This window comes from Sphaeramia orbicularis, chromosome 9 (genome assembly GCF_902148855.1).
Source record: "Sphaeramia orbicularis chromosome 9, fSphaOr1.1, whole genome shotgun sequence".
Taxonomy (NCBI): Eukaryota; Metazoa; Chordata; class Actinopteri; order Kurtiformes; family Apogonidae; genus Sphaeramia; species Sphaeramia orbicularis.
The window spans coordinates 26,965,784-27,037,437 of NC_043965.1; the positions used below are offsets into that span (position 1 = coordinate 26,965,784).

Below are 71,654 nucleotides of genomic sequence, written 5' to 3' on the forward strand. Positions count from 1 at the left end.
GAACTTAACTGCCAGCTCTCTCTTGTTCTGTCTTGTCTTCATTGTTCTTGCACTGTGTTTTCTGCCTTCTTGTTTTCTTTCCTGCCACTTTCCCCCCTCACTGTGTCTGCTTAAATCGGCACTGCCTTTCTCAGTGCAGTGGGTTTTGTCTCCATAAACTATTGTTTTTCTGTTCTGGTTAATAAATGGTTTGAGAGAGACCTTGCTGTTAATCATGATGCAGATGAGATCAACCTCTTTTCCAATGATACGTCCATTGTTACTGTAACTTCTGTGGTGTGAGAAGGAACCTCCTTTCAGAGACCAGGCTTTAATTATACTTAACTGTGCTGTATTAGTCATGCCTCAGCTCTGCTTGTCAATCCAAAATCCATTACCTAAGCCTGAGGAAGCCTTGTTAGTTCACAATCGAGTGCTAATTACAAAACATTATGATACATAGGCCTCATCTTGCTGTAATCACAGTAATTAGTGCAACAAAGTCTACATGACCAGGGAGGCAGAAGAACCAGAACAAAAGATTCACACTCAGTTGGTTCTGCATCCATCATAAACCTCCTTCAAGACACACATGTATTAAAACACACAAACATACGTATGCTATACTCACATGTCAGATACAAAGTTGTGACTGCATCACTGATCTGTTGCCTTGCCTGAACCGAGGGGAAGTGTGCACATGCAGAGCATGAGTAATGAAATGCTTCACACTCATTTGGCTTTTGCACTTCAAATGAGATTGGCACGGCGCAGCGTCTAAAACACAACCATTAGATCTATAATGACTCCACAGCCTACTCCCCGTGGACTCACTACACACACACACGCACGCACGCACACACACACACACACACACACCCAGCCCCCCAAATAGTCAATGTATTATGCATTCCACCCATCTGCCACTCTGTGAGCTCTCTATCCCAGGGGGAAGAGAGGGGAAAAGAGGGGGAGGAGTAGAGAGGGAGGTTCTCACAGCTGGATGTTGGAGAAAGAGAGAAAGAGGGGTGAGCTCTGTCCCTCTTCCCCCTCTCTCTCCATCTGTATATCTGTCAGGTTACAGGAATGTGAGGTGCTCACCTGTGTTTGGGCTTCTTCCTCACAGACAGGTATGAGCATATGGCTGTTCTGTATGAGTGATTTATAGATGCCCATACCTTTTGAGTGTGTGTATGTGTGTATGTGAGTGTGTGCATGTACATTATGGGAACACAAACCTGATTGCACACACATTTTGTTGAGACACAGCTTACATTGCAGAGACATAAGCCTGTACCGACTGTGTAAATCATACAATAGGAGGGAGATGACTTGTTTTGTTTTAGGGTTACGTTTAGGCACATTGAGGTTATGGTTAATTTTAGGGTGAGTCTCCACAAGATGAATAGATTCCCTTAAATGCATGAAAATGTAATAAGTCTGTTAGCTGAGAGCTGTGTCTTTACCTCTGTAGGGTGTGGATGGCCCAGCAGGAGATCGAAAATAACCATCTGTGGCCACAAGCATCATTGTCCACATCTACATGGAAGCATTAAGCTGCATATGTGAATGTGTGGAATAAGAGCACAGTACATTAACAAAGTAATCTGCTTGTGCTTGCACATGAGACAAACATAATTAGATAAGTCTATTTATGTGTGACAAACTACATGAACAATCAGCATCAGTGTTGCTTTCATGGTGAAATAGACAGACTTGAAATTGTTCTGGTTTTTTAGAAGTACAGCATCAGGAAAAGATGTAAGGTATGTATACATCAAAAGATGTCTTTTTCCTGGAATAAGCACTGGTAGAATCACAAGGCCTCTGCTTATTTTACAAAAAAAAAAGCAGAGCGAGCTGGAGGCGAGAGGGGAGCACTTAAATAGCGTTTCTTTGTCTCACAGCTGCCAAACATTCACCCTGACCCAAACTAAACTGCAACCCCATGATCCTCATCTGCCCTATTACATCCTTCAGCTGTTTCCTTCTTACTGCTCTGTGAGGCTGTGTCTGTGTACGCTTGACAAGTGTGTGTGTTCGCCCAGAGAAAACAGAGGCTCTGTTGTCGCTGCGCTGTCTCATGCAGCTGTGTGTGCTTCAGATGTTTTTACACAAAGGACGAAATGACAGATGAGAGAAATGAAGAGGGAGAGAGTTAAGTCAAAAGGCACTGGGAAAAAAAATTATTTATGCATTTATTAAATTAAATACTTCTTTGTTTATTTATTCAGGATTGTAATAACTCCTATATTTATGTGGGAAAATATTCACTTTAGAGTGTTTTTTTCTTGCCTTAATAAAACCAAGCTGTCAAAGTAAAAAGTATGACATATCATAACACATTGTCAATAGATGCCTGCATAATTATATTGTAATTATTGTCATATCGTACATCAGCTTCGAACATGCACCAAGAAATAACTATTATCGTGACTTCAGTTGCCAAATTATACACTGGGGGAAAAATAAATGTTGGAATGTGTTGGAATGGTAATTTATTTTTCACACAGTCAGTGATTAGAAACAGAAAAAAAGTAAGAAGCATCAGAAATGTGTGTGGAGAATCAGAGCAGGAAACATTATCAGGAAGATGTCAGTGGTGGACAATCAGTGCAGATCCACAGGCTGGTCTGGGAAAAAGACTCTAGGGTTGAGAGTGTAAGAAGAGAGGGATCAGTGAGATAATCTGGACCATGTAAAAGAAATCCTCCTCCAACATGATCACTGATCTGACTTCTCTGATGACGCCACATTTCTGTTTAGCATTTTAAAAGATAGACTGTCCCCACGATAAGCACTCTGCCTCTTTCCCACTCTGACACTTTCTGCACGGAGCCACCTGAAACCTCAGCCTCTGTCCTCTCTTTGTAAGTGAATGTGCAGACACAGGAGGTCTGATAAGGCCAACTCAGGTAAAACACAACATGAGTTTGGCCGGGGAGAGAAACAGCTATCAAACAGGCTATTATAGGATTGGGTTTCCACTCGTGTTACAAGAGACTTTGATACTTGAGTTTTATCTTTTATGTTATCGTCTCACATCAGGAACATAAACACACACACCTGCAACAAGCCCCCCCCCCCCCCCCCCTTACCTTTACTACCTTGCTGTGAGTCAGGAATTGGGTGTTTGGGATATTTTTGTGTACATGTTGCAGCAGACAGTGACAGTACATAGGAAGTAAATATAGAATATGTAGAAAGAGACAGAGAGAGCACAGGTGTTTGTGTTGGAAAGATCATTTTGAAATGTAATAGTTCACAGATTACTTGTTACTGTGTTCCATATGTAATACTTAATGTAACTAGTTTAATAAGTTTACCAAAGCAAACATATTATCAAAGTTCTTTTCTATTGCAGCTATTTTAAAATGTGTAATAAAGTTGAAACATTGTAAAAACATAAACTTCAACAATGTATGATAATGTTGGAGACCGACTCCAGATTGAAAAAGATTGAATTTCCAGTTCTTGGCCACAAAATATATTAGGATGTACTGTGACTGCTTTGTAAACGCCAGCATTTTGATTGGTAATGGTAAACAACAATGGTTTTCTGACTATAGATACAAGATCTTGTTCTCCAACTTCCTTGGGGTCTTTGAGGGGAGATGAGAGGCTAAAGGTCTGTTTGAATGGACTCCTATGGGAGAAGTGGATCAGTTCCTTGAATAAACAACTATTTTGTGAAAACTGTTTGTTCCATATCAACCAGACGACCTCTGTGATTATCTTGGGATCATTTTGTGAGAAAAGTGACAGTTTGAGATGTTGCTTCACAATTTGTCATGTTGTCAAACCATAGACCAAACACACATGCATTTCCATTTTACTTTTCTTCTTTATAGTGTCAAAACCAAAGGTAAAAATAACCAAAGTCACCAAAGGTGTCAGTAATCTCTCACATAAGAGTGCAGAATCCACTCTGCTGAACCACAAGAGTAACTATTGTATTATATTATTATAAGGACGTTTAGTTATGTCAAGGAAGCTTGTTCTTCTGCAGTGAAACGGTCTAGGTTGAAATTTTTCCTCTTTAGCCTAAAAATCTTTGACTCTGTAGAAAATGACATATTTTTCAGTTACATTCATTCTGTGCTTCACTTGCAAGTAACTGCGACTAAAATGCTCCCCAAACTGGTGGCATTAGCAGTCATAGCATTTACGTGTGCGATTAGTGCGCGCAACACATGCAATATCTTTGTCCCTATTTGCACAGTCTCAGATGTGTTTGCAACAATGCAGACTCTCAACACCCTGGCACATGCATTGTACATACATACACAGGTTTACGAGTTGCAAGAGGCATTTGTTGAATGACGGTCTGTCTGGAGTCGGGGTGGGGTGAAGGGGGTGGAGAGAGGTAGAAGTGGAGAAGGGAGGCAGAGGTGTGGAGGTGAAGACAAGCTGGACGTTCAGAAACAGACAGTCTTTGTGCCTGAGGTGCAGTGTGTGGATGTGTGTGTGTGTGTGTGTGTGTGTGGAGGGCGGAGTGTGTGCGTTTGTGTGTGAGGCTGAGACACAGATACAGGGTGAGCGGGTTTGAGTGCCCTCAGCTCCCCGGTCTCAGCTGTGGTGTAATTGATTAAACGAATTAGTATGAAATATAAAATTAGACTTGATGAACAGGGTCATGTGTTCTCTAGGTTTGTGTGTGTGTGCCTATGTATGTAGATGCATGATTAAAATGAAATATGAAATTAGCCGCGATGAATAGCACCATATGCATACTGGTAATTTAATTAACTGTTCTGTGTTTGGAGTGTTAGAATAAATGAAATGTTCATCTAGTTTAGAGCTTTTCCCTGTCACAGAGACAGTTATGTTTGTCTGAAGGTACAATGTAGAACAATGACAGGGAATTTACTTTTATTAATTTCTTTTTATTTACAATGTGTGAATGGATTATAACAAACTTCCACCTGCAGGGGGTGGAAATCAGAAGAAAAAAAAAGTGTGGTCTTGAAAATGTGTACTTATGTTTTTAGCGGCCTCCTCTCTGTCCGGTTGAGAAACATTAAATGTAATGTTCATTCACTCTGTGGAAAAAGTGAGGCTAAAATGTCATAACTAGGGGACCTGCCATGTGCTAAACAGTAGAGAGACATTTGATGGATCATGTTAGTGATCATAATTAGAGCTGTCATCATATATTTAACTCTTCCACCTCACTGAAAATATTTATAATTAGCCAAAACCTTGATAAAATCTTCTTTCATAGAGTTGATTTTCTGCTGCCTGTAAACAGAGTGAAGAGGAGGTACAGAAGTCTTGTTTCCTGTCAAAACACTTAAATTATAATATGCCAAAAGGTTTTTAGGGATGACAAAAACTATTACACACTGAGGTTTTTGAAGTTAAACCTTCTATATAGAGTAACAACATTTTCCACAAAAAAGTAAAGGATGCAACTCTTCTATAGCAGCAGTGTGAAACAATAGATGGTGTTATTTTTGAAACTAAGTCTGTTAAAGTCAGCACATGGCTGATTCGCACCACAACACAGACATAATGTATACAAATAAGCATGTTCTGAATGTTACGCACAAAACCTGCAATTCATATGACAATATTTAATGCACAAGGCATGCAGGTATGTGACAACAGAAGTTGTTCAGCTGTACGACATATACAGTATCATATCCAAAGTCCTGGAAAATGTTATTCAATAATACGGAACAATCATAGGCTTAAACAGTAAAAGTTATCTTCATGCACCATAGTTCTTAATCCATATGTCTATCATAAAGGTTTTGTAATTTGTTATTTCAACTCGATAACTTGCTTACATGTATAATAATATATCATGTTTTGTAATAACATTATGCTCTAAAATGGCCCAGTGTGCACAGTTGTACAATCAATATTTGATTTGAAATTAGAGTAAATATATTAAGTAACATAAAGTAAAGTACACACACACCAGTACTTAGATAAATGCATTTAGTTCCTTCAACAACTGCTCATCAAACCCTAATGTAAACACTTATGTCTGGAAGTGTGCACATGGAGTATATTTCATTTTTGGTTATTCAGGTTTTCACCAGTCTGAACATTTACATCCCCCAGCCTGTTCAAAAAACAAACCACACACACACTCTGAACAAATACAAAACATCTCAAAAGATTTCCTCACTTGTGGACACACTTACATATGCACACTTCCTCACTGGTGAGATCAGAGGCTTCTGGCACAAACAGGAAGCTAATATAATCTAATATCAGAGCCTGTTTGAGTTGCACACATCATCTCCTCTGGCCACACTTACTGTGAAATCCTCATGAGCTTCGTACTGACTGTATGTTTATTTTACTGACACAACCATCGGGGAATGAGCAGCCATGACCAAACTTATGGCTGGCGCTGATGTGAGCGTACATAGTTGAATCATGTTAGAGTGACTCCCCGGCTATGACACACAGCGCATAAAATATCAGTCACAGAAACGGTCTGTTTGCTGTAAAGCTTATGGTGACACAGTTGCACACAAGCGCACATATTTTCAGACACACTGTACACATACACAAACAAGTTCAGTCAGTGTGGAACAGTCTGGCAGAATAAAGACAAACTGAAGATTACTTAATGTGTGCAAACAGCCCTGCTTCAACATGTGCACTCAGATACAGTATATGTACCCTAATCAAAGCTTTCTCTGAAGCATTTCCCAACCCATAAACTTTATTTGAGAAAGAGAATGTGGAACAGTTTCAAGTCATTTGCAATAAAAACTTTTAAAATTATTTTCAACAGCCACCAGTATGTAGGTTTTCAGTTATTCATTTATGAATTATAGCTGTGGGTGGAGAGACCGGGTGATAAGGTGCAGGTTCACACAGGTTGTTTTGCATATATAGCTGAGTATTCACAGTTCAGTGTCTGTCATTGTTGCTTGGGGGTATTTACGTTGTCTGCTCCATGTACCCTCTGCAGGCTTGTCCTTTTGCAACGATGTGGACGATTCAGGATTTATGACTTTTTAGCTGTTTCACTCATAGGAACAGAATCAGTGTGCTGTGTTTACTCTGTACTTTGTGCTTTTGTTTCGAAGAACTTCACACATTAGTACAAAGTTGAAGTTTAGACGGTTTGGTTGGTTCACTCTTCAGTTGTAGAACAACAGTCTGAGACTGAGTTAGAAGTGTGTGTTTTTCAGTTCCAGAAGTTTTCATTGGAAAACATGAATTAGAAGTTAAACAGTGTCAGCCACTTGATAGTGAATACCCGCTAATTAAAAACAGAATACAGAATATCCAGATATTTTGCTCAGTGGATCAGAAGTGTCAAGACTTCATGGAGCAGATTTAAATTATAAGAAAAACAGGAATCCAGCTGCATTAAAAGTTATGATGACTGAAAAGTGTGAAGAGTCACAAGTCAATATAAATTACAATATTATTTTGGTTTATATCTCACATGTACAGACATGTGGACCTTCGAGTCTACTGAGGAATATTTAACAAAATGTCAGGAAAGTTACACTCCAAAAAAAGGATGTTGGCATCTACCTCCTGTTTGATATTAACTTGAGTGTCATGTGGTCTCATGTACACCATGAAATCTGATTTGCTATAAATATGAAACATGATTTTGCTCATATTATTTCTTCTACTGTTCTGTATCATTATATCAATGCATTCCTCATAATGAAGAGCACTGTGTACCATTAGTCACCATTAGTTTAGTTGTTATTACTTGCAACTCGCAGTTTCTGTATTATGACACAAACAGGATATATGAGAAATATGTACAGCAATAAAGACAAGTATTTCAGAGACAAAACAGCCTCTACAAACCAAAGTGGCCAGTATTTAGTGCCTGTGCATGGATTTTTTGCGTGTGTAACATTAGCCTTCATTCAACACGTCAAATGTTTCTTATTGTTTGGGTTTTCTTTTTGCCATAGGAACGCAGGTCACACTACAATCTGAGTTTACCCTGTAGAAGCCATTTTAATCAGATTTCTTTTGGTGCATTTTTCATATCGTGCACATGTTTCCTGTATTTTCTTGTTCTATCTGAAGAAAGGGGACTGATAAATTAATGTGCATGCTCATTAAAACCCAGCAAAAACAAGAAACCTAAAGGTGGTGTAAGACTTTTGCATTGTTCTACATTTCTCAATGAATCCAGGAGAACAGACTAATGACTGTGCTTCCAATACGCTGACTCATTTTAGAGTGTGATTGTAGCCTAACAATGGTTAACCTTATTAAAACACACTTACACTTTGGTCTTGCGGCACCTTTTTTCTCCTCGGCAGCTCATTTTACTGGCATCCAAAAGTAACTCCTTTTGTTGTGTAGGAGGAAATGATGCCACCATAACTGCCTGCCGGTGATGACATTATAAATCTGTCACATTAGTAAAAAGCTGGAACATGGAAAACCAAATAGCATGATTGAGATGATAATTATTTTTCTTCTCATTCTCCTTCTTGTAATTAGTGCTACTTCTTTGTAGTGTAATAAGTGATACAACATGCACAAAAAGCACCCACAAAATGTACCTAATGGTGGTGATTTGGCTTGATCAGCTTTCTCTCTGCCAAGTAAAATACACCGGCAGCACTCCATCGGAAACCCATTATTCTCTTCGGCATACACAGTGATTTAATGGCACCCTACCAACGTTTTACAACTTTTATCTCTATAACCTCTTCATTATTTTGCAGACAACTCTCTCTTTCTCTCTCTCCCTCTAAGTTGTGGTAGGCGGGTTTTCCGCCAGCAGGGTTTGGTTGATTCTCTATTGATTTGTTGGTGGGGCAGAGGGGGAGGAGGAGAAAGTGAAAGGGGAGGAGTAGAGGAGAAACCCCGGCCTGGTGTGGGAGAGAGAGATGTGATTGTGCGTGTTTGGGACGAGAGAAGGGAGCGCAGAGTGATCCTAATCAAGGCAAAAGTCCGACGCACACTTATATCACGTGGGGTGTGGATTTGTACTGAGAAAGTGTCGCTGGAGTGACTTCTGGTTCTACTTTGTTTTCCTCCTCTCTTTGCCTTTCCACCCCTCCTCCGCCCTGCATTCCGCGGAGCAGCTGTGTTTTAATGCCCCTGCGCACCCGAGGACGAGAGGAAGGAGAGAAGAGTGAGGAAGAAGAGGCAGAAGAAGAAGAAGAAGAACAAGAAGAAGAAGAACAAGAAGTGAGAAGGCCTGGACACCACCCGTCCTCGCCCTTTGGAGGTCTGTCCACTCTCCCCACCTGGCCCTGCATGGACAGGGATGGGGAGAGCCGGATGCTGTTGCCGCGGGGCTGAGCGCCTCGCCTCCCCGTCTTCGGTGCGCCGCTTCCGGCCACTGCTGCTGCTGATCATCGCTCTCTGCTGCGGTGCACACATAGGTAAGTAACTACACTCCAACACTGCAATAACAACACGGCTCTCGGGCATTGTTGCTACTAATTTGTAATTGTTCACACTCTATTATCCACTTTGCTGTTATCAGCTGAATAAGTAGTCTACATGCAGGTTAATGTTTCTTCTGGGTCTGTTGCGTGTGGCAGTGATCAGAGGTACTTTATTTGTTATTAAGCGTTTTTAATCTTTGTTTTACCGATTGGTGTGTTGGGCCTGATAATGGCCCTCACTCCAGCGGCAGTGCAGCAGTCTGAGCACGGATCGAGTTTCTCCTCCTCTCCTGGGCCGTCATTCTCCTGTCTGCCCCTTAATGGCTCATGGAGGTGGGGAGGAGAAGGAGAAAGAGGCTGACTATCTCTCCCCATATCCATACAGTAAATTAAAGAAAATAAAGATATACTTTATCTGTCTTTGTATGTGTAAACTTCAGGATCATTATAGTGCTGTGCAAATACAAACAAACCTATTATGAAGCAGAGTTTATGTTAATTGATGTGATACAAATCAGCCATAGCCAATGATGATAAATTAGTGACTGAGGTTAAATAAGGTAGACTCAAGCATGAAGAAGTGCTTATCTCTCAGTTTAATATTACGTTTAGCATGTTACATATCAAATGTAACACATTTTATATTGGTTATTGTTTGTATTCTGATGGTTTAATAAGAGCAGAAAATCATATATTTGCCATTTCCTTGTCTGCTGAAACAGCAGTTAGCCGACCTTAACTGAAATCCAAAAGTTAATAAGGTGTTTTTGAAGATTATTGACAATGAAAAGTAATTTCTTTAAAGGGTGCTCTTTTGTGGTTGTTTTGAGGTCACGGGTTGTTGACATTTCATTTCCATATTGCTGTTTTTGCTTTGAATTCATTTGGTAAAGTCATGTAAATTAAATTTTGTTTTGAACAAAATGTAGGATGGATTTTTTTTCCCCCCTTGGTTGTGTGTTGTTGTGTGTGCAGGGGGTCGACTGTTGTGGCGGCTGTCTGTTGAGGAGTCACACCTCCAGTAATTAGTTTAACACGGCTCAGGCAGCAGGACAAAACCGCCTCTGCGCTCAGCCTGGTGGGAACAGAAAGACCCACTTCACATTAAAGACCCACTTGGCACCTTCTGGTTCATGTGCGTCACCTGGAAAAAATGTGTATTATTTAGTCTTTTTAGTCAGAATACAATTTTTGTTATAAACTTGACCATCTGTCAGCTCCATGTGTCTGTTTATAGATGTGTGGAGTGTAGAGTGTAGAGACAGAAAAAGAAGCTGCATCTGTACCGAGGTCCTGTAAAGCTCTGTATGTCTATGCTTAGAGAGCTGTTTGTGTGATTTGAGCTCAATGTGTGAGAGAGTGCACAACAAGATGATCAATAAGCACTTCACAGCCAGTCTCTCGGTTGAGAGATGATCCCAGTAGATCCTGTTCTGATCTCCTGAGATCAGAGGAGTTATAGGTTGCTGAATAGGGAGACAAAGAACTGCCGGGCGAGCAAAACCAAGCTTCTGGATCTTTTGACCTTTGTCTGATATTAAAGAAGGTGCCTGAGGAACACCATAAGGGGAACTGAGCCAGGGAGATGACCAGAGGGTGAGGAGACCAGCCAGGGAATGTGGCCACAGAGACCTGAAGAGGGCTGAAGGCTGAAATCAGGAGGAAAATGAACACACACACACACACACACAAAAACTGACAAAAGATGAGGCTTGAAAAAAAAAGAAAAGATGAGATACTGAAGGCAGCTGGAAACAGGGGGGATGGATGGAGTGAAAGAGAGGTTAATATTGCGGTAGGACATGGAAGAGATGGTGTGGGCAACAGGGCATTGCTGATTGTTTTATTGTGTCTGTATTAGATGCTTACCCCTGGGATGAAACAAACCAGGCTCTCCTCCCACGAGAAGTTTACCCTCCTCTGTCTTATCTTCTTAACAATATTTTGCAAGTTAATTCCGTATTCATCACCTCAACTCTGGGTACCACAAATTGCTTATTTATATGCACATATTGGATTTCTTTTGAAAGTACAGCTATGCATATTTAGAGAGGAAGCTTATGATGGCCGCTGCACAAAAGAGAGATCACAGAAAGCCTTGAAGAACAAAAAAATGAAAATTGTGTGTTAATATTGATTTTGAACATTATTTATCAGCAGGAAAAAATTCCTCTTGTTTGATGCATTCACAGGAGAGCAAGGTCTGCTATTGAGCTGCACAATGAGAGCCGCTGAGATTCAGTGTCTTGCTGAGTGAAACTTCAGATGATGCCTGTCATCAGAGAGGCTTTAACCTTTATAAAAGTCTGTATTTGGAACGGAGTCCTTCAGTTGCAGGGTCGAGTCCCTTCTCGCTACGTCACCCTGTTGGGAAATGTTGGTGAATGAGTGCTTTTGTGTGTTTTCCAAGCAGCTCATGATTCTGATACCCTCTGAAAGGGAATGAATCTAGTCTGATTAGATTGGGAACTGTATTTAGGTTCTGCGGGCAGATAGGGAAAAGAAGGAGACTGTTGGTGCGCCAGCCAAGACACAATATGTCCTCAGTACTAAGACCGTCTGTACAGTGGTGGCTGGCATGGCAGGCAGCCTGTGTGCGTGTGTGTCTCTGTGTTGGTGTCAGTATTTAACAGGCAGGAGAGACATTCTGAAGCGCTGTGTGAGTGGGGGTCCGTACCTGCACCCTGATATCTAAAACTCAGAACACTACTGCCCCCAAATGGTGGCACCTGCCTCCATCATGCCCAAAAATCATTCAAATGTACAAAGAAAGACAGGAGCTGGAATGTGCTGTTTGCTTGTGTGTTTTTGTAACTTGTGGTTGTAATGTGATGGTGTGACATTGAGGGAATCTGTTGACGTCAGAAGATGATATACTTTCTGTTCTGCTTGGCCATCAGAAGATCATACCACCATTTAAAGATCACTGGCTGTTTGCATTTTATCCATGTTTGTGTGTGTGTGCAGCTGCCCATACAATGCAGAGCCTCTCTCTGGCCTAATCTAATAGGAGCATGCTGTGACTGATGCATTAGGTCTGGCCTCTAATCTCTCTTGTGCTCTAACTCTCACTCTCTCTCTCTCTCTGATCTATGATATAAAAGGCTGGTGTGACCTTTGTAACATCCAGAAATGTAATGTGTGCGAGGACAGAATGATCAGTCTTACAATGAGTTTCCATACTTTAATGTGATGTAGAACAGCATCTAGTCTGGAGCTTATAGTTGTAGGTGTAGACAAAGAGTAAAAAGATAAAAGGAATAAGAAAAACAATATAACTTAAAGGTGTATTTAATAATGCATAGTATGTTTTTGATGGAGTGTATCCTCAGTTGCTTCATTAAATTATTTACACTTCTTCTTCAAACAACTACAAAGAATAAGCTATAAAATATTGGTGTATGCATATAAAGCACACAGAGTGTTGTGTTTTATCACACTCCTTCAGGTTAAATGTTCTTTATCTCCTCTCTGGCTGCTCTTTGGTTTATTACACTCTAGTTTTATTACTCTCACGCAGCGGCATCGCTGATTGATTAAGTCTTTAAATCTGCAGTCGGTTCTTTTCTGAGTTTTATTAGGTTTGATTGTAACAGACCAGTAGCATTGTGTGTCTTAGATCAAAGCTTTCTTTACAGAGTTGTCCTCTGTTATCACATGTAGACTTTCCAATGTTGCTGCCATCCAGATCTCAGTTTAGCTCACACCTACTTTTACAGACTTGTGTGTTAATCTTTCAGGTTCATTTTAGCTGGTTATTCATTACTGTTACTATTTTTGTGTTGCTGACAGTATTATTTTGCTCTGTGTCCTCTGCAGGTCAGTGCCAGGTGGCCACACCTCAGTGTCGCATCCAGAAGTGCACCACAGACTTCGTCTCCTTGACTTCTCACCTCACACCGGCTGTGGATGGCTTTCACGTTGAATTTTGTAAAGCTTTGCGGGCATATTCTGCGTGCACCCAGAGAACAGCCAAGTCCTGCCGGGGGAACCTGGTCTTCCACTCAGCTGTGCTCGGCATCTCAGATCTCATGATCCAGAGGAATTGTTCCAGAGATGGGCCCACTTCGTCCACACACCCCGAGGCCCACCATGAACCCTGCAACTACCACAGTCGTACCCAACATGCCCACACACACTCCCATGCACACACACACACACACTCTCACACCCACAGTCATGGCCACAGCCACCCACAGCCTGGCTACTTGTTCTGTGGGTTATTTGGGGACCCGCACCTCAGGACATTTAAGGACAGCTTCCAGACTTGTAAGGTGGAAGGGGCATGGCCTCTCATTGATAATGACTATCTGTCGGTACAGGTCACAAATGTTCCAGTGGTGACTGGCTCCAGTGCCACCGCAACCAATAAGGTGAGGAGAACATCTTATATAATGCGCTGTAGAGAGAAAGTGGCGTTTGGGTCTAATTTGCTGTTATTACAGCAGCAAGAGCTTCTTGACTGAGCACAGCTGGTGTAATCTACTTTATTTCAGAGTGTTACACAGAGACCTGTTTTCAATAATGACCTCAGTGCTGCTTTTTTGCTTCATTAAATGAAACTTATCACTGTGAGGCTTGAAATCACCCTTGCTTCCTGCTTTACTTTTTCTGTCTTGTGCTCAGTTTCTCTCAGTTTCTTTCTACGCCTCAGACTCACAGGTGTGAGGCAAACAACCAATCTTGTGACTGTCTCATGTGACTGTAGCAGTGTCATAAACCTAACTTGGTTAATAGCGGCATATAGCCTGACCTCTAATAACGTGGAATGAGATGTGTGAAAGGTCTCACTGTTTACTTATGTGTGTGTTTGCAAGTGTTTGCGTGTCTCATGCTTAGCACTTAAGGCCAGCTTAAAGCACTATGTGTGTTAAAGGTTTTTTTATCCTAGTTCGACCAAAAAGAGACACAAAGAAACGCATACACATCAACACACAAATAAATGGAGGATGAACCGCACAAGGTGATCTTTGTGGTGTTAAAGAACCTTTGTTGATGTTCTCGTTGATGATTGGCCCTCTCTAGTATAGTCAATAGCTTTAATTATTAAAACACATACACACTGATGCATACACTTAGTCATGCACACGCAGACACACATTAAGCAAATGTATGGTTACTACTCTGTGTAGCTAAAGGTTTGACCTTGTGTCAGAGGTGGAGCAAGTTATTAGTCACGATTATTAGGGACACACACAAACACACACACACACATACACACATTAACAGCCCTCCAGGCTTAATGGCCTGCCAGCCCTCATTCCTCATGGCTGTCATGTGAACAAAGCAGCCATTCACCGGAACTATGATGCTAGTGCTAACCGTAATGCTCACACCACACCCTGTATCCACCACTGCTTCCACTCACCACTGGATCCCTATGTGTGTGTCTTTGTGTGTGTGTCTCAGCATGTTTGTATAGCTGTGTCAAATTACAACTTGTTAAAATGTCATTTAGTAATTTCTCAAATGTAGTGTGATGAGAGCCAATAACCTGTGTGTGTAATAGGTGAACGTTAATATTTATGTTCGTGTGTGTGCATGGGAGGGGGGTGGGGGTGGGGGGTTGGGTGGGGCAGAAATAGCTTTTCACTCATCCCTGTGATGAAATTTGTGTTATAATTTATAGTGTAATGTGTAATCTGTACATACTATTTTATGCATGTCCAGTGTTTTACCATGATAGTCCAACGTGTAGATTTAGGAGATTCTTATTGCAAAAATAGAATATTCAGAAATACTCTGATGTGAAAAACTTGAATTGTTGTGTTTTTTTAACTCAGAATGAGCTGTTTCTACAGAGGGAGCAGGTCTAGTTATCTTCCTACACAACAAACTTATTTTTCTTTTTCCATTATATTTTGGGTGACCTCTACTTGTGTATGTATTTGTTGTGGCCATCATAGTGAAGGATAAGGCGAGGGGTATTCAGTTAGTCACACATCTGCTCAGTCTATAACAGTAACCATTACAATAAGTAACGCAACAACAGTGATTTGTACATAAATAAATAACTGGTGTTTTCCCTCTCTACAGGTCACCATCATCTTCAAGCCCTATGAGGGTTGCACAGACCAGAGAGTCTACCAGGCTGTTACAGACAACCTCCCTGCTGCCTTTGACGACGGCACTGTCAGCAGTGGAGACCCCATCCACCTTTCTGCTGCTGCAGATGGAGGAACTGGGAAGGTCCGAGCACTGTGGATCTCTGAGCGTAGTCCTGGCCGACATGTGGAACTGCATGCTGGTTACATTGGTGTAACAGTGATCGTCCGCCAGCTGGGCCGATACCTGACCTTGGCAGTGCGGATCCCTGAGGAGCTAGCACAGGCCTATGATGCCACCCAGGACCTGCAGCTCTGTCTGAACGGATGTCCCAGCGGAGAGCGCATTGACCAGGGGGGGCATCTTCCCCTTCCCCTGTCTCCTCCTGCACTCGGCTTGCAGCTTCAGCAACTCCGCCGGCCCACCTACTCTTCACAGACACAAGGATCCCCCTATGGCGGCTCACAGGCGTTTGGGGTGGAGGGGGCAAAAGAACGCTGCCGGGAGCAGCTGGAGGTGCAGGACATTTACTTCCACTCATGTGTGTTTGACCTGTTGACCACTGGGGATGCTAACTTCACAGTGGCAGCGTACAGTGCCCTAAAGGACATGGAAAGTCTTCATCCACACCAGGACAGATGGAGGATCTACCCCAGAGGCTCTGCCACCTCCACCTTACCCCCTCATTCTCATCCCATTAAAAGCCTTGCTCTGCTCCTGCTGTGTGCGCTGAGTGTGGGGTTCATCTAGGAGGTGAAGCGTTGATGCATTGACCCGTGTTTCTGTGTTGTGGGCTTGTATGTGTGCACTGGAAAGAGAGTTTTGGCAGTTTTTTTTTGCTGAGCACTGACACTGAGCACTGATTCCTCTCATGATCAGAGAGGCAGCAGCCTGGACAGTTACTGTGTTTTTGTCTGGAGGACCCCAGACACACAGGCAACACTGTCAGCATCGTATTATGAGGGTCTACATGGCTTAATTAGCCTTTTGAGGAAAACCGGAAGAGAAATCGTTATTTGGATTGGACTTTGGTGACAATGACACAAACATTCTTGTGCAGATTGCGTGTGCATCACACAATGCGGATGTACACTCCACACTGTAAATAGTTTATTTTGTCTTCAGTGAACAGTGTAATGCCGTAGGGTTTTTTTGTGCTGTTAGATGTGATTTTTCTTTAATACCTCAGACAGAGGATGTTTGTTTTAAACAGAAGCACTTTATTTATTTTATTTTATTTTTTACAAATCCATATCAGTGTTTCTTCCTCTCACATACTGTCCTCAACCAAAAAATCCAATGCCTGTAGTTTTTGCTGGCCTTCTACTAAGTTGAAATATAAGGAGCTGCCATTTTTGTTAAAATGCATTAGTTTTCCAGTAGCAGATTTGACTCAGTATCCTGTTTTAAGTCAGTCAATGTGAGTTGTTCTCTTTTGAATGTATTATGGATATTGTCAAAGCAAACGCCATCAGTACTGTTTTGTTGCTGTTTGATGAATTCATTGTTTTTTCTCAGTCATGATTTCAATGAGTGTGCGTGAGAGAAAGTTGCGTTGGTGTTTTTTAATGAGTTGGTGACATGCTTGGATGTGTTTTTATTTCCTCTCAGAATTGTGCTAGAAGCATTCTCATATTTTTATGGCTCACCGTATTCTTTGTAGTGTTGAATTGAGCCAAAGACAAATGATAGAGCCTTGTCAGAGGGGCGCAATGGTTTTTATGTACAAATAAAATATGAAATCCCCACTAAACCAGCACCCTCCCTCTCCTCACATTCCCCCTCCCCATGTTTTTAACTTGCTACTGTAGACTGTTTTACTCCTACTGCCACAATTGATGAGCTGCTCCTTAATGGGATATGTCTGATACCAGAGCGTGAACAAAACACTGCTAATCACTGAGAAAACCTCACCCCTGCTGAGTTATGTGCTTCAGCAGTGTGTTGATGGAAATGTATGCAATTTGACACCTGACAAAAATGTCAGTCCTTCAGACTATGAGCCTTTAAGACATGTACCATTCTGTATCATGATGCCCCCATTTGGTTGGCCATTTAAGCTTTATCTCAGTTTTTAGCATTGTGATTTCTTACATCATGTGTGAGTGTCAGTTTGGTGAAGAGTGACTGGTCAATGTTGAAATACTTAACTTATTTATGAACGTAGTATCCTATAGAGGAAGGTAAGCTCCATATTCTTGCTATTGGATAATAATTTAAAAATTGTCAGATGTGATTGTACTGCCACCTAGTGGTGCTCTGTTGCTATGTCTGTGTTACTCAAGGCGCTCAAAAAAAAAGAGGAAAAATACTGTGTGCAAGTGTTTTATTTAAAAAAACAATAAAGGAAAACAATACAAACGTATTTCCTGTTTATTATTTCAATATTTTAAAAAATCTTAATTTTAACCTACGTTTTTTGCACAAATTTTGACTCTTCAAAACTCTTTAAAAAACATTAAAGATATGTTAGACTCCACACTAACAAACACACCCATATAAAAGTATGAGGTCTAAGCCATGTGCTGGAGGTTTGGTTTAGATCAGATACATGGTTTGGCCTCACAAACACAACCTGGTTCAACTGCCACAGTTGGCAACACCTGTCAAGAAGAAAACAGACGCGCCAAAAAATTCACAGCAAGACCTGCTTCTGTTAGCGTGTGGAAATGATCTTCATGAAGTAAACCACCACCAAACATCATCTTCCCGTGTAGAAATCCTCACTGCAGACTTTAGACAAAAATGGTGTCTTCTTAATCTCCTGTTTTCTGGGTTAGTAGTATGTTACTTTGCATCAGCAGCTCTGCACTTCCAGTCTTCTGAAAGAGCAAATTCCAAGTTAATCTTTGAAATGGTTGCACTGCTTTCATATGTGCGACATCCAGATAATCTCCCACCACAATCCACTTAAGGAACACAAGCTCTTACCACTTTATAACGGCGTGAATTGTCATTAAGCTGTTGAAGATGAGTATCTTCACAACAAGCAGTCTCAGAGTCAGCACAATCACAGTGTTTGTCCACACAAACATATCTGGAAATTGAACTACATAGAACAACACAGTCAATCTACAAAATGGTCACAGGGAGTTTTACTTATTGAAAGCACTATTATATTTTACCTGTCTCATTATCCTTTTCTTCATAGCAGGTCTCATCTTGATCTGAAATTGTTTTAAATTTAGGTGAAAATATGACAATGTTTTCCATGAAATTAGAATTTACCAAAAACACATTTAACATACTAATGATTCAACACATGACTGGTCATAGCCCAACCTGAGGACGAAATGTGCTGCCTCCTGAAGACTCTGGGGCGTCGTCTATGATTCACAGAGCAGCTGTACGCTGGCCAGTCACTAGTCGTCACCGTGATAATCGCCACAGCGCTGTGACCCCGATGCTTCCCTTTTATTGCAACATTGACAGGTAAGTTGTGACCTCTGGAAGGTGACCTCCAACTGACTTCTAGGTGTCCTCTCCTGAGGTCACTCACCATACAGACCAGCAGTGTCCAGCCCAACCTCTGCCCTGACAAGTGGACCGGAGGGGCAAGAGATGCCAGCACATGGCCTTTGACCCCACCTGAACCAGGCAGAGGTGAAGAAACAGAGTAGATCAGTGGTTGAAGAAGTAATTCTACTCTTTCCTAAAGCAGAAGTAGCAACAGAGTAAAAGTCCTGCATTTAAAATATACAGCAAAAATGCCTTAAAGGATCAAAAGTAAAGCTATTTGAAATAAGCCATAGTAAACTAATGGCTTTTCAACAGTTTGTTTCATCTACACTCATATTTGCTAATTGATTTAAATATTTAGACTGTTTTATGTAGTTAAGTACTGAATTTACAAAGTACATAATTTGGGCCACAAAAGGATAGGAAAGACTAGTATTAATTTTTTTCTGTTGCTTCTCTGGAGGAACTGGGTATTTGACGTTAAACATGGATATTTTTGCATTTAAATTAACACGTGTACATGTGGCGTTTTGCGCATTATACAGTATTTGCAATTTTGTATCATATGTACATGATCAATTTGAACCAACACTGTTGAATAAAATTTTAAACAGTAGTGTATGACTACAAGAAGCACCAAAGTCAATATAAATATTAAGCCAGGTTTAAGCCAGTTTAGTATTTTACTGGAGAAAATGATAAACAATTACTCAAAAGTTTGAAATGGGAGTAAAAGAGACAAAATCAGTAGAAGTAAAACGTAGCATTAATGGGAAGTATCTCAATATTAAACCTGAACACATTAGTGAGTAAAATGTACTTAAAAGTTGATGCAGCTTAGTGAGTTTTCCTTTCAACACCTAATGAATAAATTCAACACAAAAATCCTTAGAAGTTAATATTCGAAACAAATCCATTCATGTATAAACAATGAAAAGCCTGTACCTGTCCATAAGCAGATGATTGGAAGGTAAAAGAGACCCCTGGATGGTTTCATCATGTCTGTTTCAGTTGAAATGACTTTTATGTTCAGAGATCACAGCCTGGTCTATGTGTGTGTGTGTGTGTGTGTGTGTGTGTGTGTGCGTGTGTGTGTGTGTGTGTGTGTTCCTTTACACTCTTGTTGTGTATGTGTAAGTACATGTGTGTGCAGTTTGTGGAATGGGAGCATGCCTTTGGCTCTGCCTGGAGCACTGCATTATGGGGCTTGTCATGTTTCATTGTGGTGACCTTAAACTAACAATGGAGCCCCCCACCCCACCCCATACACAGACATAGTGAGTAAGTAAAAGACAGAACACACAGTGAGGTCTTCCACTAATGAAGTCAGTGAATCAGGACAGTAACGTGGACAGTGGTAACTCTATGGTGACTTGTTGAAAGAGCTGGAGAGACCTGACACCTGCTCACGGCTGTTAGATCTGAGGTGAGAAACTGATCATATCAACACACACCCAAAGCATTAGACAACACCTGCAATGACTGTCAGAAAACAATAACAGTTGGTCTGTGAATGAAGCTGTTACACCTGCTACTGAAGTGTCTTTTTGATTTTTCCTTCTAGGTCGAAAGTACCTCTGAATTAATGTTTTAATTATTTTCAGGTCCATAAGCAAAACTGAATAACACAAATTAAAAACCCTAGTCTGTATTTATAACAGACTAATCACTCTGTCTGGATCTTCTAAAAAAGACCTTACAGAACACTTTCCTAAACAACAGGTTAAACTGTCATTTGGTTGCCTCTGCCCATTGTTTCTCTCTCTCTCTCTCTCTCTTTCTCTCTCTCTCTCTCTCTCTCTCTCTCTCTCTCTCTCTCTCTCTCTCACACACACACACACATACGCACACACACACATTGTCCGTTTATTTGCATCAGCAGTGGGTGGAAGCTTAGAAGAGAAAGTGAAAGCTAACAGAGGAAATGGAGGAAAAGGGGAGCTAGAACGAGCGAGGTAAAAGCATACTTACATTCCTGTGAAAACATTAATCTGAATAAAACAGGACAGCGGTTTGGCGACTGTAAATCTTGTAACAATAACTCATCTGCTGTAACAAACAGAAGCTTTAGTGTCCGCTTGGGCCAGTGTAACCTCATGTGAACCACACTCCTGCAGCTGTTGTCACCTCTCAGTTATAGCTGTGTGCAAGCATCGCTTGGTCCACATGGAAAATCATGTGGTCCATTTGTTTGTGTGTCCTTCAGTGGGAGATATACTGGGTTCAGAAACCAGTGTGATACTCACAAGGTCCGGAAGTAAAGTATGATTTACCCTTGAGCTGCAAACAACAAGCAGCTTTTGGAGTTACACAAGAAAAGCCAGAGAGAAGAAGAATTCATATTTTTTTCAGTTTGGTGATTATTGTTTATTCCAATTAATGTTTAGCAGTAAGTATTAATTCAAGATGTCCATGTTTCACAGTAAAGGTGACCTTTGGTGCTGTAACTATAATCAGGAAATTGGCTGTAGGAGCCAGACTATGAGCCCAGATAACACAGATTAGTTTTTACACATTTTTAAAATATATGGCATTTTAACCTGTAACCTGTTATTATCTCTTCTAAATCATCCTCTTCTTTATTTCAGGTTTAAGAGAACGCCATCTGATCACTTGCTTTGGTTTCCTTCAGCTTATCTGGCAGGTTTTGACAAATTGACAAATAACATCAGCAGGCTTTCAACGCTCATGTGTGGATGTGAGCAGGAGCTTTCAGTATCAGCTGTCAGCCCATCATTTGGGTTGACTTTTTAGTAATTCTGTGACTGAAGGACATTCCATCTACAATGGACCTGGTGAAGCTCTTTGTGATATCTGTACTCCATGTTTGTCTGGTTGGATGTCAGTCCACTCAGAGTTCACAACAGGCATCACGCCCTCATCCTCCCTCAGGAGGTTCAAGTAATCTGTCCTTCCCCTGGAGTCGCCTGCGCCTGCCGAGGTACTGCCCATGTTCATTTTTAAGAGCCGCAGAAAAGAAATTGAAAAGAAAATTGCCTTTCTGGGTTACTGAATAAAAATCCGAATGTGTCTCTTCATTTTAGGTACATTATTCCAATTCACTACCACCTCCTCTTGCACCCCAACCTCACAAGTCTTAGTTTTACTGGGTCAGTGCAGATCCAGATTGATGTCCAGAACAATACAAACTGGGTTGTACTACACAGCAAGGGCCTGCAGATCTCTAAGGCCACAATCTTGGACCAGAACTTTGAACATCTCTCTGACCAGGTAATGAATAAAATTTCAAGATATTGGTGAGAACTACGGAGTAACTGATAATAAAATGCTGTCACGATGTGTTACTGAATGCAGTAATGGTTTTATGATGTTGGAATACAACTGAAACAATACGAGAGCTGAGAGGAAAAATATACAGTGTTCCTAAAGGGACAAAGAAACAGGAATTATGTATTTATTCACTACATATTAATGTCAGTTTCATAGAAATTGACAGATGAAATCATCATTATATAGAAGTGTAAATAGTCTCACCTTAGTGCTACTTTAACACACACAACTTCGACAATACCCATTTGAATCCGCCCTTTAAGTAGTGACCCTGATTAATCAAATAAGAAAAATAATTGTTTAATATTAGGAATGCTGGGTATCATTTGGTACCAGACCAATGTGATGTATTTACCTCTTTTATTTCAGACAAGTTGTTACTACAGATATAAAATGCATTGGGATCTCTTTATATATATATATCAGTTAAAACTAAATCAGCTTATAAAATATTTGATCATATTCTATTTTTCTCTCCTCAGGTTCTTCCTGTTCTTCATAACCCTTCCCATGAGCAGGTGGGCATTTTCTCTCCCAGGGTGCTTAGCAGCGGTCAGAAGTATTTCCTGTATATTGAGTTTGGGGCAGAGCTCTCAGAAAAATTTTTTGGATTCTACAAAAGCACATACAAAACCAGCACAGGAGAGACAAGGTAAGGCCAGTTTTACTGCTTAAATTTTTTTAATCTGCAGCACATTGTGTATCAGCGACTGTCTCTTTTCAGAGTCTTAGCGTCAACTCACTTTGAACCCACAAGCGCTCGGCTGGCTTTCCCATGCTTTGATGAGCCAAGTTTCAAAGCCAATTTTTCTGTGAGGATTCGGAGGAGCCCAGAGTTTATTTCTCTGTCCAACATGCCTATTGTAAGTTTAAGGAATGTGCTATTATCTTACAAGTTGTCGTGTAACTTCAACAATAAAAAGGTTTCATAAAAGATCTGTCTGTGTTTTAGGTTAAGACATTGGAGATCAGCGGTGGTCTCCTTGAGGACCGGTTTGTTCCAAGTGTAAAGATGAGCACATACCTCGTAGCCTTTGTTATTTGTGACTTCAAATCTGTCACTGCAACAACATCCTCTGGTATTCAGGTATTGCCCTACACACAGGCTTTCATTTCTATGTTCAAACATTATTTTCACTAAAACGTGTGTCTTTTTTCTCTGTTGTTCTACTGTAGGTTTCCATCTATGCTGCCCCTGAGAAGTGGCAGCAAACCCACTATGCCCTGAAGGTTGCTGTCAAAATGCTGGACTTTTTTGAAGAGTATTTTAACATTCGATATCCATTACCTAAACAAGGTGGTGCCTTTATGTGTTCAAGCCAGATGGCACATCCTTATTCACAGTAGATATTACATTTATTTTGTCTCCTTCCTGACCTGTGTTTTCTCTTTTCTCAGATTTGATAGCTATCCCAGACTTCCAGGCAGGTGCGATGGAGAACTGGGGTCTGACCACCTACAGAGAGACCAGCCTTCTCTTTGACCCCCTGACATCCTCTGTTTCGGACAAACTCTGGGTTACCATGGTGATTGGACATGAGCTCGCCCATCAGGTTGGAATGAGAAAGAGTGTCTGACTATTATGACTGGAGCTCGTACATCACTGTGTAGCAGTAGTCACTCTGTTGGAGATGTAGTCAACACAAATTCTTATCTAAAAACATGGGCATAGATAGATAGATAGATAGATAGATAGATAGATAGATAGATAGATAGATAGATAGATAGATAGATAGATAGATAGATAGATAGATAGATAGATAGATAGATAGATAGATAGATAGATAGATAGATAGATAGATAGATAGATAGACGTAGATGTACAATGTTTATCCCAAACTGGGAAATTATAGTGTAGCAGCAGCACAGCATGACACACATACAGTAACAATAGAGTACCACAGCACACATGGGCAAAAAAAAGAAAAACAACACAAAAGCAAGCACTGTACATTATAAATTAGAAGTATAAACGACCTTTCCACTTCGAACCACTGTTGAGTCATATTTACCTTTGCAGAAACCTTCTGATTTTCACACTATTGTATCATAAGTTGGTGTGTGATCTGAAAGATATGTCAAATCATTTAAACAGGGTACAATAGATAAGAGACAGAGGCATTTATGAACCAAACAAATATGAAAATACACTGTTGCCTGTAAAGTTGAAATTTTTGTTTGTTGAAAATTTTGTTTTCAGACACATTTATTGTTTTTTCCTATTTTTACACATCGGTAATCACCTTTGACTTGCTGCAATGATTGCACACTGAGTCTCAGTTACACTTTATCCATCAAGAATAAATGACATTGTCACAATCATTTCATGAGAAGAGGTAAAACCAAGGAGTGGGTGAGCCACAAGTATTTAATTTTCTCTATACACTCTATACACTTTTTCAGATGTACTTTATCATAGACAGTACTCAGACAGGAATTTTGCTGTCAACATTATTTTCATGTCTCTATGAAGTAAAACACACAAATTATACATGATAACATATAAATATATATAAACAAACAAACAAATAAATAAATATATTTATAGTTACAGATTTTAAAATTAATTAACCCAGAATCTTTATTTGTCAGTATATATTCTGCACATGGACATTCACACTGAAACTGAACTTTTGAATTGACTGAATTGAACTGTACTAGCTGAACATGCAGGAATACACCACACACACACACACACACACACACACACACACACACTATCAGGTGCCTGGGGAGCCCATGCGGGGTTAAGTGCCTTGCTTGAGGGCCTTCAGTTACAAGTTGATTCTTCAACCTTCTAGACCATGGCTTCTCCCTGTGGAAACATTGTTACATTTCCAGACCTGAAGGACATTCTTGTCCAATAACATGTCATGACATTCTGTGTTTCTGTGGCTGTTTTTACATGATGTATCTTTATTTTGTAATTTACTTAATACTGAACTTTTATTCCCCAGATGGGAATCTTTGCACTAATGAGCTTTATAGAGCGTTTAACTCAAGTCTCTTCGGCAGTGGTTTGGTAACTTGGTGACCATGGAGTGGTGGAATGATATCTGGCTGAATGAAGGATTTGCCCGATACATGGAGTACATCGCAGTTGAAGCCACTTACCCTGAACTCAAAGTGGTACGTGTTTTATTTAATCTGAAAGGTAGCTTTGTTTATTTGTACTGATTTTAAGAACAGGACACAAATGCTGATGATGTTCCATGTTCCATAATCTTGCAGGAGGAGTATCTGCTACACACATGCTTTGCAGCAGTTGGCCTCGATTCTTTGAACTCCTCTCGGCCAATATCGAGCACAGCAGAGAACCCAACTCAGATCAAAGAGATGTTTGACACTGTCTCCTATGACAAAGTATGGTTTCAGTCATGAATGCACTTTGACTTGCAGACAATTACTCTCTTCAGTTCTGACTGTTCTAGTCCTGTTTAAAGCTGGGACAAAACCCAGTAAACATACATTTCTCACTACATAACTGTGTTTATATTACTGTGCAAAATTACATATTTTCATATTTGTGGCTAACAATGCTAAGACTGTTTCTGTCCTTTCTTCTGCCAGGGAGCATGTGTCCTGCATATGCTTCGGTACTTTCTGACGGATACTGTGTTCCAGAGTGGGATAGTACGATATCTCCGCAAATACAGCTACAGGAATGCACACAACCAAGATCTATGGGACACTCTGGCCAATGTAAGAATAACACATATACGTAGCATTATACACAGCAATGTAACAATGTCACAATGTAATAAACTGCATATGCATAAAATCTGTTTGAAAATCAGGGTAAGACTTAATTTTATACCTATGTGAAGTTGTTTTTGTTGTTACTCTTGGTTGTCACTTTGTGTCCTGCATTTATTCAATGAAAAACTGACAATATACATTTACAATCGATGAGGTGAAAACCCGAAGGTAATAGATAAATGCAAACATTCATTTCTTCTTCAGTTGTTCTGTAATTGTCCTTTAAAGGCCTGTTTCTGAATGTTTTAGACCATGTATTCATCTGATTAGTTTTGTATTACTGCCAGCTATTTGTTTAGTTTTTTAATTTGCTTGTTTTCTTTCCAGTCAGGCACTTATTAAAATGCATTTTATTATAGTACAAAATTCAATTAGCTGTAAGTTAGTGGATGTTTGTCTTCAGTTTAATCTAATTTAATTACAGCAGTTTTAATTGCACTCAAATATGTTATCTTTTTCCAATTTTCTAATGCAATTTAAAATGCTGAGAAGTACACACAGCCTTGCTAGGCACCAATAGTGAAGTATTTAAAAAAGCAGAAATTGTTTTTCATTGTAATTGATTTTTAACCTCAAGCAAATTTAAAGTGCATTAAATAAAGTACTGCATTTTGTTGCTCAGACGTGCTCAGAGGAGGACTTCATCTCAGGAAAACACTGTTACATTAGCAGCCAGGCTTCAAAGAATGCTGTGAGTAGATGAAGAGCAATTCATTGATGTGATTTTCCCACAATGTAAAAGATTATGACCTGTGGTCGATTGCCTTGAACTATGGCAGCGGCCGATTGATTGTGTACTGCTTCTCTTCACTTTCTGTTATTATTTTTTGTTAACTTTCTGCTGTCGACTGTATGTGCTAATGTGGTTGCATGATTTGATTTCCTGATTGTCTCTTTTAGTACCTGTTTGTGGGGGAACACCTGAACCTGACAGCCATGATGAGCACCTGGACTTTGCAGAAGGGTATTCCTCTCATAACTGTGACTAGGAAGGGGTCTAAGCTGATGTTTAGGCAGGACAGGTTCCTGAGGACGGTCCTGCCTACAGACCCTCTCTGGTACTCACTGCAACAAGGGTGAGTACACTCATGGAAGTTTTTTCTGTTCTATTCTACATTGCTCTCATAATCTAGCTCTCATCATCAAATTTTGATGTATTAGTAACTCCCAGGGCTTACTTTTAGATCTTATAACTTAGATTTTACTTTTGTAGCTTCCTTTGGCATATTCCCCTGACGTACAAGACAGATGTTTCTAATGCAGTTCACAGACATTTAATGACCAAAAAAACAGGTAAGAAGAGAAAGAAACAATCTACTTAAAACACCTCGATGGCTGGTGGCTGTCCCATAATTTATGTTGTATTTTTGTTATTTGTGTGCCCTACAGACAGTGTACATATTGGGGATGACATCAGCTGGGTGAAGGTAAACACTGACATGACTGGCTATTATGTGGTTCATTATGAGGACGGTGGTTGGGATGAAATAACCAAAGTCCTGAGGGAAAACCACACTGCTCTGAGCTACAAGGACAGGACTCACTTGATACATAATGCAGTTCAATTAGTCACGTAGGTATACATGTGTGTGTGAGAGAGATTTATGTCTGTTTGTTTATGTTTGTAGTTTCACACAAATATGCAAGCAGCTAACCTCTAAAATAATTGTATTATCTCTATCTGCAGAGCAGGTCATCTGCCGCTCAATAAAGCCCTAGATCTGATTGGTTATCTGCAAATGGAGACACACACAGTGCCTCTCCTGCAAGGTTTGGGCTATCTGGAGGCATTTTACTCAATGATTGAGAGACGGAATGACCATAATCTGATGCACAACCTGGGGGTAAGAGGTCAAACATATGCCAGAGTCAGTATACAGTACTATATGAGTAGAGGTGTGATGTGGTGTCTCTGTCACTTGTGTGTCAGAGGCACATTCTGGGGTTTTTCCGTGGCATCATTGACCAGCAAACATGGAGTGACAGCGGCTCTGTGCTGGAGCGGCGGTTCAGATCAGAGGTCCTTTCACTGGCCTGTCATCTGAATGATCAACCTTGTCTGGAACAAGCAAAACAGAGCTTCAAAAACTGGCTTCAGTCCAATGGAACTCTAAAGTCAGTCTGTTTATATTACATTATAGCACAAAACCACAAAACTGCAATATTTTCTTCTTTGATGCTCCACGGTATAATTTATGTTTTATCATGTACTTCTACATTTTTGCTTGTGTTCACTTTAGTCTACCTACTGATGTGGCTGAGACAGTGTTTTCAGTCGGAGCACAGGATGAACACGGCTGGAATTCACTCTTCTACACATATACCACCTCTCTCTCTGAAGCACAAAAACACAAAATCATGTCTGCTTTGGCCAGCACCAAAGACACTAACAAACTGCACAGGTACATTTTTTTTCCATTGGTTTTTGCACAAGGGTTATGGTGCCACCATGTGGCAGAAGAAGTTATTTCAGGTACATTTTCTGCTGCATTAGGGGACCTGTTTTGTTTTGGGTCATTTTAAATCCAGGTTGGAAATATTTCTCTCTTCATGTATCTATGGTGAGGCTCTAGAGCTTTCACTCTGTTCTTAATTTAATTCCTCCTTATTCCATATTCAAGTATGGATATTATTCCATTGTATTACTATTCATGTATTTTATGCTTCTAAATATTCCTTTTGTTAATGTAAATCACCACTTTATACTATATAGACTGTTTGAGCCATGGGGCATTAACACAGCAGTTTATTGTGTGTGTGTTTGTAATGCAGACTGCTGGAGCTGGGTCTGGAAGGGAAGGTGATTAAATCCCAGGAGATGTCGGCTCTTGTGCTGAAGGTGGCTGGGAACCCACGGGGCATCACCTCGCCTGGAACTTTGTCAAAAAGAACTGGAACAGACTGGTTCAAAAGTTAGTTCAACATGAAATAGACATGTGATGATATGAACATATCTTGACCCTGGACTTTAAGGAACAGTTTAAGGCTACCACAGCCTTAAACAACAGTGTGTGTAGGAAATACTGTGTTACTATTCTCTTCTCTTTCTGGCTCTGCAGGTTCCAGTTGGGCTCATCTTGTATTAGAAACATCCTCATTGGCACCACCGGCCACTTTACAACTCCAGAGGAACTCACTGATGTAAATGCACTGTGACCATATTAACTCATCTATTAGTCACTAGGCATTAGAGAGATATACTGATTTATACTGATATTGATACTATTTTACTCCATTATCCATTTTTAGTTATCTTTATTTTTATGTGCATGAATGAATATATTGATTATTATGTGTTTATTTGACTGATAGATGCAGCTCTTCTTTGAGTCCATCAAAGAGCAGATATCTGAGCTGAGAGCCGTTCAGATCGCCCTGGACAATGTGCAGAAGAATATTCGCTGGATGCAGAGGAACCTGGAACCTCTACAGAACTGGTTAAATGAACAAATGAAGACAGCACAATGAGAGGTGGTGGTTGATGGACAAACATTTGAATGTTTTTTAACATAGATGTGGGCTTTTATTCTGATTCTGGAAATACCTCAGAATAACAGAGAGTTTTATTAAATACATTTTTTAATTTACTGGGGCTTTATTTTGTCAACTGAATTCCCTTCATTGTGTGATGTTTTGATGATATTAAGGTTAAGTCTTGGTTTAAAGGTATTTAGGAATTACCCTTTGATAAGAGGTAAAGCTACAAACTATAAATAGGCCAGAGTCACAAGAGAGGTTAGGTTTAATGTTTAGGATTGACTTTCACAGAATGGGTTTGAAATGTGTGTAGTCTATACAAGGGATTCAGTCAAACACAAGCCTGGGCCCTTCATATCCCATATTCTCCATGTGTTAAATCCCTTGTGTACTTTATTTCTATTCTTTTTTTTAGTCTTTATTCTTTTTTTCTGAGATCCTCATAATTTCCAAAAGAAACTTTTTAATGTATGTTTTTACAAACCAAAATCCAAAAACAATGCAGTGATTTGCAAATCTCATAAACCCTTTTTTTTTTTTTTAAATTCACAATAAACCATTGAAAACATACTAAGTGTTTCAGATGAGAAAATGTGCAGTTTTATGACAAAAAAATAAGGTCATTTTGAATTTAATGGCAGTAAAATATAACAAAAAATTGGGATGGGGCCATGTTCACCACTGTGTAGCATCCTCTTACCTATAATAATAATAATAATAATAATAATAATAATAATAATAATAATAATAATAGACAGACAGACAGACAGATAGATAGATAGATAGACTTTATTGATATCAAAATAGGAAAGTATAGTGCAGCAGCAGCAGCATAACACACTGTAGAATAGGATATAGAAATAAAAACATACAATACAGGAGTAAACACACGATATATAATAAATTCTAAGTATAAGGAGAGAACTGGTAAAAAAAAAAGAAAAAAGATCAAATAGAATTGTTGCATGAATAACGTTAAAGTACTGAGTGGAAACGGGTATATGACCAGGTTTACACATCAAGCAGAGATGAGTTTATGATACAGTGTGATGGAATGTGGCAGGAGAGCTTTCCACCATCTGTCTTTTCGACAGCACACCTCATACAGTCTGTTGGAGAAGGTGCTCTGCAGTCTGTCCAGTGTGTGATGAGAGGGTGCTCATCATTACTGTCTATGATGGAGATCAGTTTCTTTAGAGTCCTCCGAGATCATATGCTAATTTAAAATATCCAGAAGATTCTTGGTCCGAGGAAAAGCATTTATTGAGATTTAATTAAATACATGTTGACCTTACAGGACAAAATGTGTATGTGCGTGAATATATGCTTTGCGGTATGACCACGCCCCTTATAACGCTGTCCAATCGGGTATCAGCAGAGGGGAGACTGTCAACAACTGGTCCGAGAAGCAGGAAAGTATCATTTGGTCTTCGTTAGTTTGTCAAGCCTCTTAGAATTGCATTTGTTTACATTTGCTGTTTTTCTGTGATTCAAAGCCATTTCTATTATATTTATTCAATAGTTTAAGTAGCAGCTATGTAGGATAAAGTTGCTTAAATCAACCAGTTAGCCTAATGAATGCCTTTCAGTCAGTTACAGTTGTCAGAAGTTGGCTAGTTTCATGCTAGCTAGTACGTAGCTAACGTCAGTGGAGTGAGAATAGGCTGCTATTTATTGTGAGCGTCCGATAGCCGATAGCCTGCGGTAGACAGTGTCCAGCTCCTTAAACGTTACGCCTGTAAAGCAGCCGAAACGTGCGGAGGGTACCTTATATTGAACGCCGGGAGCTATTTTAAATAACCAACAATGGATCCATTCGACAGCAACAGTACAGGTAAGGAAAGAAGATGGTAAGCAGTAACATGAAGCTAACAGAAGCAGGCCAGCTAATAACTAACATGACATTAGCTGCAGCTTCACTGGACGTGACATTCATTCGAGGACACATGTTGAGGGGATTCGGTCTGACTTTTGACCAGTTAAATGGAAGCTGCGTTTTTGTTTTTATGAGAAGCTTCTTATATTCTGATAGAAATTTTCATGAGGTAACGCCAGTGTTGACAATCCCTCAGTGGTGAAACATTTTACTGTAAATTACTTTCCTTGAAGCCCACAACAAACTATGTGTTCATCCTGTGGTTTATATTCGTAATGCTTTCGTTTTCTTTGAACCGAAGAACTTCAACAACTGAGTATTGAGTCTCTGTTGTGTCAGATATGAAACCACTCTCTGTGCCCATTTTTATTTATTTATTATTATTTATCCTTTATTAGATAAAGGTAAAATCCCACTGAGATTGAGATCTCTTTTCCAAGTTGCTTGTTATAATTGCAGCATTTTTTTTTTAGTACAAGCCTGCCAGCTGCTTTATAACCACTGCTATGCTTTCAGGCTTTATTAAAGCAAACAAAAAGCCTTGTGCGTACACTTTAACAGCTGTCAGGAAAGCTCAATGCTCTGCTGTAGTTATATTGTTGTTATTGTTTAAAAGGTTTTGATTCTGAAGAAGTAACCACCAAATCAGTGCATTGTGACTTCCTTTTTTACTAAATGCTTAGTTGTAGCTTGACAACACTAACTCAGATTTTGCAACCATATTTTAATCAGAGAACGATGAGAAAGCATTAGGAGACACTTCCTTCCCATACTGTCTCTGTTTCATGGTCTATTGATAACAACGTTGTGTTTCAGAATAAGAGCCTTAAACACATACAGTATATTTAACTCTAGTTGTGAGACTCTATGTTAGTCTTGTACATGTTTTCAGTAAACACTTCAGAGCACAGTCAGCTGATAATATGTGTTATTGTTGTATTTACATCCAACCTTGACAAAAGTACATGACTTACTACTTATTCCCAGTTGCCAAAGGTGCTAATTTTTGTCTCACTGTAAACTGTTACATCGTAGTTTTCTTTAATAACTGTCATTATTATACCCTTACAACATAGCATAGCTGTTCAAAGTAGAGATGTCTATCGTTGACGTTTAATGTGGTCTTATTTTTTATCATATCCTCTTCTTGATATTGCACATGACCAACTACTTAGCTCCTAGTCTATTAATAGCATTTGTATCACAGCAGTGGGGATTAGAGAGACACAATAATGGCTCATACAGTCATATCCAAAAAACTGTAAAGGACAGATAAATTTACCTTGTGTGTACTTTGTGTTTTGGGACTTCTTTTGTGGAGTATAAGCTCAACATGGTTTACTGTCATTGTATCTATAAATATCGAACCCTGTAGGTACTTTCCTGTTTTTTGTGCTTTTCCCTTAAAATCTTTTCAAACTAAAACTGAAAATGTCTTCTTCACACCATGTAAAAATGACAGGAATGAGAGGCAGAATGGGAGGCTTACGCATTTTTACTACTTTCATTATTATTGAATTAAGAAGTTAAACATATCCCTGATTGTTTCAACAGTAATTTGCTGCTAGAGAATCACATGCACTGAGTAAAACAACACAATGCTTCTCCTCATGCTGGAGTAACGGTTTTATTTGTAGAAATGCAGATTATTTAACCTGTAGTCAAACATGGGCTGCTGATGGATAGTCTTTGTGCAAGTTTTGAAGGCATTATCAATTCAGTGCAGGTAAGTGGATGAGCTGTGAGGGAATTACAATGACATTTTTGTGTTAACAGGTGTCATAATACCTTATTTATGGTACAAGCAGTAATCTTTCTGGCATAATAAGCTTTTTTATCTAGGTCAAACAACTAGGAAATACTGTAGGTGGCTTACTAACAGGAAACTGAAGACACCCTATTTTGTAAGATGCGGCTTCAAGTTGCCTTCGTTTTCAGAGAAAATAACAACTCTTTGTGTTTTCTACTGGCTTTATGCCACAACTCTGTGTTGGAGCTTTAAACATTCAACAACACAATATATTTTACACTATTAACATACCAAACAAGTGTCACTGCGTGAAACAGAGTAATTTGTGTTCTCTCTTTTCCCCTCTCTCAGTTCCTCTTTTAAGGATCTTCTACCTTATTTCTCTTCCTCTTTATGTCTTAGATCGTGCTAACCTGCCAAGGAACATGATTGAGAACAGCATGTTTGAAGAGGAGCCTGACGTTGTTGACTTAGCCAAAGATTCAACAGCCTTTCCGGTACTTTTATGTGACTTGTGTCCACACATTGAGGATGTTAATCTCTTACAAGAGAATGTCATAATGTGAGCCTAATAGCTAAATAGAAGGAAACTCAACTGCTTTTTGGTTTTTCAAGCTATTTCACATTCCATCTAAGAGGCTTCCTCAATTCTAACTGAAAGGCAGGGAGTTATAGGTCTTTTTGTCTAAAATATTCACTCTAAGAAAAAAAACCTTCAAACACAAGCTGAGTCATATGGTGTTGTCTGATAGATACCTATATAACTAGAAACAGTAATTGTTTAATCGATGTAAAGAATAAACAACTGCTCCACAATGGCATAGTACAGGAGGGTCACTGCCTCTAATCAGGATCCTTACCAGTTTGTTTATGGTAAACTGGAACAACCCTCTCATGAAAAGGATTGTGATTCGGGGCACCACTCATCAGCCACATACACCGCTTTTTTGACATTGGTGTCTGGGCAGTTTTACACTTGAATTAGGTGATTTTTGGCAGGTAATGACCTGTAACATCTCTGTAAGTAATTCCACAGAGGTGAAATATATTGTACTCCCAACCAGTTCATTACAACTGAGAAAACATCTTGAATATGATGTGAAAAGCCATCAAAACCAAAAAGAAGGCCAGTATGTAAGTATTTACATGACCCGAATGACTGAAAACCTACACAGACAAACTCCTTAATATGCATAATTGTCAAGAATTATTTGCACCACATAGTTCATGTTGTTGCACCTGCTTTCATTGTTTAAACTGATAATAGGAAATGTTTGGGAAATAGGAATAAGTTAATTAGAGAGTAACCAACATTTGTGGATAGCCAGTGGTTGTAATTTGCAGACTTTCAGTTTACCATATATAACGGCTTTTTCTTTCACTGGTTTTTGTGTTTCCTGGAGCTTGTGAGAAATATTATTAGCAGAAGGTCATCTTTTATCTTTCTTCTCTATCTTCAGTATGTTGTGTCTGTTTTTAAAAATGAGCTGAAATGACCCATTTTTACCAACAAGGGCCATGTGACACATCATGAACCCCCTACTGAATTATGCACACTCAACCATCCATCTTTTATGTTAAAAACGTGTTTCTGAATTTGTTTTGTTTCAATAAACAGAAATGCTTCCCTGTCATCATTCTCTGTATGATATATGTCCTTTTACTATCCAGAGCTCCTTTCCTGCCTCTGTAAAGAGTTAAACTATCTTTTAGGTAACACTGCACTGCTCAGTTTCCCTGTAGAATATTAGCATATACTGTATGTGTCCTCTGCAGACGTTTCCAGCTCTTGACCCAGATGAGGTGGTGTATGAGCCTCGGAGCTCACGGCTGCTGGTGCGGGGCCTCGGAGAGAATGAGATGGATGAGGATGAGGAGGATTGCGAGTCTTCGGCCCGTCTCCTTGGCATGTCCTTCATGAATCGCAGCTCAGCTCACAGATCTACTTCCTCTCCTTATACCAGACAATCCCCACCCAGGTAATTACACTCAAAAAAAGTCCTCATATAGGATGCTGTGCAGTATGTGTGAAATGTTTTCTCACTTCCACGTAATGTGTTTTTGAATTTGATCACACAGAAAGTTCACTGAAAAGTATTGTTATTTTCCAACTTAAAAAGATTTTTAAAAATTTCCATGGAGCTGAATTTGCATTTGTAGAAGTTATTGTAACCATATGTTGTAACCATATGTTTCTCAGTTTTATAAAAATCTAAGCTTGCATGTGAAATTGTAGAGTGACATTTCTTTAAACTGCTACTGCTTTCAAAGTACTATGGAAATCTTTTTACAGTATTTGCATTATTATGCCTGTAATTTATCATTTATACATAACCACCAGTAGTTTTTGAGAATTACAGTTGCTTTAGCAGCAGACAGTAGTAACTATTAAATGTTTGCAGAAGGCAAAATAAATGTTAGTCATAACTGTGCAGTTTTACAGTATTAAGGCTTTTTCATAGTGACTTAAATGATAGATTGTTGACTGTTAATCTTCCAACGTGTCTTATGTTGAAGATTTCACTTCTGTTCCCAGATTATGTAGATAAAGAACACACATACTGTATGTAGGTGAAAGTGCAGGCATCATTCGTGAGAATTATCCTGCAAACTAAAGTTAGACAGAAATGTTGTTTCCGTACAGCAACCCCAGTTGACTGTACTACTATTTGTACTGTTATTATAAATCAGTCACTAATATTAAACTATACTTTATTTCAGGTCATGTTCACGACCCTCAGCACGTACATTGGTTGTGTGTGTGCTGTTCCTGGTGATAGTGGTGTCTATGACCATGGTACTGTACTTTTTACCCGAATGCACCTTCACCAAGGTAAACAAAACTCTTTATTAGTTTCATTAGTTAGTAGTGGAAATGTTTTGTTAGTATGTTTGGACTCATAAATATGTGATACTCAGTCACGTACCCATTCTTTTGGTTTTTTCACTCTGTCTTCCTCTTTAGTCAGGTTGCCGTAAACAGACCACTCCTGCTGAGCCAGTCTATCCTATTTCCACCAACGGTGAAATGTTTCCTTGGGCACAGCTACGGCTGCCTCAAAGCATACAACCTCTCAGCTATGAGCTCACCTTGAACCCTGACCTCGACAAAATGACGTTCACCGGTACCACTGTCATCACTATGACTGTGCGCCATGACACCAAGCGTATTGTCCTGCACAGTGCTAATCTAAACATTACCAAAGCTACCTTTAAGGTGGGTCTGCAACAGATTTAATATGTAATGTGTTTGTGTGTAGAAGTATTTTCATACCAAGTATAGATTTTCATGCAAGAATTTTTAACTGACATTTATAAAACTGAAAGCTTGTTCACCACTGAAGGAAATTATGGTGGGGAAAAATATCAATTTCACCACTCACATCCTTTGTTTTATCTGATGTTATCAATTATTGTATACAGCCCTTCCTTAGCAATGTATACACCATCTACTATATCAGTCGAGCACACCAATAGACTCTCTGCACTATTAGACTCTTACCTTACCTTCAGTGGAGTGAGATATTTCTGAGCCATTACATTACTTGACCACTGCAGAGCCAACAATATCATATTGGTTTGCAAAAAGCAGTTAAAAAAAAAAACTGAATGATTATGTTCTGAAATCACCCCTCTGAAACCCCTACTGCTTTTCTGTAGTTTCCTTTCTTACAGTGAAAGTTGTTTGAATAAAAATGGAACATAACAGCATAGATAATTTGAATCAGGTGCAGTTTGCACAAATGCCTTTGCAGATTTTCTGTTTTCATGCACTGTAGTTTTGCATTGTACTGGTGTGAAAGGGCTTTGAATGGCAATGTTGATGTCGCCTTGTCAACATATAGAATGGTAAACAAAGATTTATCTGTTTGCATATAGTTGAACAGAATGACACCTGATTGAATGTACTTGAACAGTGAAAATAGGTGGTCTTTATGCAACTACTGAAATTTTAAGAATATTAATAATATGAATATTTCTTTTGCTCCAGCTGGGTGATGGGAAGGCCACTGATGTGACTGTACTTGAGTACAAACCACGACAACAAATAGCAGTTAAGTTCTCAGAGGAGCTGAAGGCAGGCCAGCAGTGTGTTTTGACCCTCAATTACTCTGCCAATCTCTCTCACACCTATGATGGTTTCTACAATAGTTCATACAGTGACAAAGATGGAAACAAAAGGTATTTTGAATATTACTACTACTACTAATGTGTTCTCTTACTGAAACACTTGCTGCAGAGATCTGACTTTCTGACATGTGTTAAGTGTATTTTCACAGGTAACTTCATGATTTGTAGATAACAATTAAAAAACATATATTAAAAGCCTTTTAAATTAGTGCAATGTATTTATTTAATTGCACTGCCAAAATAATCAAACTGATCTCCATATTTTTCGTAGGGTCCTTGCTGCTACCCAGTTTGAGCCTCTATCAGCGAGGAAGGCCTTCCCCTGTTTTGATGAACCGTCTTTCAAAGCAACTTTTCAGATTAAAATCAGCAGAAAACCTGACTATATGACTCTGTCTAACATGCCTAAGGTACTTTCGGAATTAATTTTACTGTGTAATATTTCATTTTGCTAAATGCTATTGTACATTGCATTACAAAAGTACAACCTTCAACTGTGTCTATTTTTTACTTTTATGGTATGTAAGTTTGAAGTATTTAACAGCTCAATCAAAGAGTTCAAATGTAAACATGATCTGCTCACCAACATTCTTTAAGTGTAACTTAATTTATAAAAGAATAATAGGGTGTGTATGTATGTATTTATGTTTCAAGCATAAATTTAAAAAAATATCCTCTTTCACTGACAAAATACCAGATTTATTCTTCTGCATAGATTATTTTTTTTCTTATCAATACAGTAGTAACAACTCTGTTTTATGTTTTTTTTTTTTTTGCTATTTTAGCATAGGATCGATTGGGTCATAGCTGGAGTGACTTTTTGTAGTATAATTTGTTTTGTCGTCACGTTGTTTTCATGTTGTGTTTTTCAGGCTAAAACCACATCACTTCCCAGCGGTCTCCAATTAGATGAATTTGAAAAGACCAGTGTGAAAATGAGCACCTACCTAGTGGCATTTGTTGTTGCTAACTTTACTCCAATCAGCAAAAATGTCTCTGAAACTCTGGTAAGATGTGGTTCCTTTTTGTTGTCACTGGTGTTTAATACATTGCCTGTGTGATATCATCGACAAAACAAATGCAGTTTGTATTGGGCCAGTATTTTTATGTTTGTGTGGTGCTTTTGTAGGTTTCTGTTTATTCTGTGCCGGAGAAGAAGGAGCACACTGAGTATGCTCTGGACACAGCTTGTAAACTACTGGAGTTCTACAATAGCTTCTTTGAGATTGTCTACCCTTTAAAAAAACTAGGTGGGGAAATATAAGTACTAAATAATCGTAAATAGTACGTGCTCTATTAAAAATTTTGTCCCTCCCTGATTTACCCTCAATGATATGTTCTCTTTTGTCCACATAAGACTTGGTTGCCATCCCAGACTTCCTGGCAGGAGCGATGGAGAACTGGGGTTTGATCACCTTCAGAGAAACCAGCCTGCTGGTGGGAAAACAGTCTTCTCTTTTGGAAAAACAAGTTGTCGCCTCAGTCATAGCCCATGAGCTCGCCCACCAGGTAGCCGTGTGAGCCTTTGTGTTTGTGAAAGCATCATCCACAGTGAATATGCCCCATGTTCTTGACTAATAATTTGCTGTTTTTGTTCAGTGGTTTGGAAATCTGGTGACCATGAGCTGGTGGAATGACCTGTGGCTTAATGAAGGCTTTGCCACTTACATGCAATACATGTCACTACAGACAGTTTTGCCTAAACTGGACATTGTAAGTTCACATATCTGTCTTGTATGTTGCTTCTTGAATTCTTTGAAACTAGGGATATAACTGATGCAAAACCAAGATCAAACATGTTATGCAAACATCCACAATCTCAACTTGTGGTTCTCCTCCCAACCTGTTGCCACTGCTGTTCCTCTCATTATATTACATTATTAACACATTTTTCATGTCAGCGGTCACACTTACACATGTAGATCATGAAACTATATTATTACTCTATTTGAAGTAATGTCATGTCAAATGCTTTAAAAATAAAAACACATTACCCCTATGTTATAGTTTTCAAACTGCATTGTGTGACTATTTTTGGTCATGTGACACATGTAACTGGTCTTAAGATACATGTACAGGAGGTCCTCGGGTTACGAACGAGTTCCGTTCCTACGCTGGCGACGTAACCCGAATTTTTGCGTAAGTCGGAATTAACCCTTTAATACCCCCTGTCCTTAATAATGGTCGCCACGGTCGACCGACTGAAGCCTAAGGCTTTACCGATGTTCGTCGGCGTCTCGCCATTCTCTGACCTTTTGATGATTTCCAGCTTCGTTTCCATCGTAATGGCTTTCCTCTTGGCTGGACCAGCATTGCTAGAAGATCCTGCTTTCTTTTTTGGGGCCATGATGTGAAAAAGGAGGGTGAAAAAGGCGAGGATACTGAGAAAATTACGGAGCACAAACACAGACGCTCTACACTATGGGGCTGGAGACAAAACGGCAGACGAGACTCAGGCGTCGTAAAGTCGAAACAGCGTAGGTCGAGTACCGTGTAACCCGAGGACCTCCTGTATTTCTTGACCGTAGTTTAGTTAATTTTTGTGGTGTTATTCATAAAGTTATTCTATCTTGATTTGTTATTTACTCTTAATATTCCAAATTCAAGTTAATTTCATAAACCCTTAAATATTTTAACCAGTTGTTTCTCATTCAACCCCATAAAGAAACAACAAAAACCCAAGCCGCTGGTATGGAGAACTGTTATAGCCCCTATCTAAAACACCCAACTGAAACAGATATTGTTCTCTGTTTCACTTTTATTTAGTTGCTCTGTGTGCCTCTACTCACACTGATTGTTTCTTGTTGTTTGTAGGGTAATTTGTTCCTGGATGTTAGATTCAGAGCTTTGGAGAAAGATGCACTAAACTCTTCTCATGCTGTGTCGACTGAAGTGAATACACCAGAACAGGTGGAAGAGATGTTTGACTCTGTCTCCTATGAGAAGGTTTGTCTTTGGAAACTTCATGTATAATACAAGTCTATGTGTACTTTAGCTTTCTATTTTATGTGACCATCTATGGATTTGTGTCTTTTCATTCAGGGTGCATCTATTCTCTTGATGCTGAACGCCTCCCTCCCAGGGGATCAGCAGTTCAGAAAAGGGATCATACAGTACCTAAATCAGTTCAGTGGACTCAACACTGACACTGACAACCTCTGGAACAGCCTTACACAGGTAGAGCTGTATGTTTACAGTTCTCTTTTTGACCTGTCATTGTTTGACATTTTTCTGCTACTGTGTGACCAATTACTTAGGCCCTCTAAGTTGGACTCTGGCTAAAAATGCTGAGCATCAGCCCCATTTATCTGAGTGAGACAGAGCACACACAGTAGATTGTATAATTACTGACACAAGGGCTTGAACCTGATGCCCTCAGATGAAGGGCAGTCTGCCAACTCATTATTTCCCCCTGTTGACTCTGTTCATGCATTGCTTGCACCTGCACAATACAGGCATCTGTAAGGATTAAAACATTTTTTACCCGCAGAGAAGTCAAAATAAGGGTGTGTGGTTAATTTAAGGGGTCATTTTTGATCTATAATAAGTCCAGTTTCAACTGTGTGAGCATTTGTGTGTTTATACAAGAGGGTGAAAACACTCATTTTTGCTTCTGTCTAAATGTACAGGGTGGGGAAGCAAAATTTACAATATTTTGAGGCAGGGATTGAAAGACAGTGTATGACCAATTAGTTTATTGAAAGTCATGAGAATTTAAATCTTCAAATCATATTTACTGCATTTCTAACGGTCTTGTTGTCTACCTCAAGTTCAATTGACATTTTTCTCATGGATTTGGTAGGATCCTTTAGGATTTTGGATTTGAGAGCTTTAATAAAAGCTTTGGTACGTTTTTTGTTGCTTCCTCCACTTCCAGACTTTCTCGTAATAGTTTTGCTCATAGTCATTCTCTTCTTTACATTATAAACAGTCTTTATGGACACTCCAACTATTTTTGAAATCTCCTGTGGTGTGACGAGTGCATTCAGCAAAGCACACACTCTGCTTGACGTTTGCTTTCCCGATTACTCATATGGGCAAAAGTTTCTGAAAAGGTATGGATAATAGTGTTAGGTATGATTATGACATCAATATATGTTTGGTTTCAAAACAATTGACGTAGTGCCTGCTGAGAAAAAACAACTAAATGTTCATTGTAAATTTTGCTTCCCCACCCTGTAACAGTTCATGTCTTTACAAGTTTTGCTGCAAATCATAAAAAAAAGTCTTTACAAATCTAAAATATTAGTATACAAGTCAGAAGAACAGTAAGAGTAAACTTAACAGTAAAGTGTAAAAAAAAAAAAGCTTCCTGAAAACACCTTCCATCACCCAGTATTGTTTTATATTCACATTAGGAGCATCACCAAAGTTAGACTCAGGTTTTCCTTCATGTACTGTTTTCTGTTTGCTATGAAAAAGCTCTTAAGTTTGCATTTATGATGTTGTTAAAAACAGGTTACAAAGACTTAAATATAGCTTATTCATACCGAAAGAAACTGTATGTTTTAAAAACCATTTTGGGATTTCACTTTGGAAATAAATGTTTGTTATATCGTCAGAATATAGATAAAATGTTTAAGATAATCACCACCGTAATTATATTATTAGCTTTTGTTTTGTTCTCAGGTTGATGTCTCTACTCAGCACCAAAATGTGTCCGAGATGATGAGCTCATGGACTTCACAGAAAGGCTTCCCATTGGTCACTGTAGACCGCAAAGGGGATCAAGTTACCCTCACACAGGAACACTTCCTGCTCACTTCTGACAACGCCACGCATACTTCCAGGTGAACTACATTACAACACACAATCACACATCATAGAAATATACTAGAATCTGGAGCTCATTATGTTCTGCACTTTCCATAGCTTGTGGCATATCCCTGTAACTTACATCAATGACACATGTAGTCTGGCCCCTGACTGCAAACAAGTGTTCACTCTGAAGACCAAGTCAGGTAAAACATACAGTTGTCAGTCTTGGGTACTGTATCACATGGTACATGGTATCAGAATGTGTCTATTCATATGTTGTTGTTGTTGGTGTTTTTTTTATTTTTTTATCAGAGACGCTTAAGGTGCCACAAAGTATAAAATGGTTGAAGCTGAATCACGGGAATACAGGCTTTTACATTGTTCACTACGGAGATGATGGTTGGGCTGCTCTTATAGATGCTTTGATCAACAATGTCAATGTTCTTACGCCTGAGGATCGAGCCTCCCTGATACACAACATGTTTGCTCTTTCCAGGTACAAATTCAATAAAGAATGAGAGGATTATATTTTTAATGCATACGTTTGATTTTTATTATACTTTCTGTCTCTCTTTCCTCTCCTTCTTTGTGTTATAGACTGGGACGTGTGTCCTTCAGGCAGGTCCTCAGTCTGTTAAACTACATGACCAATGAAACTGAGACTCCTCCTGTCACCGAGGCCTTGTTACAGCTCAACAATATTTACAGACTGCTTGACAAAAGACAGGAGACAGATTTTGTGTCTCGTATGAAGGTATAGTGCACATTAAATCACTATGTGATGATATGTAAACTAAAAACTAATAAGTTACCCTCTGTGGTAAAGTGATTTTTTTATGTATAAAATAATATTACAAATCACTGGTTAGCCTTAAGGCCTTTTACACTGTGTACAACCTCATTGCAAGGAAAATTCACCCCGAAAAACATACTCTTTAACACTAAAAAACTCTGAAAAAATGAAAGAATGCTCAGGAGGAGACACAGTGGAGTGATCCCTCCTCCCTGAATGGGCAGGATGTGCATTATGGGTTGTGTGTACAGAAATATATACATACCACTGTTGAAAGAAGTCATAAAAATATCGATTATTTCATTACAATGGTACCTTTCACTGGGTTGGATATATTAGGCAGCAAGTGAACATTTTGTCCTTGAAGCTAATGTGTTGGAAGCAGCAAAATGAGCAAGTAAGGAACTGATTGACTTTGACCAGGTCTATATTGTAACAGTGATAAATGGGTCAGAGCATCCCCACAACTACAGGTCGTGTTGGGTGTTCCTGGTCTGCAGTGGTTAGTACCAACCAAAAATGGACTATGGAAGGACATCCCAATCTTACGCCAGTTGATCATCACTGGGAGGTGTTGGATATATAAATCCAATCCATGGAGGTCCAGTTCTCTACTTCCATGACTTCAGGCATTTGCTGCTAAGGTCTTGGTCCAGATACCACAGCACACTTTCAGAGGTCTGGTGGAGTCTAGGCCTTGGGTCAGAGCTCTTTTTGTGGAAAAAAAGAAAACCTACATAATATCAGACAGATAATAATGTCAATTGGTTGAGATCCAGCTGTTGTTCTTTGGACTACTTTTAGTAGGTACTAACCACTTTACACAGGGAATGAACAACAAGATCTGGAGATGCTCTGACCCAGTGATTTGACCACCACCAGGTCCCATTGTAAGGAGAATGAGAAATCTAAATTAATTCCACTTTGTCTGTCAGTGGTGTTTGTCAATGGTGTGTGTATAAACAGTGAACAGAAATCAAGTTATGTTTCCAGGATTATAACTTGAAATGTTTTATACATACAGGTTCGTATTCTCTCTTATTTTGGTTCTCTAATGAGAAACCAAACATGGGACGAGGAGATAAGTGTATCGAAACAGGAGCTACGCTCGGCCCTGTTGGAGACAGCCTGCAATCTGAATGTAGACAGCTGCATACGGCAAGCCAAAGCCCTGTTCAAAAAATATGTTGAATCCAATGGGACTGCACAGTATGTACCAAGAAAAAAAACTTTAAACTTTGAGGAATTTTTTTTTTTGCCAGTCAGAATCTAAACTATGTTTGTGTGTTTATATTTTTTAGCATCCCAGGAGATTTGCAGCGAGTTGTTTTCACCGTAGCTGCTCAGTCAGAGGAAAGCTGGTCTACTTTGCTGGAAAAGTACTCAAAAGTCAGCTATGATGCAGAAAAGAGAAAAATGCTGCAGGGCCTGGCATCCACTCAGGACACACGGCGTATAGCGTGGTCAGTATCTGTTTTTATGTGTTTTTATCTATCATCTGAATCAAGCGTCTACATCGTTCTGTTCTTAGTATTAGTATTTAATTAAGCATAATTATGATGAAGTAGATTTTTTAAAATTTTAAAACCATCAGGAGCAGAATAGCAGTAGTTAAAGATATGAAATCTACATATATGTAGATGTGTGTGTGTGTGTGTGTGTGTGCGTGTGTGTGTGTATATATATATATATATATATATATATATATATATATATATATATATATGTATATATACACACACACACATACATATATGTGTGTGTGTGTGTGTGTGTGTGTGTATGTATATGTATATGTATGGAGTTAGTGTTGTGTGAGTGCTGTTTCTATGTGCCAACCAGTGTTGAACCCTTTCACTGTGTTCATAGGATCTTGAAGGAGGGTCTGCAGGGGAACATCATCCAGACACAGGAGTTGCCCTTGGTCATCAACACTGTGTCTAGCAGCTTTTCTGGCTATTTGTTTGCCTGGGATTTTATCCAAGAGAATTGGAACCAACTCATAGAAAAGTAGGCGGTACCTCCTTAAAGTTTTAAAAAGAAGAGTATAAATATAAAGATTATTTTATTTAACCTTTTACTTTACTTATTGCTTTAGGTTTCCTGTGGGTTCCTTTTCCATTCAGAAAATCATCAAGTCCACCACCTCTCAGTTCTCCACACAGGCACACCTCAATCAAGTATGTTAATTTTTATATACAGTTCATTCAGGTCTGTGTGTTTGTTCGTTGGCTGATATCAACCATAAAGGGATACTTCACTTACTTGACCTAGGGCTCAGTTTTTAGTTTTTATACCCACCCATAGGGCGAGGGTATGTAGTAATACCAGGAATTCTGTTCGAGTCTATTCACCTGCTTTAGCAGACAAAGTGTGATCAGATTGTCTTTACCACAAGGAGAGTTGCAGTGCACAGTTTAATGGCTGAATTTATTTATTTATTTAAAAAAAATTTTAACACATTTTTGAAAGTTTGAACTTTCAACAATTTGTCCAGCTGATTTCTTGAAGACAGCTCACCCAGACAAAATGTGATCAGATTGAAAGTTAAGACATGGGTAAAATAATATTTGTCTTGGTTTGACTGAACTACCCAGAAAGGATAGTAAATTAGTTTAGTCTAGTTGACAATTATCTGTAATTTAAATTTCAAAATTGATCCCTGACAAGGCAGGGTATCAGTGAGCAGGAGGGGTAAAGTGTTTGGTGTGGGGTGGGGTGGGGTGGGGGTATTAGTAAACTCCACCTACTCTACTCTACTCTACTTTTCACATGTTCTAATTTAGAAAAGGTGAGTGTCGAGTTATCTGTCAAACAAAATAAATATGTACAGGCCCATTGCTCATCTATCTTCATAATTTAACAATAATGAAGTACGTTAATTTGGTACGAGGATTCATTTTACTGCATTTAATAACTACTGTCTACAACTGCCTTGTAGTTTTGGTTAATAGTTAATAGTGTAAATCAACCAGGCTGATTTGGCCCACAGGCCTCAAAACAGCAGTGTGTTGTAATTCAAGTTGTCTGGGTCGATATGAGGTTTCTGCATCTACCTCTTCCCTCTGGTTTCAGGCTATAGAAAATCTACCCAGTTTTTTTTTTTTTTTTTACCCGGCAGATTTTTTTGTCTAATCACAGACATTTTCAGACAGGTAGGGTAGTCAGTTACTTGACAGCAGCTGTAATTTCTGATCAATGACCAGATTCCATCAGACACAACTTGAATGTGACTCTACTACTTTACACTATGCCGAGACATAGAAGCTGAAAAAGTGGTTTCACTTCATAACTGTATCAGACAGTGTCAGGTTTATCTTCATATCTAGTCTTTTGAGTTGATCTGCAAAAGGATGGTGTATATTTTCAAATTTTGGCTTTTTTTTCTTCTGAAAGCTTCATGTTGTATCTCCTTGATTTAAAGTGTGCTTTAAGTGCATTATACCAAATCTAACCTGGCTAATTTTTACGTACTTTGTTTGTTGTACAGGTGCAGGGTTTCTTCTCCAGTCTGAAGGAGCGTGGCTCTCAGATGAGGAGTGTGCAGGAGGCTTTGGAAACCATCAGACTGAACCAGCGCTGGATGGACAGGAACCTTCCTTCATTCAATGAATGGCTCTAGTACAGGCACTCCATCCAGCCCCGCCCTGCTACCTGGGGCATGTTGTCAAGACAACAGCAGTGTTTGCACTATTGAGGGACTATGTCTCTGAAACCCTTTACCCAGGTCAGGGTGCTACCCACAGCCACAGTTAGAACTCTACCGGGGTGAACGAGGGGTTGATTTTCTGAGATTAGTCCTAGGAGTTGTAGTTTTTAGCTCAGGGTGGCTCTTGATTGTGTGTCTGACAGGGTGTCGTCAGACTCAAACTCTCACTCCTCACACTTTATGCTGTTGACCAAACTTCTCCTCTGTTTCTTTCATCCAAACCTCATGTCTGAGCAGACAATCATGCTTTTGGAAGGCAGTGCTTTACCCACAACCTTTTAGCTCAGCCTGCTCCCATGCACTAAATGAAGGAGCTGTAAATGGCCACTTCAAAAGAGAGTAAAGAATGTCAGCATTACAGTACACTTACAGCATTTATTTTATAGTACATATACAGCACTGTACTGTATTTCATGACAGTACATGTACTGTTTCTTTTTTCATCTTCTGATCTGTGGGATGGAGTTGCTGTTACACGTACTCAGCGATGAGAAGATGAAAATGAATGGTACTTGAGTTACCAAATTACTAAGAGAAAGTATTCAAGCTTTACAGTGCCATGCAGAAGCTGCTTTAAAAATAGCTGCCAGTCTTTGTTTTACTTACTAATGCAACCTGAAGCATTTATTACCTTAGTAATGGTTTGGCTAAGGGGACTTGAATTTGTTGACAAATTGTTGGCTTGATATACCAAATTTGTGTTGGCATCAGCTGAATGTACTAAAACCTTCCCACTGTGTACGCTAGGTGGTGTGCTGTACAGTTGTGCAGGTTTAACAGCCAATGTGTCTTAGATAAGAGTAGACAGTGCACACAAGAGCCAAATCAGTCTTTGGTTCTTCCTTCCTTTAGTTCTCTCTGGTTTTCTTCTTTCTTTCTAGCCATGTTTCAGCTGAATTTAGCTCTTCCTAAAGTTTTATTTTGAGCGCTCCTTGCCTGCCATGCAGTCGCTGTACAGACCCATTATTTGATCCAATTAGTTTGTAAACTTGTAATTATAATGTAAATATGCTCCACCCCATGACCCTTAACCCTGCTATTGGATGTACTGTTTTAAACATCTTGACTTTTAACATATTAAGCTTTCTGTTGTGTGTGTATATAGGGTGTAAAGAAAAAATGTATACATAGAATTGATCAAGCCTCTTGGTCAAATACTTTTTACTGTTTTGGTTCAGAAAACCACAGGGAGGCCATTTTGCTGATAAATGTTTGTGTTTTAAGGGCTACTGTGCACATGATGGTATGGACAAGTTCAGATTGGGCATGACTAGCATGTCCTGGAACCAAATGAGAACGCTCCTATGAATAGAATACAGATGCCCGGCTATTATTTACTTTTTTTTTTTTTTTTTAATTTTAACTCCATTTGTAAACTACTTCAGCTAATTGTTTTTGCCATCCCATTGATGTTCATGAGACTTTAAGGCCCCTTTGACTTATTTAGATTTAATAAATAGAATAACAATCAAATAACCACTTAAGGTTACATTCACCCTCCTCCTCCTTAAAGATTTGAGTTTAATCCCCAATTCGGAAACAGCAGACTCTGTGCGCAGATGAGAACCTGATGAAGGATCATGAGTTTGCTGCTGCTGTTGTGACTCCTTTAGTTTTGTTTTAGAAGTTTCAATATGGGTAGATGCATATGGCGCCCAGGTAACTCCTGTGATTTGCAGGTGATAGGACACAAAATAAAACCTGTGTGCACTGAAGGAGGTATGTGGATGTCATCACATGCCCCTTCTGCTTTAATATATGGGTGAGCTGTGTGAAACATCACAAAGATTTGAATTGTCAGAAAAGCATGTATGGATATGCATTTAAGTATGGGAAATTCTGATGTGTTGTCTGAATTTTACCTGTCTACCAAGGACAAGTTTCCATTTGCCTGAAGTCCAATTTATGAGCTTAACTGATGCTATTAACATTGTTTTGATCATATTTAGGCCCAAGTTTACTAAGTTACAATAAGCTTTGAGACACATGTTACCGATGTCATTGTTACTGATCAGTTTCAAAGCTGTTTTAAGTGATGAACTGACCTGATGAAAGGATTGTAGTGGAGAACCATATGAGCATTAAACCCACTCAGATTGTCCTTGTTTTTGCGCCGGGAGTAAATGCTGCAGATGCTTTTGAAACTGTTGCTCTTAATGTGAAAAGAATTTAAATAAAGTTGTTTTTTTTTTGAGCATGTTGAACTTTCTCTTTATGTAATTGCAAAAACTATAACTCAGCAATAGCAAAACAGACAGTTAATGAAATTAAAACAGTTGTTTTTGAGATACTGTGTGTAAATCAAACCAAAAACCTCAAATGATTTCTGCCTGTTACTGCAGATGCTCCTCTTTATCCAGTTTTGTCATGAGCAAAGAAAAAAGACATTTTGGATAAAGTTTTGCCTTTTAGAAGTAATTTTAAAAAGCTTTAAGATATATGATTCACAGCTTTGTGTTGAAATAATTCTATTTTAATAAATTATATGGTGTATGAACTGTCACAAAGAGTTAAAGTGCACAAACACTTGTTTGCAGGTCACATCAATTCAAGTGAGGTTTATATTTAGGTCACAGTATCGGACAAAGTCAAAGTATAATATAACAAATATTGAAGTGAGGTTAGACTTGTTTAGTTATATTGAAGAGACAATCTTGTGGTGGTTTAGTGGTTCACTGTGGTTTAAAGTGCTTATTTGTAATGAGATGTTTTAAAGCCCTGAGAAGTTGTTTCACGCCCTTTTAAAATGTCAATGTCTGTCACTCATTTAAATGAGTTTCCTGTACAAACGTTTCACTGAAATCATCTCTGTTCATTAATAAACAAGGAAGAATCTCAGTTATGACAGCAGATGTTTTGTAAATCTAGTGCAGCTTAATTATGTCCCAATTTGCCATTGGCAAAAAAGTCATAATTCATGTGTGAAAGGCCTGAGGTTTACCTTTCTCTGGAGGTGTGCCATAAGTCAACTCATAAATCAAAACGTCATAGAGAGGGCACCTGTGTGAAACAGAACTCCATTGTCTGATTACAGCAGAGAGATAGTTTCACTGCATGTTTACAAATACATTAATTTGTCATAAGATGCAATCTGAACATTATTACAAGCCCATTCCATACATTTCTGTTGGGCTATAGTCTGGTCTTTGGCTTGAAAAGGTATATTTTCCTTGAGATTGTTTTGTAGCCCTTTCCAATTTAATGCAGTCATCAGTTCTTTATTCTTGATTTTGAATATCTTATTATCTAATGATTAATATCTTATCATCACTAGCTTATTTAAACACGCAAGGCAAAGTAATAAAAGCACAGTTTCATCTGATGACAAGTAACACCACAAAGACCTATCAGTGCCGTTGTTGGATCACGGCTGGTTTCTGTATTTGGGGCGCCTGGTTCCGGATGAGATGTAAAGATACATTTTACTGGTTTCAGTGGCATGACTATGTATGCTGAGGATAATTATCATGTCACATGACACATGATCCACTTTGCATTACAAGTATGTCCTGAACACACTGCTGTTATCATTATGTTCTATAGCTTTTGCCTCCAGGAGTATCGGTGGGTCCTGCAACCACAGAGGGAAACTTTTACTTAAGTAAAATGGAATTATACTTCATTAAAAGTAAGTCATGCATTTAAAATTTTACTTGAGTAAAAGTGTGGGAGTATCCACATCGTACTTGAGTGTCAAAAATACTGTGGAAGACTTAGTGTGGAAAGCAGTCTTTGCATTATTTCGTGATGACATGGTAAACACTCCTCAGAGATAAATTGGGTCTATTTTTCATGTTCATTGATTAAAAAAAAAAAAAGAAGAAGAAGAAAGAATTGCATAAATAAGCCAGAATTAGGTTAGTACTCTACCTATGCATTAAGTGATGGCCAGTTTAAACCTGGACTTAATATGGCAAAATAATTTGCCTGTAAATACAGATAAATCCTCTCTTTTATGCTTTAAAAAACTATGCGTAACAGTCCTACAACTGGCCACTGTGTTGATTTTATCTGGTTTTACTCTACTCAGATAAAACACATCAGTAAATCTAAAATCTTCACACACAAAACACAGTGTTGAGAGAAACCAGTACTTTAGAACAAGCATTCAAGCATTATTTGAGTTTTGGAGCAACATGGAGTACTACACAGAGTGGTGAAGGACACCTGAAGATTTGAGTCCACTTTTTTTTTTTAGGAAAAGCAGCCACTAGTAGGACAAATGCAACGCAGTGAGTAACCTGCATCAAATTAACGTCCTCGTGTCTAAAATGACGTTACAGGGCCTCTGGGATGTCCATTCTAAGTTCATATATCTAGAACCTGAAGTTAAATTCAGAAAAGAAAGAAAACAGACAAGATCACCACCATGGGCTAAATCAAATGACCTAGGTATGTAAGAAAAGGCTCATGCATGTTGTAAACATGCTGATCAGGAGTCGATTATCAGGTCATATGACTACACACACCTTCAGGTCACTGGTCTCAGATCAGTACTCCTGTGCTATGAATATGCTTCCTGCATCGACTGTGTCAGCAGTCACACCTACTCCATCAATCAATTGCGCCTGCCCCCATTCAGTCGCAACTTTTGTCAGAAGCACAACAACCATTTGAACTATGCAGCCTTGCTAAATGGAGAGGTCAGGGTGATAGTTTATCAGCAGGTCTGTTCACGGTCAAACACACCAGTTTCATCAGCACGTTTTGCTCTGTGGGCATCAGATTGATCAAGGTGATTTATTTGTGAAGCACTGAGGTGAAACCTCAGTCTTAGATATGAAAATACATGTGTGCAAAAGGCACGAATGAGGAAATGTTGGCTGTAGACAAGTGGTGTGATGAAGTGCCTTTGCCAAAGATTCAGTGTATCTTTGAACTGTTTGGTAAAAGGCCTTTTTTTCTTGATCAATACAGTTTCTCAGTTGTGGTTTTTGAATCTGCAGACTCAGCTGGTTATTTTATAGATACTGTAGATGTGGTATAATCTTAAAATGGTGCATTGACAGGCAAAGAATGTGTTATTGGGCAGAGAGTTTGAAGGATCACTGAGTGGATGGAAGCTCATTCAAAGACACATATTTATGTAAACCCAGACAGTTACAGAAGATGTCATTTGGTGGCATTTCTATGTTCTTCCTCAGGTCAGTACATGTAAAATATGGCAAAATGATTACAGTGGCAATGTTTCATAAAATTTCTGTCACTTTTAATGTTCTTATTCTTAGAAATGATGACTTCTCACTGGCATTTAGATAATACTGGAGGAGATTTTGTTACAACCTGTGTGCCCGCAATGGAGAAATTTCAGTGTGCTCTGCATCACACTGCCACTTCCACGACACAGCTGATAGGGTGCCCCACTAGAGGGCACCCTTTAGCCACCAGCTTTTTCTGTTCTTTATATTCAGTGGATCCCAGACACCAAGTGGCTGCTGCTGTTGAGCTCAGGCTTAATAGTGGCTTTTCTGATAAGTAGATAAAAATACCAATAGAACTGAGACTATTTTCGATTAGATTATTACTTGATTTTGGGATTTAGGGAAAAATATTAGAAGTCTGGTGTTTTTTTTTAATGCAATAAAATATTTGTTTTAACATCTGAGTTCAGATCTTGTTTTAGACTGATACATTTTGTATAATAAGCACAAACACTAATTGTTGAACTGATGAAGTTACAAAGTTACATTGGTTGTGAAAAGGCATTATTTACAACTTAGGTGCTGAAGTGAACTCAGTGAGGGTATTGTAGTTGGGTCTGTCTGTCCAAACCCCTCATTTCACCTTGAATTTTTTTTTTTTTTTAACACAAGATAAGGTCTCTACTATATCTTGGTTCTTCTTGAAGATGGTTGTTTCTGAGGGATTCTTCACCACTGGGAGACGCTGACATTGAGGCACATGAATGACAGCAGCTTCATTTCTGAGAAAGTTAAAAAAAAAAAAAAAAAAAAAAAAAAGAAAAAAAAAAAAGCTTGTGCCACACAACAATATCAGTCAAAAGCATTAGGGTTATGAGAATTGAGAACATATTTTCATGTCATTTCTTAAACTGCAGTGTATCATAGGTGTTTGTTGTTTTTGAGTTATATGGAGTCATTCTTCCACTTCATTACAAGTAACTTCCAAGTAAATAATGATGGAAACATAAATCTAAGTGGATGAACTTATTCAGTGAATAGGGTGTAATCTAAGTGGGTGAAGGTCTGCTGTCTCCGATTATCTTATTCAAACAGCAGTCACTTCAGGTCAAACAGGATGTGTCTGACTTCATCACGGCACATGGTAAGTTGAAAAGGAGCCACATCATGATAACACTGTGATGAGGGCTGAGGGCCGTAAATTTATATTCTGTCTCTCATTTTTCTTCAGTTATCCTTTTACTGCAAAGTGGTGATGTCACAGATAAGGTGCAAATATTTACAGTGGCCCATTAAAAGGTTGCATATAGAAAAAGATGGACAAACTGTAGTTATCTGTGTATGTGTATGTGTATGTGTATGTATATGTGTGTGTTTGTGTGTAAGCACTTGTACATCCATGTACACACATATAAGGAATCTTCTAACAACCATCCATATCATATACAGGGTGGGGAAGCAAAATTTACAATATTTTGAGGCAGGGATTGAAAGACAGTGTATGACCAATTAGTTTATTGAAAGTCATGAGAATTTATTTGCCACAAGAAAATTTACATAATAGAAAATGTTTTTATTCTGTGTGTCCTCCTTCTTTCTCAATAACTGCCTTCACACGCTTCCTGAAACTTGCGCAAGTGTTCCTCAAATATTCAGGTGACATCTTCTCCCATTCATCTTTAATAGTATCTTCCAGACTTTCTCGTAATAGTTTTGCTCATAGTCATTCTCTTCTTTACATTATAAACAGTCTTTATGGACACTCCAACTATTTTTGAAATCTCCTTTGGTGTGACGAGTGCATTCAGCAAATCACACACTCTTTGACGTTTGCTTTCCTGATTACTCATATGGGCAAAAGTTTCTGAAAAGGTATGGATAATAGTGTTAGGTATGATTATGACATCAATATATGTTTGGTTTCAAAACAATTGACGTAGTGCCTGCTGAGAAAAAACAACTAAATGTTGATTGTAAATTTTGCTTCCCCACCCTGCACATAATACAATATTGCACATAAAGTTGCAATAATTTTATTTTCAGACACATTCCTCTTTTTATTCTTATTTATACACATAAGCAATCACCTTTGACATAGTGTGATGATTGCAATAATAGCAGTGGTGGATCTAGAAAAAATGGAAGGGGGGTGCAGGAGGATGGTAGTTTCCAGGGTTGGAGCCCCAGTGGGCGTTCAAGGGGGCAAAGCAAAGCAACATTAACATTACAAATGCTTCAAATACCATAAAACTGTATCTTTTTATACACTAATAAAATGAATACAGTTTAACCTCACTAATGTGACCACTTTTGGAACCAAAGCTAAGTGTTGGTTTTAATAAGATTGGCCTCAGTTATGGCATTGAATTTGACAACTAGTTTAAGTGAATGTGCAGTAGACCCCCCTCTCCAATATGAGACAGAAGAGAATTGCACTGCATAAATGTGCTCCTCAAAATGCATATGGACAGATAGTTCAGTAGGTAATGTGGCAGTCTAAGATGTGGGGGATCCAGGTTTGAATCTTGGCAGGGCTGATCAAAATTTTTTACATTTTAAATGTTGAAACTGGGGGGCGTGGCACCGAAGGCACCAGTAAATCCGCCATTGTAATAGTAATGATAATAGTAGTATTGTAGTATAATAGCTGAGATAGCTGAAGGAGGTAGGGGCACCGTAGAATAATTGTAGTTTCAGCCTTCTCTCTGTCACCATGAAACAACTACAACAGCAAAAATAAATATAATAAACTAGAAGCACTCGGAGAGCGCAGACCTCCGCCAAGGCTGATCAGTGGCCGCCCCTGTGGGACCCCCACGCCAAGGAGGTTATGTTTTTGCCAGGGTTTGTTTGTCTGTCTGTTTGTTTGTTTGTCTGTCCGTTAGTGTGCAACATAACTCAAAAAGTTATGGACAGATTTTGATGAAATTTTCTGGTCTGCGCCCCCCCCTCATGGGCCCCCCCACCCCCGATCACCACCAAAATTTAATCTTTTCTTCCTTATCCCATTTCCAACAAACCCTGAAAATTTCATCAAAATCTGTCCATAACTTTTTGAGTTATGTTGCACACTAACGGACAGACAAACAAACAAACAGACAGACAGACAGACAAACCCTGGCAAAAACATGACCTCCTTGGCGGAGGTAACTAGAAAAGCACTCGGAGAGCGCAGACCTCCGCCAAGGCTGATCAGTGGCCCCCCCCGTGGGCCCCCCCACGCCAAGGAGGTTATGTTTTTGCCAGGGTTTGTTTGTTTGTTTGTTTGTCTGTCTGTCTGTTTGTTTGTCTGTCCGTTAGTGTGCAACATAACTCAAAAAGTTATGGACAGATTTTGATGAAATTTTCTGGTCTGCGCCCCCCCCTGTGGGCCCCCCCACCCCCGATCACCACCAAAATTTAATCATTTCTTCCTTATCCCATTTCCAACAAACCCTGAAAATTTCATCCAAATCTGTCCATAACTTTTTGAGTTATGTTGCACACTAACGGACAGACAAACAGACAAACAAACCCTGGCAAAAACATAACCTCCTTGGCGGAGGTAATTATTGTACATTTCCAACTAATGTCACAAGATCACAAATTAATATTCTCATTCGCTGTGTGTACACACCGTGTGGAAATTTCCTACAAAAATAAAAGTGTGCTTCCTTGAACTTGACACAACTGTCAGTAGTCATGATTTCAGACATGTGTTTTCACAGTGTCAAAGATAACTCTAATAATAAGTTATGTAATAAGTTTTTTCTTGATGCATTCGCTTATTGATTCTCAGATAATTGATAACTGTATCACGTTGCAGTCTTGTGAACAAGCTGCTGGAAATTTCCTAGATGCCCTGTAGCTTGTTATTCAATCTGCTTCTAGAAAGGTAACATATTTTCACCACAGGATCCTTGTGTTTCCAACCGGTGGTATTTTAAAACATGCCAAATTCTTGATGCTTTATACTGATTATTTTGCTTTCACTTCCAAAATATCTAAGTATACTTTTTTACACTGCTAAATATTTTTATTATTACAGATACAGATTAACGAAACACAGAGGCAGGAGAAAACTTCCAGACTAGAGACTGTCACTCTTGTTGACTGAATAAAATAAGCAAAACAGTATGTCAAGCAGTGCTGTTGTTAATGATTGAAGTCAAGACTCAGAGTCTTTGACAGCCGAACAACATTCCCAGACATCCTGTTCCAATCTGTGCTTTGGTCATGAACACCCTTAAAAGCTTTAAGGTATATAACTAGTTTCTCATTAAACTCTAAACTTCATCTTTCTAGCACAGATAGGATGAAAAAGAAAATATGTTGAGCTGTTCCATTTAATATCATCTCATCAAACTGTGATATATGTTTTTTTAAAATGCAGTCACAAATGAAAGAGGAAAATCTCCAGCAATATTCTTAACGTGAACTATGATTTCAATTCCAGATATTTCAGGTCAAACAGGATATGTTTCTAGCTCAATGGCAATATATATATATATATATATATATATATATATATATATATATATATATATATATATATATATATATATATATATATATATATATATATATATATATATATATATATATATATATAAAACTATGAATAAATCACTGAATTTTTTATATAAGAAGCTGCACTGGTCATCAGTAAGTTCCACAGCAGCACAACCATACGCTTGATTAAGCACTGGAATAATGCAAGGACAAGGTCAATAAAGACTAATAAATGCAAAAAGCTCCGTATCTGTGGGTCACTGCATCTTGTGGGTGACCCTTTGTGAAGGTCACATTTATGACTACGTTATTGAACAACATGCATATTATTAACTTCTTGAAAGTCAACACAAGGTCTGAATACATAGGTACTACAAGTGAGACACAGAGACTAACAACATCTAGAAAAAACACTGATCCTTTATGCACTACTTCAACTAACAAACTCAACAACCAATTGCATCTTGAAAGGCCTTTATTTAGAAACGATTTATGTCTTTTACAGTTGTTGCCTGTCAAAATACTCCACAATTATGTAACACGGATGGCAGAATCTTTTCCAAATTTTTGTTTGCATGTTACATAATGATAAAATGAGGATAAGATCCTGGTGTCAAAACATTTTTCTATTGTTTTTAAGTACGTAAACCACCTGCAGAAGTAAATGTGTGGACTGTCTATGTCTATGTCTTTGTCTATGTATATGTATATAAAACTAATCTACACTGCGAAAAAGGGGTGTCTTAAAACAAGATAAAAACACTACATCTGAGGAAAAGGTACTCAAAACAAATAAAATGTCTGTAAATGCAGCAAGATAATTTCACTTGACAAGATTTCTTGAATTAAGATTGATAAATCTACAAAATAAGCATGTCTACAGATGTATGGACACTTAAAATAAGAAATCCACTCTTAAAACAAGATAAACTATCTAGCACCTATAAATATAAGTTTTTTTGTTTGTTTATCTTGGTAAGAACCAAATAATTTGTAGTGTATACTACATAAATTAATGATGGTTTGGATTAGATGCCACAGGGTTTTTGAAGCGTTTCCTCTCTTGGTTTATTCTGGTATTTATCTGTGACCTACTTCATATAACTGACGTACATGTTACATTCCAAAAGCAGGCACAATCAAAGGTGCATTACAATCACTGACAGGTTGAGTTGTTTTTTCATTCAATCAAACATCAGAACAATAATGACAAAGACAGAAGATACAATGCCTAGTTCAGTTCATCAAAATAAGGTGTTGGCTGCGTGCCTCAGTTATCTGAAGTAATGTCACACTTACTGTAAACCTAGATATACCTGTCAGCTTTTTATGAGTATCTATTGTTCATTAAGAGGCCAGAATGGATTGAGTATTTTTAAGAAATATAATGTGTATTATCATGGAACAAAATGTATATTCATACTGTATTTATAGTTTGTGTAGTTTTATAATGTACATTTCATTTTGAATTTACTCATTTTATTTTAAATAAACAAGTTCATATTGGACTACACACAATGTTTTTCAAACACCTTTAAATAAAACAGAATCAGACAGACTATTAAAAATAATTTAATAGAAAAATATAGATTTCAAATACAAATAAACAAAGGTTCACAGAACAAACAAGAGCTGCACTTTACACTGATCAGACTGCCAGCTAGAAGCAGAAAGAACTGTTAGCGTAACTCCTCACTTTACTGCAATGTGTATAAATATTCTGATAGACTGCAGGTTTACATGTATGTATATTCATCCATCTAACTGCCACTAAGGTATTTCATCTTTATGTGTATGGTTGTTTATTCAGATACATGAATGTGCTATTAAACATAAGCGGCCTCAGTCAAATTGTTTTGTCTCGTTTCATCTTCGTCAACGTGTTGCTCTGCTTCGGGCTCAGGGTCTTGAGTAAGTGGGTCATCTGATGCTTCATTTGTCCTTTTCCCTTCTTCCATCCTGGCAAGCTCAAGCCTCAGTTGTTCTTTCTCATTTTTTAGAATCTCATCTTCAATGGACTTTTTCTTCTCTTCTGTCTCTTTCCTCTCCTTCTCAGCCCTCTCTGCTTTCTCCTGTTTCTTGAGCTTCCAGAAGAAGCCCAGGTTTTTCTCGGGGTAAGTGACTTTAGCCAGCGGGAGTTTGAAGATCTTTTTGGTCTCCGTGGTGATTAGGAGAAAAGTAAGAGCAGAGAGACAGAAAGGCCAGGTGCAGGCAGGTAAACCAAACTGTGGATGAAAATCACATTACCTTTTGTTTAGAAACTGCTTTGTGAAGGCTGATGCTTCAGTATAAAGAGAGAAAATGTCCACTTACGTTGGACATAATGTTGGCAATGGCTGAGCCCAGGTATGCACAGAAAAAAGCTGCAGAGAGGAAAAAAAAGAGATTATATGAGGTAACTGCAGACATGATGTGATAACCATCACTGGAGATGACTTGGTCCTGTCAAATGTCATGTAGTCACTGTTTAGATCAGCTGCACTTTCAGATAATGGTTTGTCTGATCTACTCACCACATGTGATGGCAAGTAGGTGCACCTGCCAGGTGAGAGCATAAAACATTCCTCCGATGGCGATGCAGGCTAACACACAGTTGTATCCCCAGAGACCAAAGTAAATGTCACCAAACGGGGCTGCAAGAGCAAGACCTGCAAAACAAACACACCAATCACAGACATGACAAAGAGTGAAGTCCAGGTTTAGGTAAACTTCATACACTTTAATCTTCCTAGTTTCTCTGCAACTTAGGTGTGATATTATTCATCTTACAGTCATATTATAATTGGAACATATTGACTGTGGCTTGTGATTATTTTATTTAAGATTGAAAGAAGGTTGTGGTCTTTATTTAGACAATATACAAGTAAGCAAAGTATATTTGTAGTAATGCACAAGAGTTTGAAGATATGGTAAAAGAGAGCTATAGGATGCATCTGTAGAGAAATAAACATAAAAATGAAATTATATTACAAATACAGCCTCCTATAAACAAATCAAGTTGTAACAAATAGGTTTTTTGATTTATTCTTATTTAAAATCAGCTCCTTCCACCAACATTTATACCAGATGTTCATCTTACCACGCTGTTTCTGCAGTAGGTGCTGTGCACAGGTATTCTCTAATCTTACCTGAAACCATGCCGACTGCAGATCCCAGGACGGCATGAGCGCAGGTGATAGGGGAGGAGATGAAGAGTGAGATGATGAAAATTCCTCCCGTCCAAGGGTTGTCACAGCCATAGACCTGGCCTATTCCAACTGGCACTGACATGAACAGCTGGAGAGGAACATGACCATTGGTGTTATTTTGGTGCTATGTAAGACCTCTGTTAGCTTAGATGCACCTGACCAGGATGATGTGAAACTTAACAGGTTGTGTGAAATAGATTACAGAAAGTAAAACTGAAAACAAATCTGTCATGTGGGTGTTTGAAGCCTTAAAATACATTCAATGAATGATACAGCCCTTATAAAAAGGGCTGTACAGCAAATACAATGCAGAAAGTAGTTGTCAGATCAAATATTAAATGACAGGAGACTTTGTGTGTTTTTTAAAAATCACAGCCTTCTGTCATATATTATTTTCACAGTGTTAAAATGCCATCAACTTGACTCCCATCCTAACCTTGGGTAAATCTATTTCAGACCAGGTGATGTTGGGCAGCTCAGAGCGAGGCTGAATGAGGACTTGGGGGAAGTGGTGGTTGTAGTGACCAGTTGCCACCATGTGGAGACACACCAGGATGTTGAAGGGCAAAGTGAAAACCGGGAGATCCCAGCGACTGTTAATAGATGCCAAGGCACTGGACAAGATGGGACTGAAAGGACACAAAAGCATATTGATCAGATTCATAAGGTGTTAATAAAATGTGTAAGATAAATAAAATAACTGACTTGTGTCCAGAGAGCACAAAGGTTAGGTTAATCTTTTATCTATTATTGAATTGATAGAGTCATTCAGATCTTTCAATTTACTCATATAATCAAGTGTTAAGATTTTGTTGATTATTTTCCAGTTGTCATTGTCTACTCTATAAACTATATTTGCTCACCACATCATGGACATGAAGACGTTTGGGAGCAGGAGCCACCAGTACCAGTCTCCTTTGTTAGAAAACACAGCCATTAGGAGGCCGACCAGGATGCCATTGTATCCGTACAGCCCTGCAGCTATGGCCCCCCTGATGAAAAAGTCATTCCAGTCAATGAATACGTTTATATTTCCTCTGCAGTCTCAGTTATTTTACAAAAGTGAGTGTTTGTACCTGTTCTGTTGCAGAATGAGGGCAGAAATAGTAGCAAAGAGTGTGCCCACAAAACCGTTGAGAGCCCACCAGTAGTTTTGGAGGATGAGCCCAGCAAAAATAATCAGACCACTGAGAGGGTTGTTGACAAACATCACCTGGGCAGCACCACGCAAAACCCAGTCCAGCAGCTGCAGCAAGAGAAACTGCTCTGGAAATCACAAGCAGAAAGCATTTAGAGAGTGCTGACATTCTTCCCAGGCTGCCTAATAGGCTCACAGCAGTGAATGTTGTGCAAGTTTTAGCTCTCTCATGCTGCCAGTTGCATAACCAGGGCTGACATAAAATAACCCTGTCAGCGTCCTGAGAAAGTCCAATCAGTGGACATGAACAGAACCTTTTCTTTAACACATAGTGGGGAGTGTAGTCTAGATTCCTGGATAAAACATCTCTTATATTTAGGGTATCCAAGTCAACAAAAGCTACAATATATTATAAGTAATACCAGTAATGCTTGGGTCATATGAAATACACCACCATGTTGTATGTTCACAGACACAGGTTACCTTTTCTTTTTTCTTTTTTTTTTAACTATTATATCATTAACACTCACCACACATTCCTGTAATTTAAATTCCATTCTATTACATACTGAGGTCAATGCTCTGTATCTTATTTGCACATTAGTGTTTACTGTTCTGCAGTCAAGTCAAAGTTTTTCAGTGCACAGTGACTGTGTACTGTACATCCTAACTCAGATGGAGATATGTACATTAAGTATTGTATGAGTAGTTCCCATATGTAGGAACACTTAGTGTTAACTTACTTTCCATCCATTTTCCAAACGGCTTCATGTCTCCAGAGAAGTAGGAGACTACCTTTAAGAAGCGGGACCTGGCCTTCTGCATGGCCGTGGGTCCTGAAGGCGGCACCTGGACCCTGTCATGCTCGCATTGCGTGTCAGGGTGGGCCATCAGGGGGTGAAGTTCCTGGATCCACCAATATGGAGGGAAATTGTTTGAAAAAGTTAATTAGAGTTGATAATTAGTACAGTTTAGTAAGAAGTACTGCATTTGACATTATTTTACTGTCGAACACTGACTTACAGTAAGGCTGATGGGTGGGGAGCTGGTGGGCGATGAAAAAGAAATGGAACTGTTTGTATTGGTTTTAGGATCCTGAGAGGAGAGAAGCAAAGGTGCCATGTTTGTGTAAAATCTGGAAAAATTATAAATATAATTAACCATAACAAAAAAAAAATTACATAACATTATGGCCTCACCCTCGACCACACCCATAGCCAAAAATATTATATGCTGCTTAAATCACCCTCAATTTCACCTTAATTACCCTTAAGTAAAAATGATAACATAAAAATATAATGATTTCAATTTATCAGTGGCTATATTAAAGTGCACCTGAAATAACCTGACATATGTTTTTATTACATGTATACTATGAATTACTTATTTCTCCTGTAAACAGCACACACATAGACTGAAGTTTCATTTGTTTCTTTCTTTTCTGCTGGACATCAAATACTTGACAAGCAGATGCAAGTGCTCCTACCTTTGTACCGTGTAATCCAGGCATATGTCCCAGAATAGGCTCAGGCTGCATGGGCTGCCAGCTTCTCTCGAGCTGTAGTCAAACGCTTTCACTGAGGTCTTTTATAGTGACAGAGAAAACCCAGCCTCCTCTCCACCTCTCTCTTCATCTACTTCCCCCTGCTCATCCTCTGCAGGAATTCTTGCTTTCAGCACTGACAATCTTTTCCACACCCACTATCTTTACACAAATTTCTCCTGGTGCCAACCACTAATGATGTAAAGAGAAGGGCAGCTAAAAATCTGAAACTGAAAAAACTGCAGAACCAGAAGCACGTGTCTGGACCCTGATCCCTGCCCAACAATCTAAAACTTGAGAGGCCACTGGCTCCAAGTGACTGGTGTTAGTGCCAGATACAGGGGTGACCGGTTCATCCTGTCACTGTGACCTCTCTTAAACTAGTGGAAGAGGCACAAGTTCAAACCCAAAAACAAATGAGAGAATTAGATTAAACATGTTTCAGTCTTCATTTATTCACATTTTTCTATCAAAATTAACACCAAAAAAAAAAAAAGCAATTATTTCTTAGTTTATTAGAAACACAAATCCTAACAAGAAGGTTTAACTAGGTTTAATATTTCGAACTCATTATTCTGATCTTGCCATGGAAGGGAAATACAGTTTTAACTATAAAAATTAACACCTTCCACCAACTTTGTCTTTTAATGTGAGTAACATGTTAACTTGAGCCCATTTAGTGCTTTAACAGACAAGAGAAAAGCAGATGGGGCAATTGTGGCTACAAAATCAACATTAAGAGTCTGGTTTAGACCAGTTCTAAATTTAAAGGGTCATAAGACAACTTTTGTTATGATTTGGTGCTAGATAAATAAAAATGTGATTTGATTTGATGTAATTTGATTTGAAAAACTACAAATGCTAATGTCAAGCATGAACAACATTTTATTGTCACCTTCTGTGTGAACCATGAACCCTTCTACATGCTTCTAGAACGAAAATGTGTTGCATGACAAGAATGAAGCCCGCACATCAACTCCTGCACCAGAAACTTCTACACTGTGAGTTTAGGTCTAATCGTCACATCTGGTTGTCATCACTTCTTCAGCAGTAAGATAGGAATTTGATCATCTGTTTGATTAGAATGAGGCTGTCATCTCTGCGCTCACCTCTACCAGATATTAATGTCAAAAAATTCATAAAAAACAACTCTGAAGTCAGCTGAGGTCCTCCACAATCAGAGAAATAATCTGCAACCTTTGGTATTTGCTGTACGTAACATGTTGTCTGTTTCTTACTTGCGGTTATCAGGATGGCCTGTGAAAACATTGTTTATACTGTACGTCCAAATAAGCACCATTTCCATGTCACATCATCATAAACAGTGCACACAGAAGTGATACTTGTCGAATGATAATGTGAGTGCTGAGGGTGTGTTTGTTCCTTTTGCATTTATTTAGTCATTAAACACAATTACAGATGAGCAGGATTGATTACTGCTGCAGACATCAAGTCATCACTGAGGGAAGAGGAGGAAGAAGAGGAGACAAAAAGGGTGGATGGAGAACAGGAAAGACATTTAAGAAACCTGGACTCATAGAGTGGAACAAAGAACAGATACGAGTAAAAGAATGTGTTAGGTTGGATTAATGTATTTCCAGGAACTTGTGTTTGAGAGTTATTCCTGGTAAGCAACTGCTCATTTTCAGATATCACTTCTAATTGATTGACCTTATCGATCATATGCACCTCTGTTGTAAGTTACACTTCATGCTAACTGTATCTAAACTGACAATGAATTTGTCAGTTTAATAGAATTCTCCCCAAAAGTGTTTGACCAGACTTTTAGTCCCACATCTTGGTCCCCAGTGTACAATATATAGAGAGGCAATAACATTTTATTTTGTTTCATAATTATAATAATAATAAAAAAAACTCAAATCACCTTAGTATTATGGCTGTTTAGAAAATTCTTTAAAAAGGTACGATATAGTTGTTTTGTTTATTTATTTGTTGTGAATATTTGCAATAAAATCAATAACAAAATAATTATATAAAAAAGAAAAACCATTCGAAAAGGAGCAAGATGAAGTTTAATTTATAATCTCCCACCCTTTTACTCCATCCTTCACCCACCCTAAATTCCTATGTCATATTCCATAAGTAACTCAAAAATCCTCACATATCACACTAAATTCTGACTATGCATAAAACACAAAAATGCTGTACATATCAAGGATAGACTGTCCATTTTGCAGCAGCATTTCACATTAAAATAAACACAGTTTCAATACAGAAAATGCAGCTGAGTTTATAATTGTTGTTTATTTTCAAGTCTTGTCGCTAACATGAACAATATAATGAACACAATAAAGTTTAATGATCAACATGTTAATACTATACCATACAACACAAAAATACATATACACACTCATTACAAAAAGCCTTTAAATAATTAATGTATACTAAATATACATCATACCAACATACATACCACAGAACCTGCTCTGCAAATCATCAACCATAACACCCAACAAGTCAAATAGAACACCCACTAGTTTAGTTTAGTACAGTGGAGATACACCCAAGTAGCATTTTTACAGCTTAAAAATGACAGTATAAGTTACAGCTCAAATTATTTATGACAAGCATGAGGAGCATTTGTTCACTTTGTTCCTCAACAGCAGAGGGTTAACCTATAAATCTTAAAGATTTTGTAATTTATTGTTGAACAAACTAGGTAATTTTTACAGTTTTGCATCCCACTGTGTTGAAGTAGGTTACAGCAGTTTAGATTATGTAATTGTTCTGCAGTCACAGAAAGGTCATACGTCATTATATGCTTTACGTTGCTCTGGTAAGAAATTAAATCCAAAAATTCTTTGTAATTTTGTGTTTGGTAATTCAAACATATATAATGCATCAAGAGTGAGATCGATAGAAACTTCAGAACTTCAAGAGAGAGAATAAAAATGAATTTCTAGATTGATAAAATGCAAAATGGTGCATTTGGAATAACTTCCCTGAGCAGTTTCAAGTAACCAGAAGGAAAAGAAAACTGTAAAAGTGTTCCTTATTGCAATCCAAGAATGATATTTCTTTAAAAGAGTGATACGTTGCTTTTTTAAAAAAAATGGAATTATGCATTTTAAAACATTTCCCTGTGGTCTACATAAACTGTAAATGCTATGCTTGGGTCTAAATTCTTCATCAGTTCAACTCCACAGGTCCATCTTCAACCCTATTTCTGAGTAATGACAACAGAAAGGTTGGTTTTAGCGCTGGCCCTTTAAATGCAAATGAGCCACTTCACGTCCCACCCCCTCCTGGTTGTTGACTGTGCTCTCTGTCCTGTTAAACCAAAAACTGAACATTTTAGTTAATCGGCTCGAAGTTCGGACATATTTTCAATATGGACTACAACTGCTGCTGCTGACAAACAATTACATCGTACTCTGAGAAATGTTCGTCAGACGTCTTGACCTTATATGTGCAAGTGTTGTGACGTAACTAGTTATAAAATGTAACAAATTAAGAAGGAATTGAAACGTGTTGTAGAACTCCACTTGATTTTTGCTGGAATGAATATAAAGACAGTTTTGCAGCACCTGGAGGGTTCATATTCAAACTTTATAAACTGTTAGGGTCCAAATACACAAATAAATGTACCAAAGACTAATAAAAGTGGATTTAGCTCAATATAACCCCTTTAAAATGGACATTCACAAACCTACACCCAGTGGTGGATCCAGAAAAAATGGAGGGGGGGGGGGGGGGGGGCGCACTATATATACATACACATGTGATAACTCTCTGGATTGTCATATTCCTGCTTACTTTGTTTGCAGAACATACTGTGCATTACAGTCATATTTCACAACACAATATACACTTTAATCTTGATTAACCCTGAAGCTAAGATGTACACGTCACATCTACTCACATCATACTAAAAGTACCAAGATATCAGATAGCAAATAGGTCGGCCCTTGACACAACTGGAATGTAGCTCAATGGTAACACTTTGGATTGTGACACAGAAGTATCCTGGTCAAAGCAGCATTTTTGCAGATTTTCAAATGAGGAGGGGGGGCAACAGCGCCAAGGGCACCGGTAGGTAAATCTACCATTGTACACCTACTCAGTGGACAAAGAAATGTCACATAACCTTACATTACTGACAGATCTGGCTAAAGGAAAGACTGAGGACATTTATAAGATCTGGACTTGCATGATAATGGACTTGTATAGGCAGTTAAATTGTAATTGTCAGATATACACTACTGCCCATAAAGTTGGAAAAAATTTTACTTTTTTTCTCAAAATGATTGTGATATTGTGATTAGTTCTTGATAGATAAAGTGCAGCTGGGACTCAGTATGTGATCACTGCACCAGGTCAAAGGTGAATCCTGATGTGTATAAATAGGAGTAAAAAGAGGAATGTTTCTGAAAATTACTCCAACTTGATGTGCAACAGTATATTTTGTTGCACTGATAGTATGACAATGCTGTGGGGGTGGAGGGGTCTAGTGTGTGTTAAGCTGGTTTGTATAACATTTAACACACATCAATAAATATATTTGTAGAAAAATTGATGCGTTTGCTTTCCTTAAAAAGAGTAGGCTGATGCTGACATCTTCTGGTGGAAAGCAAAATTACACTTCAGCTGTGTCCATTTATCTCCATGCTCCCTTCATGGTAACACATTTTGCTGGATTCATCTGACAGTGGACGACTTCTTCACCAAAAACTGTGTACAGACTGAGGAAAATCAGCAATAAATATAATGCACAAAAATCAAACCGAGCTACATTGAAGATCAGAAGTAACTTTTCTTTTTTTTCTTCTTCCGAAACAGATCAGACAAGATTAGAGGAGGCAGCATTTCAGTGTTTTCATGCAGCCAAACCACCCTCATGCACACACAAACCAAAGGGGCCACAAAGTATGCCCCTATGTGTTTGTTTCTGTGCGTGTCAGTGTGAGTGTGTGTTTGTAATGGGGTGGTGGGTGGTGAGGGGGCTTCTGCCAGAGTCTATGGAACCTGATACTTGATGACTCCCCATCACAAGAATGTGAGTTTCCTTCTCTTGGAGCATCTGGCCCGACGCCCGGCCACATCTCCATCTGTGTGTTTTTGTGTGTATGTGTGTGTCTGTGTGCGAGTGTGTTACTTGTTAGTATTTGCCCCTTTCTCAGAATGAGCGGCCTCTTTCAGCACAGTGAGACATTCTTTGTATGATCGTTGTCCGACTTGTTTTCTTAGTCTTTTGCTAACCTGCTGTCACTTTCATTTGCAACTTTGTGTAACATGTAAAAAAAAAAGAAAAAGAAAAAGAAAAAAGGAACTCCTCCAGCATTTGAGTTACAGGGCCGTGACAGCTCCGCAGTGGAGAAGGTGACACTGAAAACATAAAACAAAGAGCAATATATAACATTTCATACAGATTAAATTAACTTGACTTGTTATTCATCAGACTATATAGAGACAATTTCAGGAAAGAGCTGTTTATTTTAAGTCTCCATTAAGCTTTTAAAGTAGCATGTTAACACTTAACAAATGCTTTATAATGTAATTGTGAACAGACATAATTCTGCTGCCCTTAAAGTTGGAATAATTTTGTTTTCTGGAGCATTCCTCTTTTTATTCCTATTAATATACATCAGTAATCACCTTTTTCAGGTACAATTACATACGTAGTCCCAGTTATACTTTATCTATAAAGAATAAATCATACTGTCAGAGTCATTTCATGAGAAGAGGTAAGAATATTTTATTCCAACTTTATGGGCAACAGTGTATTAATGTGCAATAATGTCTGCTATTAAACATATTTCATAATGTTGTCACTCATTATCTGTATATTCACAATGCTCACCTTTTGAATGCTCACCGGAGAAATTACGAACACATTGATATACATCTATATCTACTTACAATTACATCAGCAGTGTGTTATAAAGTGTTCATTAAATATGTATAAATGCTAAACAAAGGGCTTCCTATTACCTAATTCTACTGTGAGCAATTAGGATTCCCATGCAGCCACAGAATAACAGCATAACACTTACCACTAACTGCTAGTTATGTTTTCTGGTGGTTAAATTGAAATATTTGTGTGAAAAAAGAATTGACACAACAGTATCTGTATTATTTAATGTCATATACAGTGCATGCTCTCACAATCTGAGAAAGTTGATGATTTCATAATATGTTGGAATAGTTCAGTGTAAGAAATATGATTTGCCTGATATAATTGGATAATATGCGAGCAGTTACAGCAAAATGATTAAACTGCAGATGAGGATTCAGATAGATTTGGCAAAGTGCATAATTGAAAATATGGGAGCTTCAAAAGATTACAGGCTCACTAGCATTAATGTTTCTAACTATTTCCACATCTCTAATGAAAGGTTCAATGAATGAAAATAAATAAATCATGTGTTGTCTCAGTGGAAATCTGTGTGTGTGCGCACCTTAGTGCTCATCTGCTTTGACCCAATTTGAAACTCATTTCTCAACATTTTCTACATTCTCTGCATAAATGGCCTAAAATGGTCAATTTTTTTTGGATTTTTTTGCTCATCAGGAACTTCAGCAAAAGTCTCCTCCTGCAATCTTGCTATGTGTGGAATTCATGAAAGTAATTCTTAGGATTTACAGGCGACAAATGCAACCAGACCACCCAGATGTAATCAGGAGGTTGGTCAGTGACAGTGAATGTAGACAATGGAACCATCATATGATACATTAGATTGAGAGGTGATAAAATGTGTTATATCCAGCTACACATCAGTGTAAAACTTTACATTTAGAGACAGATGACAAATTAAAAGAAAAACAATGGAAAGCATCACGTTTCTTCCAAAACTACCTTCCCCAAACACAAAATGGGTCATGGATATTTTTTGGGGGGTTATTATCTGTAAAATACATGTAAATAATGTGATATGTGAATTAATCTACCAAACTAGTTCTAAGTTGTTAACCCTGTAAAGCCTGAACCATTAAATCATTGACAGAAAATTCCAGTTCTTTGAAACTGGAGCCTTTATTGGTCCTTCTGAACAACCAAAAACTTTTTTTTTTTTCAAATATCAGTTTCCATGTATGAGTTTCAATTTGTATCATATTTGATACATCAGGTCTCAGTCCTCAAATATTATTTTTAACAAAGAAAAACATAATATAACACAAAAATGTCTAAAAAATTGGTAATTATTTTTCAAAATTGGCAAAGTCCTGCCTCTTTCCTCATTAATGACAATATTGTAGTGTCACTGGAAAGGCCTCTGGTAAATGAGTTCCTCCCCCCTGGTGGATTATCTCTGTATTGCATGTATCTAATTGTATACATCAGGTTTATCAAGAAAAAAAATACCACACTGATCATGTAGAGGGCTTCAAAACTCATGTATCAAATATTATACGATTGGCGTTATAGGGTAAAAGATAAGACAAGATTAAAATGATGTTGAAGAAGAAACAGCAAAAACAATGAAGAGAATGTAACAAAACAGAAAAAATTAACTTTCTGACACTGTAAGAAACTGTAAAAATGGAGATGTACATACAGCTATTTAAGACGCAGTTTTGTGAATTTTGATTCAAGGAGACATAAAATTGACTTTTTGGGTCTTGAACTTACAAGGATATCTCCTCATTTGCGGTTTTGATACCATTACAGACTTTATTTGCCCCCAGGAAGAAGTTAATTTTCCATTAGCTCAAAAAAAGTAAATGAAGCCAAGTAAAAATAAAATGAAGTCATCAGTGAGGTATCGGACCAAGGTGTTCTACAGTTAATGATGATGATGATGAAGGTGAGCAATGTCTACCATCCTGATTCAGAATCTCCCTTTAATGTTCAGTTGGGTTGAAGTCATGCTGAATGAGTTCGTTATTCTAAGTTTTTTTAAAAGTATTTTATGGTGATATATGTGATGTTTGTATGATGTACAGCTGCTGTTCTGTATAATCCATATTGTCCACCTTGACCAGGACACTTTCATAAAACGGTTCTTAATCTGAGAGAGTGCATTTCTGGTTAAATAAAGATTAAATAAAGTAAAATAAATACAATTGTCACACTCATCAAAGTGCTCTAGGGAAGGTAACACTATCTTCAAGTTTTTCCTGTAATTTGTCACACATTAGTTGAGACCAAAGCCAAAGCTTGATTATTTACTGTCAAAAACTGAATAAACTTATGCTGAAATACACAGATTTACCCAGCTAATGGCTTCACTTGCCACATTTTTCATGCAAATAGCACTTCTGTATTACTCTAATGATAAAAATGTGTGTTTTAGCTGTTTTCATTTGTTTCTAAAATGAGATAAGCTCTAGCCACTTCCAGCCAGCCACTCTACTGCACATACCAAATGAATAAATCTGCTTTACACAAAGGAGATCGACAGGCAGAGAGTATAGGTTGAAGGAACTCTCCTTTTGGTATTACCACATGAAAAACATCATTAAATGTTTTGCTTGCCCGCTCTGAAAAAGGTGGTGGATTCTGTTTCACTTCTTTGACATTCAACAAACCACATATTCCAGAAAAACCAAATGTGATGTGTAAGTGTGTGCATGTGTATGTTGTGAGAGCAAAAGCGAGGGCAGGTATGAGTGAAGACAAAGGCTCACTTGTTCACAGCGGTGCTTTATCCTCATTACACCACTCATTTGTTTATACTGTTAACTCTCTCACTTCCTCCATCCTTCATTAACTCCCTCTCTCTCCTCTCCCCGGTGACACATTAAGTACACAACCTTTAATCAGTGTTTACACATTTGCCGCCCTTCGCTCATGAGTTGTTGTAGCTCAAACATGTTACTGTAAATTGGTCAGCACATTGTGTTGGCAGCACATGCCGGCTTACAAACATTTCACATCTGAATCAATAATCTGAGTAGCGGCGCGAGACTGGGAGATTTACATTTCAGACCTCAAAAATAAAAAATTAAGGATGATAAGGAAGGTGAAGGATGAAAGAAGCTACTGGAGGCATGTATGTATGTTTTTCATAGCAGTGAGCTGAGGAGTTAACAGAGGAGCTAACTCTTGGTTCACAGAGACAGGCCTCCAGAATTAAAATCAGACAGAAGGAGAAAATGGAAGAGAGAGATGAAGAGAATGAGACAGGGAGAAAGGAAGAAAGAGGGAGAGCGAAGGAGAGCAAAAGACAGAAAGTAATTGGTTCTATGATGGCTTCCAGCTGCATGGCACTCTGCCAAACTAACTCTTCATGACACGCACTCACACTCTAACACACACATACACACACTTAAAGTCAGTAGTGCACCATAAACATTGGATCTTGGTAGATTTTGACAGTATATGTTAGCAACTGTGACATGCTCAGTTGCTCAACATGAAAAATCTATTTTGTGATTGAAATAATGATCTGCTACTTAAAGTAATGAGCAGAGATCTTTGTGTTCTGGAATCTGAAAATGTGTGATCTGAAATAAAATGATGTGTTCATCTTTACTGGCTACAGGTTTGAAGGGATTTTGGTATTTGTTTGGAGTCGTGACTGTTACAAATCTCTATAAAGTGTTGCAACTGCTACCCCTGGAGTACAAGAGGTTATATTCTGGATGTTTATTTCTGTTTTATGTCTGAATACATTTTCTGTATGTACATATGTCTGTCCACTGTGCCCATTCTGGAAGATGGATACTTCCAGATGATGCTTCTTCACTTTTTCACCTATTAGATATTTTATGATGGACTTTTTCTGGATGAATGTATATTGTGTAAATGTTAAAGGGGCTATAAGTAGTATTTGTGCCTTCAAATAGTAAGTAGCATTGGACTGTTTAGAATA

At 38.5% G+C, this 71,654-nt stretch overlaps 4 protein-coding genes across 7 annotated transcripts; 3 read left to right on the forward strand and 1 right to left on the reverse strand.

Moving 5' to 3' along the window:
• The first annotated feature begins 8,784 nt into the window (after positions 1-8,784).
• rgmb (repulsive guidance molecule BMP co-receptor b) lies at positions 8,785-17,739 on the forward strand. Its single transcript, XM_030143955.1, has 3 exons — positions 8,785-9,323; positions 13,149-13,702; positions 15,366-17,739. The coding sequence occupies exons 1-3, from the start codon at positions 9,206-9,208 to the stop codon at positions 16,122-16,124; spliced, it is 1,431 nt and encodes a 476-aa protein (XP_029999815.1). The 5' UTR covers positions 8,785-9,205; the 3' UTR covers positions 16,125-17,739.
• A 2,999-nt stretch (positions 17,740-20,738) lies between these two features.
• On the forward strand, positions 20,739-29,464 carry erap2 (endoplasmic reticulum aminopeptidase 2). Its single transcript, XM_030142972.1, is given in 22 exon segments — positions 20,739-20,788; positions 21,422-21,774; positions 21,878-22,064; positions 22,607-22,776; positions 22,849-22,987; positions 23,077-23,211; positions 23,301-23,421; positions 23,523-23,677; positions 25,140-25,253; positions 25,356-25,487; positions 25,695-25,826; positions 26,506-26,574; positions 26,784-26,959; positions 27,097-27,176; positions 27,273-27,456; positions 27,571-27,727; positions 27,814-27,998; positions 28,124-28,285; positions 28,656-28,741; positions 28,744-28,795; positions 28,943-29,024; positions 29,196-29,464. Coding segments are annotated over 21 exon segments (2,829 nt in total). The 5' UTR covers positions 20,739-20,788; positions 21,422-21,619; the 3' UTR covers positions 29,352-29,464.
• A 1,291-nt stretch (positions 29,465-30,755) lies between these two features.
• Positions 30,756-54,315, forward strand: lnpep (leucyl/cystinyl aminopeptidase). 2 transcript variants are annotated; one of them, XR_003936231.1, is made up of 23 exons: positions 30,756-31,194; positions 33,389-33,483; positions 34,763-34,965; positions 35,708-35,819; positions 35,952-36,203; positions 36,978-37,168; positions 37,389-37,527; positions 37,990-38,124; positions 38,247-38,367; positions 38,475-38,626; positions 38,717-38,830; positions 39,932-40,063; positions 40,160-40,294; positions 41,747-41,907; positions 41,990-42,078; positions 42,188-42,371; positions 42,473-42,629; positions 43,693-43,877; positions 43,970-44,131; positions 44,538-44,678; positions 44,767-44,848; positions 46,159-46,831; positions 54,304-54,315. XR_003936231.1 is itself a non-coding variant. In XM_030142971.1 (22 exons), exons 1-22 carry the CDS (start codon positions 31,167-31,169, stop codon positions 46,288-46,290), a joined length of 3,102 nt encoding a protein of 1,033 aa, XP_029998831.1. In that variant the 5' UTR covers positions 30,756-31,166; the 3' UTR covers positions 46,291-48,568. The 2 variants fall into 2 exon arrangements, 1 of the variants encoding a protein (XP_029998831.1); XM_030142971.1 differs by lacking the exon at positions 54,304-54,315 and having other exon boundaries at positions 46,159-48,568.
• A 3,250-nt stretch (positions 54,316-57,565) lies between these two features.
• On the reverse strand, positions 57,566-61,959 carry slc14a2 (solute carrier family 14 member 2). Of its 3 annotated transcripts, none has more exons than XM_030144512.1 (10): positions 61,822-61,955; positions 61,359-61,430; positions 61,079-61,241; positions 60,274-60,463; positions 60,061-60,189; positions 59,634-59,826; positions 59,138-59,285; positions 58,523-58,657; positions 58,323-58,372; positions 57,566-58,234 (listed from the first exon to the last, which is right to left on the reverse strand). In XM_030144512.1, exons 1-10 carry the CDS (start codon positions 61,870-61,872, stop codon positions 57,836-57,838), a joined length of 1,530 nt encoding a protein of 509 aa, XP_030000372.1. In that variant the 5' UTR covers positions 61,873-61,955; the 3' UTR covers positions 57,566-57,835. The 3 variants fall into 3 exon arrangements, with proteins under 3 accessions (XP_030000372.1, XP_030000373.1, XP_030000374.1); XM_030144513.1 differs by having other exon boundaries at positions 61,359-61,470; positions 61,822-61,936; XM_030144514.1 differs by lacking the exon at positions 61,359-61,430 and having other exon boundaries at positions 61,822-61,959.
• Positions 61,960-71,654: the final 9,695 nt, after the last annotated feature.

Excerpts from the sequence above, each read along its gene's own strand:
- lnpep (XM_030142971.1), top strand. The coding sequence starts at position 31,167 with ATGGATCCATTCGACAGCAACAGTACAG. Across the intron at positions 33,484-34,762 it reads AAGATTCAACAGCCTTTCCG|ACGTTTCCAGCTCTTGACCC; the intron begins GTACTTTTATGT and ends TGTCCTCTGCAG. Across the intron at positions 42,630-43,692 it reads ATTTTGTGTCTCGTATGAAG|GTTCGTATTCTCTCTTATTT; the intron begins GTATAGTGCACA and ends TTATACATACAG.
- slc14a2 (XM_030144512.1), bottom strand. The coding sequence starts at position 61,872 with ATGCAGCCTGAGCCTATTCTGGGACATATGCCTGGATTACACGGTACA. Across the intron at positions 61,431-61,821 it reads CTGGATTACACGGTACAAAG|GATCCTAAAACCAATACAAA; the intron begins GTAGGAGCACTT and ends CTCTCCTCTCAG. Across the intron at positions 58,658-59,137 it reads TGCAGTCGGCATGGTTTCAG|GTCTTGCTCTTGCAGCCCCG; the intron begins GTAAGATTAGAG and ends TTTGTTTTGCAG.
- rgmb (XM_030143955.1), top strand. The coding sequence starts at position 9,206 with ATGGGGAGAGCCGGATGCTGTTGCCGCGGGGCTGAGCGCCTCGCCTCC. Across the intron at positions 9,324-13,148 it reads CTGCTGCGGTGCACACATAG|GTCAGTGCCAGGTGGCCACA; the intron begins GTAAGTAACTAC and ends TGTCCTCTGCAG. Across the intron at positions 13,703-15,365 it reads GTGCCACCGCAACCAATAAG|GTCACCATCATCTTCAAGCC; the intron begins GTGAGGAGAACA and ends CCCTCTCTACAG.